The following is a 72,089-nucleotide window of genomic DNA, read 5'->3' on the forward strand; positions in this document are numbered from 1 at the left end:
TCTGTTGGCCCCATAGACACTAAATGGAGCGGCAATGCACATGAGTGACCATTCAAACTCCTCCTAACTGCAATTGTGCAGTAAGGAGGAACAAGGTGATCGGTACCCTTGTTCTAGTGATTGGTGGGGTTCCCCGCAGTGAGTCCCCAGCGATCATACATTTATCTCCTATCCTGTGGATAGGTAAAAAAAAATGTTTGTGGGATATTCCCTTCAAGGAAGCAAAGGCATGCAGGGCAACCACAGCATCAAATGCATCAGCATCTATGTACAACATGGCACATATACTACTGATACACCAGGCCCATAATTGTTATATTACAAGTTCTTGGAGGTACTCATGATAGTCTAATTCAAAATTCCTCACTTCATGTTTTGATATAGTATACAACCAGGCCATTAAGCTAAAACATATAAAGTACACCATTCCTCCAATACCTGCCCACATCGTTCTTTTTCCCACAAATCCAATCCCCTTGGGTAATCTATTCCCCAGTGATTCCCACAGAAGTTTCATATTTTGGCTCATTGTGGGTCTGGAGTAGCTTGTTCTTACTACTGGAAAATAGGCAACACCAAAAAAAGGCAAAACAAGAAACTTTATTTATTTTTATTCAAACTTGAATGCAAAACAGGTTACTCTATCAGACCAAGGAACAATTTCCTATCCCTGGAATACCCTTTAACCCTACTGCCTCATCCGTAGTATTGGGGAAACCACACTACTAGCATGATCTTTTTCTAGGTTGTCCATGAAAACCAGCAAGAATATAATTTAAAGAGAATCTATCATGTTGAACATGCTGTCTGATCTGCATTTAGCATGTTATAGAGCAGGAGGAGCTGAGCAGACGGATATATAATTTAGTGTGAAAAGACTCATTATAACACATATTTTATTTACTTAAATCCCTGCTCATTCTGGGCTGAGGAGTCCAGTGGGCGGTCCTACTGAGTCTTTTCCCACAAAGCTACATATCAATTTGCTTAGCTCCTCCTGCTCTATAAACATGCTGCCTGCAGATCGAACAGCATGTTCCCTTTAAGCTACTTCAAGTAAAAAAAAAAATAGCAAACTGATGCTGAAAGTATTGGTTGGATTACAATGAACCTAAAAGTTCCAGTTTTCATTAAAAAGTTAATAAATCCTTCGCTTCCGTTTATTACATTTGTTCTATCTTTCAGTTCAAACATTTCTTTCTTTGTTTTATTTCACATTGGATTTTTTTCCTGTAAACTTTATTTAAAGGGTAACTAAACGTTTGACAAACTTCTGACATGTCATAGTGACATGTCAGAAGTTTTGATTGGTGGGGGTCCGAGCACTGAGACCCCCACCAATCGCTCAAACGAACCAGCAGAAGCACTCCTGTGAGCGCTTAGCCGCTTCGTGTCTGTTCGGCTTTTTCCGGACATCAATGTATCGGCGTACGGGCTCAATAGAAAGTCTATGACCCGTACTCCGATATATCGGCTTTCCGGAAAAAGGCAAAAAGAAACGAAGCGGCTAAGCGCTCACACAAGATAGTTTGAGCTCTTGGTGGGGGTCTGAGTGCTCGGACCCCCACCAATGAAAACTTCTGACATGTCATGTCAGAAGTTTGTCAAACATTTAGATGCCCTTTAATATTTTTTGGGTTCCACTATGGGACTTGAACATGCAATCCTTTGATCGCTTACATAATATACTACATTATTTCTGTAGTCCAGTGTATTACGCCAGCTTGTCTGCAGGATAATCTATGGGCTAACTTACACTTTGTATTCTGACCAAGCAGTTGGAACTTGATTAAAGATATACCAACCTCAGTGATATAATAGCCAACTGGTATTAGAAGGGGTATATTAACAATAGACATATATGGCAAACACTAGAGATAAGACATAAATGTCAATGGCTTTTGTTGTGTTAAGTGTCAATTTAAAGTTTGCTGCAACTGCATTTAACACATTAAGGCCCTCTTCACACGAGTGTGAATCCCGTACGTGTGCTGTGCGTTGAAACAATGCACAGCACATAGACCCATTGATTTCAATGGGACCGTTCACACATGCATGATTTTTCACGCAGCGAGAGTCCGCTGCGTGAAAGATACTGCATGTCCTATATTGGTGCGTTATCACGCACCTACGCGCCCATTGAAGTCAATGGGTGCGTGATGTACCCATCAATTTAGTTGAAGATAATAATAAAAAAAAAAGATGTGCTTTGCGAGTGTGTGAATAACGCATGGCACTCGCAAAGCACACTGATGCATAACACCACACACACAAACCCGATTTACGCACTTTTGTCACGCGCGTGAATCGGACATGCCTGTGTGCATGAGGCCTTAGAGTCAAGTTAAACTTTGCTACATCTGTATAATCAGTTGCATGCTAAATAATTGTGTATGTCTGTCATAAAATTGATGACATGTATCTTGTCTTAAAGAGGACCTGTCATCTGCCCAAAAAACTGCAGTTGACATATCAGTTAGATTGCAGACACTTACAGATTCTGATGCTTCTTATTTTTTTCTTCTAGCCCCCACCGTTCCAGAGATATTGGTTAGTTTTGGTGTCCGATATGCAAATGAGGCCTTTGACTGTCAAGTGGGCAATTACTCCTTATCAAGTGACAGGTGGAGCCCGCCCACTTGACAGTCAAAGGCCTTATTTGCATATCGAGCACCAAAACTAACGGCACCAATATCTCAGCAATGGTGGAGGCTAGAAGAAGAAAATAAAAACTGTCGGAATATGTGAAGTGCCTGCAATCTAACTGAGATGTCAGCTGCAATTTTTTGGGCAGGTGACAGGTCCTCTTTAAAGGAAGTTCTCAATTTACCCACAGTGCTCTTCTTAAGAAATTATATTACACTTAGTAGATGGTAGCCCTATGAAAGTACAGGATATTGGAGTACAGTACAGTACAGTGTCTGCAGAACACTACGTTACTTTATAACAATACAGAGAATAGTTTGGTAGAGAACATTTTAGTTTCCATATTACAAATGCTAACCTCAGTTATAAATTGCATACAGTAATAAACACGTGGAAACATAAACCAAGAGATGAATATGTTATCTAGGAAGAAATATATTATGGCTGTCAGTGATAGACTGTAGAGTTTATGCTTCCAACTCTCCGTAACTCTTAGACAATTATATTGTGCTTAAGCAGATACAGATTCCACACTTAATTTATTTAGCTTTGGATATATAAAGCTACTGTAACTTTAACCCCTCTGGGACCCGCACCTATCTCCCGAGCAGGGGCCCCTTGACCCTGTCGCACTTGGCAAGGCTGGTCTTCGCATTCAAGCGTTGAATCAGTGGAGAGATAGTGGGGAATTATGGAAACAGCCGAGCTCGCTGTGCTCTGTTGTTTCAGGTACTCCCATAGAGGCGAATGGGAGTTAAGGAAACAGTCAAGCACAGCAAAGGGGTTAAATATTGTGCATATGTTACCCAACTTGATATTTTAGAGCCAGTTTAATGTATTTAAGGGGGTATTCCAGTTTCAGCAAATAAAGGTTATTCATTGTTTAATGAAAAGTCTTAGAGTATTTTCTAATATACTTTCTGTATCAATTCCTCACAGTTTTCAAGATCTCTGCTGGCTTTTATTCAATAGGACCTTTACTGTTTACTTCCAGTGGATAAAAATCTATCCTGGTCATGTGAGAGCTGTGTCTTCTATTATGCCGAGCACCTGTGTGTCCATCACATGACCAGGACAGAGTTGTATCCACTGGAAATAAACAATGCAGGTTCCTATTGAATGACAGCAAGCAAAAATCTTAAATAAGGAGAGGAATTAGACAGAAAGTATATGCAAAATTGGAAACTTTTCAATAAACAATGAATAACCTTTATTTTCTAAAATTGAAATACCCCTTTTGAGCATTCTGTAAATGGTCCATATTGTGATACTGGCACTATACTATAGTTTTGTGTATGCAGGTGGAATACTTGTACGTCAACAATTTGGGTATTTACTTATTAAATGTTTGCTTGAAAATCAAGATTTGAATTTTTCACTTTTTTATTTTTTTCTACTGTACTTTTCCCAAGCCATGAAAATGTGAACATTTCACTTTTATGAATTCTGGAAGGTTTATCAGGACCATAAGTTTAAGTTGCAAACCAAATCCTATTCAGGAATTCATCATTATGTATGTTTATCTATTACTCTAATAGGACAGGAGAATACAGAAGAACCTGACCTTCAGGGAGGCATAGACTTCAGCCTACATATGACATTTGTGTCATCTGAGAATTCCGGCCTCCTTTTCCTTGCGTCGGGAGAATCCCAGTATCTACTAGTAGAGCTAGTCAATGGCACGATCAGGGTGAGTATTGTGTACAGACTGCGTGTTGTCTACAGACCTGTTTAGCTTTATTCACCAATCAGGTTCCTGTTTAATTCCAAATCACTTTTAGTCTTACTTCGGTCATGTTCTGTGCTCATTTTCTATTAGTCCATATTTACATGATCACTAAAAAAGTGCAACAGGGTACAGTACAATGCAAGTGAATGGAATTTTACAAAGCTATTCACAGAAAAAAAAAACGGTGTGGTTTTGAGGGCATGCTGTAGATTTATCAAACCCACAGCATGCCCTATTTGTTGTAAATGTATTCCATATTTTAAATGTATTCCATGGATTTCACCCATTGCAATGCATAGATATGGTTTAATAGCTATGACTGCTCTCCCAACTCTCTCATTAATATGCACGATTGACTGAACGTGCATGTTAATTTTAATGAGGAGAGGGGAATAAGCTGATGCCGGACACCTCTGGCAGTGGCTTATTTTCTGTAGAAATAAAGAATTGGGCTTATTGAAATCCAACCTGGCCACTTCTTTTTTCCCTGATATCTGCCGACAGGGAGACACTCATACACATGAGATTGTCAGCCAATCCTGATTAAATAGGCATGTTTGGATCACTTTTATCTAATATGTATGGCCAGGTTAAAGGCTATAGGCACCTTTTGGGGTGTTTAAATGCATTTATTTTGTGTTAAAAATTTTTTATCTGGTACTTTTATTTTATTAATTTTTTTAAAAATGTATTATTTTACTAATGCAGCTTCTTTGTATCACATGTACATAGAAGCTGCAGAATTCGCTTCACAGCTAAATTCGTCCGTGAGCTGCTCTAATGACTCTGCAGCGGCTCCTGTGTGCTCCTGAGCAATTTCTTGAAGACCGCTCAGAAGAACACAGGGGTCGCTGTCAGCTGAGCTGTCAGTGCAGCTCACTGACGGGTTCAGCTCAGAAAGTTTATCTGTATCTTCCATGTATAGAAGCTAAATTTTAAGAAATAAAAGTAAATTACAAAAGATATTTTTAACATAAAAAAATGCATTTTATTAAATAAAGAAAATAAAAATCCTAAATATGTTTCTAGCCTTAAAAGGGGTTATTAAACCAAAACAACTTATAACTCTAAACAGGATAAGTGATAAGTGTTTAGTCCCTGGGACCCCCACAGATTCAGAGAATAGTAGTTTCGAGTCCCATTCTCTGGATGGGTGGGGTCCCAACGGTGGGAGCCTCAGCACTCAAACACATATCCCCTATCCTGTGGAAAGTGATAAGTTGTTTTGGTGGGATAAAGAAAGATTCCCCAATCTTGGTCAATTGGGAACTTTTAAGGCCCTATTACACGGGCCAATGATCGGGCATACGAGTGTTCATATGAACGCTCGTTCCCAATAATTGCCTTGTGTAATCAGGGCGACGATCAGCCGATATAAGAGCAAATGCTCGTTCATTGGCTGATCTGCTCTTTCATGCAGAATTAAACATCATTGTTGTCGACAGAACATCAGTATAATAAGGGAGATGCGCTGCCGACATGATCGAAATGTATAGGGACGAGCAATCGGAGTAACGAGGGCTCAACCGTATACATATCCAATCATTGCTCCGTGTGAAAGGAGTAAACGAGCACCAATCAACAAGCTGTCTCGTTGATCGCTGCTCATTTACACGGCCCATGTCAGCCCGTGTAATAGTACCCTTAGAATTCACATGAACTACTGAAAACAAACAAAAGCACAGAAGGTAAATGGTATCTGTAATTTGGACACACAGATGTATATGTAGCAGAGCTTAGTTTGTCATAAGATCAGTGCTAGCTATGAATTTTATATAGGACAATGGGTCATCCTACTATATTATAATACTGCAGGTACAAAGCTCTGCTGCATCTGTATATACAATCATGTAATTACTATAAACACTTAAAAAAAGAACAATCATCTCTGAAGCAACAAAAACATAGGAAAGGGAAAGCACATCAATAGAGGGAAAATCCTAACAAAAAATACTGCTTCTTATGGGAACCGTATAAGACAAATACACACATTCATAAATGTCTTAAACACTAGATTACTGCATGGACACTGAGATACACAAACACAAACTTCCGTTATGAATCAGTTTGTTCCTAGAATCTTAATTAAAACCAAATGTAGTGTTGTGGGATCCAGAAATTGTCCTCAGCTGCCCCCATCTGTCCATACACATGTGTACACACATTTCTCCTCATAGTCTCATACAACTGAAACCAAACAGTGAGTCACATACATAAAAATGCTCTCACAGCCCACAGCAACCAATCAGATTACAGCTTTCATTTTGCCAGAAAGAAATTTAAAGGGTTTTGCATTGGGATTTCTAGTATCCAGTAACCCCTTTTTGAGACCTTCAGGGAGAAAATATTGAGTAAAATACTAAAATGTTTCTGTTCTACTAGGAGGTGCTCAATGCATGTAGATTTATTGTTAAATTCAATGGAAGCTTTATACATCTTTATGCAATGAGCTCCCCCTAGTGGAGGAAGCAGCCAAACAGAATTTTATCATTTATCTGAGTTACTGCATGAAGGAAAGTAGAATAAGTGATCTCATTGGTTGCTATGGACCATTTTTCCCAACTGCTTTTCAATGTTTAATGAAGTGTTATGTGTATATTACTTTGGCATACGACAGATAGATAGATAGATAGATAGATAGATAGATAGATAGATAGATAGATAGATAGATAGATAGATAGATAGATAGATAGATAGATAGATAGATAGATAGATAGATAGATAGATGATGCTTGTTTATACTTTTACACAAAGTATGTATGTACTAAATTGCTACATGTTTTATTTTTATTTTTTTATTCGTCAGGCTCGTTTGGAGAGAGGCACAGGAGAATCCATACTGAACTTGCAAAAATTTATTATTCTCAAAAATAGTGAGATCCACAAAATAAATTTACAGGTTACAGAGTCTCAGATGATTTTAACACTGGATAACTTCACCAATATTTTAGATCTTTCTTGGCCCCCACAGAAGCCATTCAGATATCATAGTATTTTCCTTGGAGGGGCTGGTAGAAATAACTCTCCAGATCATGTACAAAATATTCCTACATTTCATGGATGTATCATGGAAGCCACATTTGATCAAATGAACCTGCTTTCTGGGTCTCATCCTGAAGTAGAGCTTCATGGACAATGGGAAGATTGTCATTCAGACTTTCAAACTAATAGTGCTGGATCCTTTGGATTTCTGGGACCACGCTCATATTTAAAGTTTCCAAGCTGGGATATGAAGCCACATGGATCCATTGAAATATTACTGGAGACCTCCAGACCAGGGCGTGCACCTCTGATTTACCAACCGGGACCCCAAAAATCATACTTATATGTGGAAATTGCTGGTGGTCACCTCCAGGGAGTGTTTGATACTGGAGTGTCAGCAGTGAAATTTCAAAACCTGGTATACATTAGTGACAGCCAGATCCATACTGTTCAAATTTCTGTGGATAGCTCCAAAATACAACTGACTGTGGATAAAACTTCCATCCAGGTCTCCCTTAATAGTGTAGGACAACAATGGGATTTCCATGGTGATCTTTATATTGGTGGTGTGGATGACATCACTTTAGTGAAGATGCGGGAGGGTCCTCTTGGTAACATTTTCATAGATGATATGGAATATAAGTCTTTTTCTGGATGCATTATGGATTTAAAGATTAATTCCAAGGGGACGAAAATACAGGATGCATTGACAAGCAAAGATGTTACTGATGGTTGTCTTGAATATGGTGACTATGCAGAATATGAAGAATATATCACTACCATCATTCCCAGCACAACTGGTCCAACAATTTTTGAGAGTCTTTTTGATATTTGCAAGCTGGAACCTAATTATGCCCAAATTACATTCCTTCTAAACCCTAAGCCTTTAACAGTAACCAGGGGGGGATTTGCAGTCCTTGAATTGAGACATGTTCATCCCACACTGAACTTGGAAAAGGCTGGTATACGTCAATCTCAGCTGGTTTTTACCGTACTCGGCAGCACTCAACATGGGCAGCTGGAGCTTGGGATACCAGGAGGTGAGACCAGAAGAAAATTTACATTGCTAGATATCAGTAATCACAGAGTGCGATATATCCACGATGGGTCAGAATCATATGAAGACCAACTAAATCTGGAGATATTAATAGCCAGTAGAATAAATATCCCTGAGTGTCTAAGAAAACCCCAGCGTTTGAATCTTACAATAAGTATATCTCCTTCTATTGCTACTCCTGTAATTCAGTTTCCTAAAGGAAATACATTTTGGATTTTACAATATGGACAGAAAGTTTTAACAAGGGATAATATCAAAATTACAGACTCAGATACACAATGCGAAACGCTGACCGTTTTTGTTAATGGAAATTCCGAACAAGGACAATTAGAAATTCAGGGCAAGCCTGGAGAAGCCATTATTGAATTCGCCTGCAAGGATTTAGAAGCAGGTCAAGTGGTATTTGTGCATAAATCTGGACAGCAGGCGCATCTCACACTACAGGCCAGTGATGGAACGACAAGAAGTTCTTCAGAGGTTGTCAATTTTTTTGCGGTAGAGCCTCAAATAAATATAACACAGAATGCAGTAGTTGTACACCAGGGAACATCTGTATTAATCACAACTTCTAACCTTCCTGTAGTCACTAATGCGGATAAAGTGGGAATGGATATTACCTATCAACTGCTTGACTACCCCAGGCTAGGAACGGTACAGACCCTAGTTCCTGGGGAAGGCTGGAAAACAACAGATACCTTTAAACAAGAGGATCTAGAAAGATCTAGTGTAAGGTACCTCAGTGCAGAATCAGAACTTCGAGGAGAAGAGTTAAGTGAAGACATGAAAATTCAACTGAAACTAGGTACACAGGTAGTGAGTAATAACACATTTCGGGTCAAAGTAAAGAGGTCAAGTGTACAGATGATGAGTATGATTCCGCTAAAGTTGGGAAAGAAGCGTGAAATAAACTTCACAGACAAACAATTGCAAGTGGACACAGCCATGAATGGTCATGAGCTAGCATCATTTATATACTTTATTGTTCAATCCCCCCGGAAGGGAAATTTGCTGTTAGACGGAAGGAGGATAATGGAAGGATCCCGTTTTACCCAGGAAGATGTGAGCGATGGGCATGTCAGCTACGCAGCTACAGTGCGAAATTCCAAGGAAATAGAGGACCAGTTTCAATTCCAAGTGTTACATAAGAGCAGGAGTTCCCCAGTCTTTACATACAAGATTTTAATTGGTGTAGATCCTGATGCCCCACAACTTACGAATGAACTATTGCATGTACTAGAAGGAGAAGCCGAAGCAATAACCCAAAATCACCTTTTCATAAAAAGCAGTAGAAGCACCAGTTTCCTTTATGAAGTCATTGATGGTCCACAACATGGGATATTAATTCGAAAGGGAAATCCTCAGTCAGATCAAGAAGAAAGAATAGCAGAGTTTACTAATGATGATATTCTTGAGGGTCTACTCTTTTACAAGCATGATGGCTCCGAAACCACTGAGGATGATATACCATTTGTAGTTTTTAGGCAGCTTGAGGGTAGTGCTTCTGATGCAAGTGGAGAGGGAGAGGATAAAGAAGAGGAGCTGGTGAGAGATGTTTTCCGTGTGTCTATTCAGCCTGTTAATGACAATGCTCCTAAGCAGATAGTACATAAAGTATTCAATGTGGTTCGTGATGGACAGAAGTTGTTGACCACCAGTGACATTGCATTTTTAGACACAGACTCAGGTACAACAGATTCACAAATAGTGCTAGTTAGGTACGGCGTGTCATTTGGAAGAATTGTTTTTGTGGATGACCCATCACTTGTAGTTATGAGATTTACACAAGATGATATCAGAAGGCAAAGAATTCTGTTTATACATAGCGGTCCTGACCAAGGTTCAATACAGTTACAAGTATCTGATGGACTACATCATCTTACCACTATTTTAGAGGTCCAGGCATCTGACCCCTTTATCCATATTGCCAACATTACTACACTTAATGTGCTTTCAGGAGGAGAAGCAACTCTGACAGCCACAAGTCTTAACATAGAGACCAACTTGGACTTGCGTACAGATGACGAAGTAAAATATTACATCAAAACTAAACCGAGGTGGGGAGAAGTTTTAAGGGGAGGAAACCTTACGGAAACATTTTCACAACAGGATTTAGCAGATGGATTAGTAGTTTATCATCACAGTGGAGAAGGAAGTGACAGGGATCATTTCAGGATTTCGGTAGAGGCCAACCAAGTAGTAGCAGTGGGTGACATCAAGGTACAAGTCAACTTTGATTCCCCATCGGTGCCTCTGAATGTGATACATAATGAGAAAGTTTATGTCTTTCAAGGTGAAGCAGCGGAGATCAAGAAGGAATATCTTTTGGTGAGTTTGTTTTATATTAATAGACATTGAGTATGGATGTTTTAACCCAACACTATGGGGAAAAGTAAACATTTTTAAAATGACATTTTGAATACATGCATAAGTGGCTGCTGCTGGCAACACAGCCATAAGATTATATGTGAATAATGAGCGTTGACAAACTAACATCTGTAGGTTTCATCACTTTTGGTGTTCGATGTCATATGTGGCTCTCTGGCCTCCTGTATATGGCTTCCCAGCTGTTGGCAGCAGCAAATATTATAGTGCACTAGTGGCACCACGTATGCCATAGTATTTATTAGTAGCAAATTTACAGAAAAAAATGCATGTAAGACAGTAATATTAATGACGCTTCGGTCCTCCCAAACCTTGATCCCACGACAATAGTCACAATAGATACTGGTAAAAGGGGGGAAAAACACATCAAATATCCCTACTATAGCTAGCAAAATTTGTTTCTCAAAGTACTTGTTGTTTTTAGTGTTATAAAATGAGAATGTTCAACTGACAGATATTACATGATACGACTGTAAGGCCTCCTGCACACGGGACGGAGATGCTGCAGAATTTCCGTCTGGAATTTCCATGTGGTAATTTTACAGCGTACTACAGTAGCAGCACAGTGGATAAGATTTGTACAAATTTCATCCACACTCTGCGAAAAAAACATGTGCGGAAATTGACCTGCGGTGCAGCTTCTCAATCTGGAGCATGTAATATTATCTTGCATAAATGGAGCAGAATTTATGCACGGAAATTCCAGACGGCAATATCGCAGCAATTCCATCCCGGCGGCCTAAATATAACACAAGTAATTCCATTATTTATACAAGCTTTGTTTTAGAGCTATTGATTTAAAGTACATTTTCCACTTCAACCCTCTCTAAAAAGAAATATAAATCTTTTCAAAAGTTACTTTAGAACTTTGGCTGGGTTCCCACAGTGCAGATTTGCTACGGATTTTTAAGCCAAAACCAGGAACGGAACCTAAATAGAAAAAATATATAAAGAAAGGCATTATAGGTCTGCTCTCCTGGATCCAATTCTGGTTTTTGCTTACAAAATGCCATTAAAATCTGCAGCAAATCTGCACTGTGTGAACTCAGTCTTAGGGTTAGACCACACGGTGCGGTCACAGTGCGTTTATGTTGCGTTTTTAAACTGCAGCAAGCCATTTTTCAATAGAAGTCAATGGTGAAATTTTGGTTATGGACAGACTGCTGCTATTATATTACAATGTGTTTTTTGTGCGGTTGACTGCATCTTCATAATGTCCGACCTCATGCAGTTAATGACCGCGCTGCCAAAGTTATTGCTGAACTGCTTTTTTGCTAACCGTTCTGTAATGCCTTGTAATGAACTATATACAGGCAGCACCTAACAAACTTCAACACGGGTGAAAACTATGTCCATCAATTATTTCCTTTAAAAACGCAACAGAACTGCAGCATTACAGAGACAAAAAACACATTCAGTTGACCGCAAGCGGTTTTCAAACGCAACAAAACCGCAACAAAACCCTGTCAACAACGCACCGTGTGGCCTTACCCTTACTGATGTTTTGCTTAACAATCAAGGGGTGACTTTGCTGTAAATTTTTTGGAGTTGCTGAGGTCCCCTAAGTAAGGATTTTCACTTGAATCCAAAAACATTTACATTTCTTTGGAAATTAGAAAATAATTGCTCAGAATCACAAAGCTTCACATTTCTGTATACTTACCAATCAGCAAAGATCACTACCTCTATTACAATTGTCATTTGTAAGCAATACAATAGTACAAACAGAATATTTGTACGTTCCGATTTTTGTTTTTCTAAGGGCTTCTACAGGGTCCTGAGGCTGAGGGGCCCAATCAGGTGCAGAAATGTTATGATGGATTTCTGCTGATCTGCTCTTCTTTGCGGGTTCTCCGGAAGAGCTGGTATATGACACAACTATCCATTTTTTGGTGGTTGCTCAAGTAAAAGTAGTTATGCTTATGTTTGCATCACTACAGTACAATTTACTGTCAAAAAGGTGGACCCAATGCCTGACTTTGCTATGGGGCCCTATGAATTCTAGTTATGCCCCTGATTTACTTATTATTATTATTGATTATTGATAATGTTATCATCAGAATCACTTACGTGGTAGAAACTACACTAATAGTGCAATGAGAGGTTATAGAAATCCAATTCACATCTGTGAGTGGAAAACAGGAATTTACAGAAGCCTGTATTCTGCCAGTGAAAAGAGCAGAGAGACTTGTGATGCCCATCAACCCTTTGCAAAAGCCATCTGTTCATTTCATTCACATAATACAGGCCTGTTTTCCTCTGATAGCACCTATAGGACAGTCATGGTGACAAGTAGAGGGAGCAATTTCAACAATATTTTTTTAATAGCTGAGAATTCGTTTTAAACACCATATAATATTACATGTATTTTATTATAATATTTTGCCAAAGGAAACCAAGTTATTTAAAGTTCACTTTACACGAACAGTCATAATTTAACAATTGATCGATTTTGTATCCACAGGTCTCTGCAGAGGGCATATTCCCACATAAAATTGCATACAGTCTTATAGGTTCTCCTTATTTTGGACACTTGGTTTCAGTTAGTGGAGAACTATCTTCTGATGGATCACCAAGTTTGGACTTTGTATATACATTTACTCAGGAAGATATTAACAAGGGGATGATCTTGTATCTGCACTCGTCCTCAGACATGCTCCCTGACCAAATGATGCTAGAAGTGTCCGCAGGTGGTACAACTCAAGAGATAGTGGTTCCTCTTGAGATATTATCTGTTTACATACCATTAGAAGCAAATGAGCTGAAGGTGGAAGAAGGTGGGACAACTGTATTATCCAACAACATTCTTCAGGTCCCTAATGACTACTACTTGGGTCTCAACTTGGACCTTATAATACTCGAAGCTCCAAAGAATGGGCGTATTATCAATGCAGAGAGAAATAATTTACGAGACTTCAATTGGAATGAGGTAAGGATTTTATTTACATGGCAAAGCAGCATGAGATGACAATACTCTCCTTATTAATATATAGGTGTCCGATGTAGGGAATCTCAGCGTTTACGTTTGTAAAAAATACATAGATCTTACAGACGTTTACTTGATCCCCTACCATATAAGAATTTAAGTGTCCCGTTATTGATCGTGTTAAAACCATAAATATGTGAATGCAAAGCATTTCTAGAATGGCTGCAGATTTTTTACATTTCAAGGTATTGAAATGGTTTATTGTAAAAAGTAGATTAGACCAAGAAGGTCTTGCAAAAAGAATCCCAACGGATTTATAGAATGAAATCTGTTTAACCACTACGAATAAATAATGAAAAGATTTTTAGCTAATCTAATCCTCCCATATATAGGATGCTACTTGTATAGGACTCAACTTTAATTCATTTATGCAACATTGCCAAAAACATAATTAAAAAATTGTATATTGTCTATACTTTTTAAAGCAAGGTTGTGAAGACTTCAAGTCAAAAAAGTGACATATAATGTTATCCCATCCATTTTATCCTATAGAATATAATTTATACTGCTAGACTAATGAAATTACGACCATTTCTCTCCAGCTGGACCAAGGGCGGATATTTTATGAACATGATGGCAGCGAGACCAGGAATGATAGCTTCACCATTATGGTCAATGCTTCAGATGTGAACCACCATAGCCAGCCAGTAACCGTCAATGTTTTTGTACAGGCTGTAAATGATGAGAAGCCACGCGTGGTCACCAACAATGGGCTTCAGGTAAGTTGAGGCAATTACAATAACTGTTCTGACCATGCGGATGTCTTGTCATTAATATTTCCCTCTTCCAGTATAACAAATAAAATATACAAGTCAACACAAGTTTCTAGTCAGTGATCTTTTTACCTATCTTAGTTCTTCAAGCTTTAGCGATTTGAAGGGCAGGCAAGCATAAACATATACTTAAAACACTAGGCCAAAATTTACTTTCTGATAAAAAAAATTCTGTATTTACATAAGGTCAGAATATGTTAATTGTAGAAATGTAAACTTTCAAGTCATATTTAAATACTTATTAACTTTTTTTTTTCTAAACACGAATACTGGCAATTGCACCGATTTTTCTAAATCTTACTGGAATACAGTAGAGATGGATTATAGGGTCAACACTGGGGAATGTGACAGAAAATAGTATTATAAGTGACAGCCAGCACGGTTTTACAAAGGACAAATGTTGTCAACCCAAACTGATATGTTTTTATGAAGATATGATAAGAAACCTGGACAGAGGGGCCGCTGTGGATATAGTAATTTTAGACTTTGGGCATTTGACACTGTCACTCATAGACTTCTTATGAGTAAATTAAGGTCTGTAGGTTTAAACAGTTTCATTTGGGATTGGATTGAGAATTGCCCCAAGGACCGTATCCAGAGGGTTGTGGTCAATGATTCCTACTCTGAATGGTCACCGGTTATAAGTGGTGTACCCCAGGGTTCAGTGCTGGGACCACTATTATTCAACTTATTTATTAATGATATAGAGGATGGGATTAATAGCACTATTTCTATTTTTGCAGATGACACCAAGCTATGTTGTAATGTTCAGTCTATGGAAGATGTTCATAAATTACAAGCTGATTTGAACACACTGAGTGTTTGGACATCAACTTGGCAAATAAAGTTTAATGTAGATAAATGTAAAGTTATGCATCTGGGTACCAACAACCTGCATGCATCATATGTCCTAGGGGAGCTACACTGGGGGAGTCACTTGTTGAGAAGGATCTGGGTGTACTTGTAAATGATAAACTAAATAACAGAATGCAATGTCAATCAGCTGCTTCTAAGGCCAGCAAGATATTGTCGTGTATTAAAAGAGGCATGAACTCACGGGACAGGGATATAATATTACCATTTTACACAGGATTAGTGAGGCGTCATCTAGAATATGCAGTCCAGTTCCTTCTCCAGTTCATAGAAAGGATGCCCTGGAGTTGGAAAAAATACAAAGAAGAGCAACGAAGCTAATAAGGTGCATGGAGAATCTAAGTTATGAGGAAAGATTAAAAGAACTAAACCTATTTAGCCTTGAAAAAAGACGACTAAGGGGGGACATGATATAATTTATATAAATATATTAATGGCACATACAAAAATTATGGTGAAATCCTGTTCCATGTAAAACCCCCTCAAAAAACAAGGGGGCACTCCCTCCGTCTGGAGAAAAAAAGGTTCAACCTGCAGAGGTGACAAGGCTTCTTTAGGCCTCATTTACACGAACGTATTATACGCGTGTGCGACGCGCGTGCTTTGCACGCATGTCGTACGCACCTATATTAGTCAATGGGGCTGTTTAGACGATGCGTGAATTGCGCTCAGCGCGTGTGCGCAGAAAAAAACTCACGACATGTTCTATAATCGTGCGTTTTTCGCGCACTCACGCACCCATTGAAGTCAATGGGTGCGTGAAAACCACGCATGCCGCACGGAAGCACTTCCGTGCGAACTGCGTGATTCGCGCAAGAGCTGTCAAACTCCTGAATGTAAACAGAAAAGCACCACGTGCTTTTCTGTTTACAAACATCCAAACGGAGTGTCAAATTCGAGATGAGCGCACCGAACTTCACCGGGTTCGGCCAAACTCGTTTTGACCGAAACCGGTAAAAAATGTTCGGGTACGCGACGTCAGGAGACAGTCACTGTCCACGGTGCTGAAAGCGTTAAACTGGTTCAGCACCATGGACAGTGACTTCCGCTCCGAAAATCCATGAACCTGTAAAAAAAAAAAGACGTTCTGACTTACCGATAACTCCGGTCCGACCTCCCGGGATGACAGTTCAGTCCAAATGACAGCTGCAGCCAATCACAGGCTGCAGCGGTCTCATGGACTGCGGCGTCATCCTGGGAGGTGGGGCCGGATGACAAGAGAGGGACGCGTCACCAAGGCAACGGCCGGGAGCCCGGACTGGGGGAAGCAGGAAGTTCTTGGTAAGTATGAAAGTCTTTTTATATTCACAGGTTGGTGTATATTGTGTTCGGCATTCACTGTCGAGGGTGCTGAAAGAGTTACTGCCGATCAGTTAGCTCTTTCAGCACCTTGGACAGTGACGGGCGTCGACTAGCCTCATCTCTATGATGGCGGCTGCGCGAAAATCACGCAGCCGCGCATCATACACGGATGACACACGGAGCTGTCAAATGCCTTTTGCGCGTTTAAAACGCAACAAGGCTGCGTATACGCAGTGCATACGCCATACAAACGTGCGCAAAACGCAGCGTTTTTTGCGCGCGCAAAACGCACACGCTCGTGTAAATGAGGCCTTACAGTGAGAACTGTGAATCTATGGAATAGTCTACCGCAGGAGCTTGTCACAGCAGGGACAGTAGATGGCTTTATAAAAGGGTTAGATAATTTCCTAGAACAAAAAAGTATTAGCTCCTATGGGTAATTTTTCCCTTCCCCTTTCCCATCCCTTGGTTGAACTTGATGGACATGTGTCTTTTTTCAGCCGTACTAACTATGTAACTATGATGTCACTCCCAATACTGTACCTGCCACCAATACTGCAGCCGAGAGAGTTTTTTGTGTGTATTCTTTTTATTTTCATTTAGAAAAAAATTGAAAACGTTATACATATACAGAGTTGGGCGACAATTATATAGTTGGTAAAATACATTACATTACTCAATGACAATCCTGTCACAGTCATCCTCACATATGTATTTTTAATCCAATATGTATTTTTAATCAAAAGCACAACTCCCACCTCTGTGGAATCAAGAAGAAAAAAAAAGGAATATTACTAGATTCATAAATATTAGGTAATAGACGTAGAACATGATGAGTACATTATTGTTGCCATATATTCGTCCCTAGGGAGCACCGATAACCAGGGTTCCTAGCAATACAAAAAACACACATTTTTTTATTTATTTTTTTGTGGAAATATACACCTTTTTTTAAAGATTATATTATTGTGCATGTTTTTCCACATGGAACAGGTTGGTAGTCTCTTTGACATCCACAATCTTATAATGACCAGTTTTGCTACAAATAGTGCCCTTATTATGGCCCGGCAGAGAGGTTCAGCAATTTTTAAACAGGATTTGTGTTCTAATAAGCATACCGAAGGAGATAGAGGATTCTGTATTTGATACGCTAAACTTAAAGGGGTTGTTCGGGCATGGGCCAGTTTTTAATACTGATGACCTTTTCACTTGAATAAGAGCAGAGCTGCAGTACTGTAACACAACTGTTATAATGTGACTGAAGCCATCTGCTTCCAGCACGGACATCCCTTGTCCGGATGCAACTAGAGCAGCTGATCTGTGCGTGGTCTGCAGTATGAAAAAACGGTCCGTGACCGGACAACCCCTTTAACTTAGAAATCACTTCCTTCTAATATAAATGAACTTGGGACATCTCCATAGGAGGTGTATTAAATCGCCAGATATGTGACCACATTTAGGCCAGTTTTCTGTTTCTCTCTTTTTAATCCTGAATAGAAATTTTGAGGTATAGTACAATCTATGAATTGTAAACCAATGTGAGATGTTCCAGCTAGCATTAACCCCTTAACGCTCGGTGACGTACTATTCCATCATGGTAACCATCCAGTTTGCGCTCCATGACGGAATAGTACGTCACAGGAGGAACGGCCATTTCGGCCATCTTCCCGACATATACAGGAGCTGTGACAGCTGCTGTCTTGTACAGCGGTTGCCGCAGCTCCCATAGCGGGGACCGATCGCTGTGTCCCCGCTGATTAACCCCTTAAAAGCCGCGTTCAATAGCGATCGCGGCTTTTTATGGGTTAAACCATGATCAACGACCGCTACATGATAGCAGGCAGCGATGGTTGGATGGCCATCGGACGCCTAACAATGGCGTCCGGCTATGCCATCTGCGGAAGCCTAGTGGATCCTGTAGTGCAGTGTATTAGAATAGCGATCAGGGCCTCCTGCCCTCAAGTCCCCTAGTGGGACAAAGTAATAAAGTAAAAACAAGTTGTGTACAAATAAGAAAATAAAAGTTTTAAAAGTAATAAAAGTTAAAATCCATCTTTTTCCCTTATCAGTCCTTTATTATTAATAAAAAGAAATAAATAAACAAATAAACTATACATAATTGGTATCGCTGCGTCCGTAACGGCCTGAGCTACAAAATTATTTTGTTATTTATGCCGCGCGGTGAACGCCATAAAAGAAAATAATAATAAACCATACCAGAATCACAATTGTTTGGTCACTTCACCTCCAAAAAAATGTAATAAAAAGAAATCAAAAAGTCAAATGTACCTAAAAATGGTACTGATGGAAACTACAGTTCATTACACAAAAAACAAGTCCTCGCACGGCTTTATTGATGGAAAAATAAAAAAGTTATGCCTCTTAGAATAAGGTAACACAAAAAGTGAATGATTTTTTACATAAAGTATTTTATTGTGCAAACGCCATAAGACATAAAAAAACTATAAACATATAGTATCGCCGTAATCGTATCGCCCCGCAGAATAAAGTGAATATGTCATTTATAGCGCACGTGAACGCTGTAAAAAATATAGAATAAAAAACAATAGTAGAATTGCTGTTTTTTAGTCACCACGCCTCTTAAAAATAGAATGAAAACTGATCAAAAAGTCACATGCACCCCATGAAAACTACAATGAATTCCTCAAGGGGTCTAGTTTCCAAAATGGGGTCACTTTTGGGGGGTTTCCACTGTTTTGGCACCACAAGACCTCTTCAAACCGGACATGGTGCCTAATAAAAAGGAGGCCTCAAAATCCACTAGGTGCTCCTTTGGCCGGGGCTTCAGTCCATTACCGCACTAGGGCCACATGTGGGATATTTCTCACAATTGCAGAATCTGGGCAATACATATTGAGTTGCGGTTCTCTAGTAAAACCTTCTGGTTTACAGAAAAAAATGGAATAAAAAGAATTTTCTGACAAAAAAAAATAATATGTAAATTTCACCTCTACTTTGCTCTAAATTCCTGTGAAACACCTAAAGGGTTCATAAACTTTCTACATGCTGTTGTGAATACTTTGAGGGGTCTAGTTTCTAAAATGGGGTGTTTGATGGGGGTTTCTAATATATAGGCCCCTCAAAGCAACTTCAGAACTGAACTGGAACCTAAAAAAAAAAAAAAATGAGACAATACTTCGCTTCTTACATTATACTGATAATGAGCAGTGCCCACCCCGAGATGACCCCAGTTTTGACCGTTTCATTGCCCGGTTTTCCAAAGCCTACACCCCCGAGAGTTGTATTTGTATTGAGGAGTCCTTGGTACATTTCAAAGGGAGGCTTCAATTCCGCCAGTACCTGCCGAGTAAGAGGGCAAGGTATGGCGTGAAGATGTATAAGCTGTGCGAGAGTGCATCAGGGTCTACTTACAAATTTATGATATATGAAGGGAAGGACACCAGTATTCAGCTTACTGGGAGTTAATGCAAAAATTGTGTGAGATTTGGTGCACCCACTGCTGGACCAGGGTTACCACCTATACCTGGATAATTTTTATACCAGCGTCTCACTCTTCAAGTGCCTCGCTTCCAGAAGTACTGCGGCATGCGGCACTGCTAGAAGAAATCTGAGAGGCCTCCCTAAGACTCTGCTTGGGCAAACACTCAGAAGGGGTGAGAGCAGGGCACATTCTAGCAGCAACATATTGTGTGTCAAGTACAAGGACAAAAGAGATGTCCTTGTATTGACAACAATACATGGCCACACCAGTACCCATGTACCTGTACGAGGTACCAGTACAGAGACCCCCAAACTAGACTGCCTCCTGGACTACAACAGGTACATGGGAGGGGTGGACTTGTCAGACCAAGTCCTGAAGCCCTACAGCGCCATGCGGTGTGGTATAAGAAGCTGGCCGTGCACATCATACAGATGGCTTTGTACAATGTGTACGTGCTACGTCGATGTGCAGGCCAGAGGGGAACTTTCCTGGAATTTCAAGAGGTGGTTATCAAGAACCTAATTTTTAGGGACCAAGAAGGGGGGGCACCCAGTACTTCTTGAAGCGAGGCCACACGCATCGTACCAGGGCAACACTTTCCAGGAAAAGTTCCCCAAACTGGCAAGAAGGGAAAAAGTCAAAAGAGGTGCAAAGTCTGCTATAAAAGGGGATAAGGAAGGACACAATATATCAATGTGACACGTGTCCCGAAAAACCAGGGCTCTGTATGAAAGAGTGTTTTAAAATTTATCATACATCCCTTGATTTTTAATTTACCCCTGTTTTACTTACCCTGATACACTCCGCACAGCTTATCCCCCTCATCTTTCCCTTCTAAGCCTTGCCGTGTGCCCAGGCAGCTCATAACAGCCACATTGAGGGTATTGCCATACCCAGGTGAACCCACATTACAGTTTATGGGATGTATGTCTCCGGTCAAAATGCTCACTATACCTCTAGATGAATGCCTTAAGGGGTGTCGTTTTTAAAACGGGGTCACTTCTTTGGGGTCTCAACTGTACTGGTACCTCAGGGGCTTCTGCATACATGACTTAGCACCAGAAAATCTCCAGTAGACCAAATGGTGGTTCTTTCCTTCTGAGCTCTCCCAAGGTCCCAAACGGCAGTTTATCACCACAAATGGGGTTTGCACTCAGGAGAAATTGGGCAACAAAATGGGGTATTTTGTTCCCTGTGAAAATAAGAAATTTTGATGAAAAATAACATTTTATTGGAAAAAATTTCATTCTTTTAATTTCACAGCCCAATTCAAATATGTGCTGTGTAAAAACTGTGGGGTCAAAATGGTAACAACAACCATAAATTAATTCTTTTGGGGATTCCCACTGTTTTGGCACCTCAACGCCTCTTCAAACCTGGCATGCTGCCTAAAATATATTCTAATAAAAAAAGAGGCCCCAAAATGCACTAGGTGCTTCTTTGCTTCTGGGGCTTGTGTTTTAGTCCACGAGCGCACTAGAAACATGTGGGACATTTCTAAAAACTGCAGAATCTGGACAATACATATTTAGTAGTGTTTCTCTGGTAAAACCTTCTGTGTTACAGAAAAAAATTGAATAAAATTGAAATTCAGCAAGAAAAATGAAATTTAAAAATTTCACCTCCACTTTGCTTTAATTCCTGTGAAATGCCTAAAGGGTTAAAAAAAACTTTCTAAATGCTGTTTTGATTACTTTGAGGGGTCTAGTTTTTAAAATGGGGTGTTTTATGGGGGTTTCTAATACATGGGCCCCTCAAAGCCACTTCAGAACTGAACAGTTACCTTAAAAAAAAGGCTTGTGAAATTTTCTTAAAAATAATAGAAATTGCTGTTCATGTTCTAAGCCTTGTAACGTCCAAGAAAAATAAATAAAAGAATGACGATGCCAATCTAAAGTAGACATATGGGAAATGTGAACTAGTAACTATTTTGGGTGGTATAACCGTCTGTTTTACAAGCAGATGCATTTAAATTCAGAAAAAATGCTATTTTTTCTAAATTTTCTCCAAATTTTGCAATTTTTCGCAAATAAACACTGAATATATGGACCAAAGTTTACCACTAACATAAAGCCCAATGACTCACGAGAAAAAAATCTCAGAATCGCTTGGCTAGGTTTAACCCGTTAGTGACCGGCCCATCGTGTTTTTACATCGGTCACTAACGGGCCTTATTCCGATGCCATAGACTTTTTACGTTGCGGCATCGGAATAAGTAAACAGAGCAGGGAGCTGTCAAATCTCCCTGCTCTCAGCTGCCAGAGGCAGCTGAGGTCTGGGAGCGTCCCTGCTCTGCCGGGTGAGATCGATATTAGTATCGATCTCACCCGTTTAACCCCTCAGATGTGGTGCTCAATAGCAAGCACCGCATCTGAGTGGTTTTGCAGAGAGGGAGGGAGCTCCCTCTCTCTCCCACCGACACCCGGCGATACGATCGCCGAGTGTCTGTGTCTCCCATGGTAGCCGGGGGCCTAATAAAGGCCCCCAGGTCTGCATGTAATGAATACCTGCTAGGCTATGCCGGAGGCATGACCTAGCAGATGCCTGTCCGTTTTAAACGGACAGGCACAATACACTGCAATACAGAAGTATTGCAGTGTATTATAATAGCGATCGCAGAATCGCATATTAAAGTCCCCTAATGGGACTAGTAAAAAAGTTTAAAAAAAAGTTTAATAAAGTTAATTTAAAAAAATGTGAAAAAAAAATGAAAAACCCACTTTTTCCCCTTACAAACTGCTTTAATATTAAAAAACCAAAATAAAATAAAAAAGTTACACATATTTGGTATCACCGCGTCCGTAACGACCCCGACTATAAAGCTATTACATTAGTTAACCCGCACGGTGAACGCCGTAAAAAATGTAATAAAAAACGACAGAAAATTTGCTGTTTTCTGTGAATCCTGACTTTAAAAAAATGTGATTAAAAAGTGATCAAAAAGTCGCATCTACTCCAAAATGGTACCAATAAAAACTACAAGTCGTCCCGCAAAAAAAAAGCCCTCATACAACTGCATCGGTGAAAAAATAAAAACGTTACGGCTCTTCAAATATGGAGACACAAAAACAAATAATTTTGAAAAAAAAGCGTTTTTACTGTGTAAAAGTAGTAAAACATACAAAAACTATACAAATTTGGTATCGTTGCAATCGTAACAACCCGCTGAATAAAGTTATTGTGTTATTTATACCACATGGTAAACGGTAGATTTAGGATGCAAAAAAGAGTGGCGAAATGTCAGATTTTTTTCTATTCCCCCCCCCCAAAAAAAGTTAATAAAAGTTAATCAATAAACAATATGTACCTCAAAATGGTGCTATTAAAAAATACAACTTGTCCCGCAAAAAACAAGACCTTATACAGCTATGTCGACGCAAAAATAAAAGAGTTATAGCTCTTGGAATGCGACGATTGAAAAACGTAAAAAATAGCCTGGTCATTAAGGTCTAGAATAGGCTGGTCATTAAGGGGTTAAGCATTCCGCCGTTATTACCACATAAAGTAAAATATGCCAGATTGGAAAAATGGGCTCTGAGCCTTAAGGCCCAAACTAGGCTGCGTCCTTAAGGGGTTAAAAGCGATATTAGTGATATTGGAAAACATTCTTTCCCAGCTTGATGGTGAAATTTCCCCTGTGTCCCTGTGCCACTTTTTACAGCATTTAATTTCATTAGCCTTGGCTAGGTTTTGTATTATAACTAAGGTTTTGTAACTAAGCGGCTCAGCGCTCACCCGAGCTTCGTTTTAGCGATCCGTGGGGGTCTCAATGCTCGGATCCCCACAGATCAAAACTTCTGACATGTCAATATGATATATCAGAAGTTTTCTGAAAGATTAGTTACCCTTTAATTCAGACCCCAGACTAAACCTCTAAGTTCACACTGAGTATTTTGGGGGAGGAATATCTGCCTCAAAGCTCCAAACGGAATTTTGAGGCAGATATTCCTCCCCCAAAATACTCCGTGTGAATAGCAATTATCGCGCCGTTTTTCGCCCGCGGCCATTGAGCGCCGCGGGCATAAAACACGCTTTCTCTTGCCTCCCATTGAAGTCAATGGGAGGTCGGACGCGGAAGCGCCCGAAGATAGGGCATGTCGCTTCTTTTTCCCGCGAGGCAGTTTTACTGCTCGCGGGAAAAAGACGCCGACGCCTCCCATTGAAATCAATGGGAGGCGTTCTCGGGCCGTTTCTGCCGAGTTTTGCGACGCGGTTTCCGCGTCAAAAAACTCGGCAAAAGACCCCGTGTGAACATTAATAAATTCAATTCCTGAACAGGCTGCTACTGAAATTCAGATCCCAGACCGGACCCCAAAAATAAATCAGACCCCTAAATAAATTCAGAAACCAGACCATTGCATTTACTTAGTGCTGCTCTCTGAATTCCTCTTCATTCCCAGTCGTCACTGCACACAGCAACGTGACCCCAGTAAGCATCAGGACGACGTGTGCTGGAAGTGAAGAGGACCGGTGAGTAAAAATGAGGAGCGGTGCGTAAAAACCCTCTCCCCAAAGGCTGAATAGTGGGTCAAGGCACCGCGTTTAATCAGACAATTTGGACTGCCCACAGAAACGGTACACTAAACCAGACCGGCTCATCAGCTGACATAAGGAATAAGCTTGTAGTACATGCACTTATCCACTGGATGTCCTCATTGCTCCTCATTAGAGACTCTTCTAATGTTTGTGTCTAGTCTCATCAGTCACAAATAATATCCTGTTTGCTCATAGCAACAATACCACCTGACAGTACGCAGCACACCTATTGGTGGATGGCTTGTATCATTGAAAATGTATGTTATCAGGTACCATATACATCTTATGGATGTTGTTTACAAGTTTTATAATTATGGCAGGGTGAAAGCAAGTTTGGTGGGGGTCCCCTCCCCAGACATAAACATTAGATAAATATTGGAAGGTCCCTTCAATGTTTACAAGATCCAACAACAATCTAATGTGTATGGGGGCAGCCCTACTGTCCCCCAAAGTCTGCTGTGGAGGAAAACAAGGTTGGGCATGATCGATTTTTACATGCAGTCATTAGTTGGAATTAACTCCTTCCCGACTGTCTTTTGACGGCGGGCGGTGGGTTTCCCAAGTCTACAAAGACGTCTTTTGGCGTCACTATAGAAAAGGCTTATTAGTGCACCAGTGAGCGCTCATTCTCTTAGCAGGAGCCGTTACTAACAGCTCTTCTTCTCAGAGAAGCCTGCTGAATACAGCCGGGATCAGAGGAAACTCCGATCCTGGCCTTTTAACCCTTTGATCACCGCAGAACGTCATCAAAGGGGACTCTCTTTTTCTATCATCACTCAATCTGAGACTGGGAAGCCCTCTGCAGCCAGCCCTGGGGACCTAGAATGACCCCAGGACTGTCTGTACTGTAAGACGGCTGCTAGGGCACACTATTTGTTGCGCTAACAGCAGCCTGTGTAACAGTGACACATTATAATGTATTAAGATGCAGCAGTATGCTAATACATTGTAAGTATCAAATAAAGTTAAAAAGTTATCTCTTCGTGAGATAAAAAAAATTATAAAACAACGAAAGATCAACAAAAAAAGTCATCATTTAGTATAAAATATATTTTATTGCCCATATATTACATAGAAACAAAAACCTACACATATTAGTTATCTACACAACTGTAATAACTAATGAACAGGTTATTTATTGTGAAACGTGAACGGGATAAAAAATAAACAGAAAAATAAACAATGACGAAAAACCTCATAAATGAAAAAGTTATTTATTTTTACCCTCAAATTGCGCAGGAAAAAATATATAAATTCTCCCGCATAAAACAAGGCCCCATACAGACACATCAATGAATACTATAAAAAAAACGTACAAATGCTGAAATGTAGTAGGGCAAGAATTAAAAAATGTAGCTGGTAAGGGGTTAAGCAGTGTCAGAGGTGTCCGGCAGCTGCTTATCCCTATAATATGGGTAGCGGCACACACTGCATAAACACTGCAGATTGTCATCGTGGAAAAGTGTAATACAATAGCAGCAGAGTGGGTGAGATTTGAACAAATCTCATCCACACACAGCAGAAAAAAATCCGCCAAGAATATGTTCATGAATTGACCTGCAGTGTTTTTTTAATCCGCAGCATGTCAATTTATGCTGGGGTATCGCTCATTGAATTCAAAGGGGAGATAAGACCCGCAACACATAGGCAAATGTTGCGATTTTTCCGGCAGAAAAGCTGTGATTCCATGCAAAAATCGCAAATAATAAAAAGGTTGACACTTACCCCCGGGCATTGTCATAGTGACGTGATCCTCTGTTCTGAGTGCAGCCCAGCATAATTGAATTACATCTCATCCCATGTGACTGCTGCAAAAGTCACATGGACTACTGGGCTGCACTCAGAACAGAGGGACACATCGCTATGACAACGCCCGGGGTAAGTATTAACTTTTTTTTTTTCAGCTCTGTTTCCGCAGCTGAGATTGCACCCGAAAATTGAGACCACAATTTGGTATGCGTATATGCCCTCTGTGCACTTACTTTACTTGAATTGAAGTGGCACTTGAAATCTTTTTAGCTTAGGCCTCATGCACACGACCGTAGCCATGTGCACGGCCGTGATTTTCGGGTCGGCCGGCTGCGGACTGTAAGCCGCGAGCCGCTCGCAAATCACGGGACAGGCACATGGCCGCGGCCATTATTTTCAATGAGCCCGGACCGCAGAAGACGGCCGTAATAAGGCATGTCCGTTCTTTCTGCGGTGCGGGCTCCCGGGCAATGCATGGACCGTAAAAACTACGGTCGTGTGCATGGCCCCATAGAAATGAATGAGGCCGCAATTCTCCCGTGGATTTTCGCAGGAATTGCGGCCGCAAAAGCACGTTCGTGTTCATGGGGCCTTACACATTTTGCAGCTGGGAGTGTCTGAGAAGGGATGAGGGCACCTGGACAATTGCCCCTTTTGTCCCCATAATCTGGCCCTGATCTAAAGTAATAACCAGATCAAGAAATCTAATGACATATTATAGACATGATTAAAGAGAGGAATTGTACTACTATTCAGGTATTGGTATGAAAGACAAAGTAGATGGATAAACGTCATAAACTATTTATGAGTTTAGCAAAATATTTCAAACAATGGGAATTAATGTTCTAAAAAAAAAATCATGTCTACAAAAGGACTTTAAATATTGAACATAGGAACTCTGTAAGCCGCAACAATATATTAAAGGGAAATCCAGCCATAATGATCTTCTGATTTTTCATATATATATATATATATATATATATATATATATATATATATATATATATATATATATATATGTAGGATGCTGCACTTCCCTATTCAGTATGGCACAATAAAAAAACATAAACTTCATTGTATACGTCTTTTGATTTTCTACAAAGGTGGCCCATGGGCATCGTATGCAGCCATATGGCATACAGTTTCATACATCAGAGAAATCCATCAGAGCTATACGTCAGGAGTATTTCTCAGCATATATGAAAAATAGATGCCTGAAGTGCAATGTGAATAGAGCCTAAGGCCCCATGCACACGACCGTAAAAAATCTCCATAATTGCGGACCAAAATACGCACCCGTTCAGTTCTATTGACCGCGGACACCTTTCCGTATCGCTACGGAAGGGTGTCTGTGTCGTAGAACTGTGCCGTGAAATATGGAGCATGTCCTACGTTACGTATTTTATGGACTGTGCTCCCATAATTGTGGGCCGTGATTACGGGCCCGGCCGTGTGCATGAGGCCTTAGGTAGACTATTTTGGCTACACTAAATCTAATGCACATCTACAGATGCCTATGGTGGGATTTGGCTCTGTCCTAACTGACATCATGCAGAAAAATAAGAGATGGTGATTTTTTTTTTGCCCAATTTTAAATGCTAAGCACAACCAAGGTATCCCATTTTGTGGGCCAGTCCAACTGTAAACACAAGTTTGTGAGTCCTACTATAATTCTGCCTTATATAGAGTTTAAAAAATATATATATATATATATATAGGATGCCCTCATAAAAGTAGAACACCTTAGAGAGAATCGCATTCTAGTAAGCCACACTGCTTTGTGTCAAAAAAACTGTGATCTCGCAGTATTCCAAATTGCTTGAATAAAAGCGTGTTTGATTCCTTTGGCCTTTCCCAAACTACACAGGTTACATCATTGGGAGACATAAATCTCAAATGTTACAATGCAGCCAGGCTCAGGCCCAGTAAGGTGAGATCTGAATTCCTACTATTCGGTTGTATTTACATTGTGGGGGTTTTCCCAATGCGATGTTTAAAATCGTGGTAAAAAACGCATTCGTTTTCTCAGGACAGTTTTTGGCCGCACAGCAAAAAACACGGCAAAACTGCACTGTGTGAATACACCATTAATCCTCAAAACTTGAATGTTATTACTTTTTTTTTTTCTCTTAAAATAACACTAACTACAAAAAGAAAAAATATAGCCCGTTTGCTCACAGGTTTGAACGGTACACCTGCTTCCCCTTCTGTGCACTCAGGTAGCTGCCATAAAGCGTAGTCTTATAACAAGAAACATGTTATTTCATACCCTTTAATCTTACCAGCTGCCTAAATCCAGAATTGCATCATGTTCCTTGTGAAACCTATTGAATTATAAGCCAAACCATCATATGATAGGCCACATTGTCACACACAAATAAGGTCCTGCCTAGTTCACCACTGTGTGAAATATAATCTATCCACAATCCCGACCCTTACAACGGAAACACCTGTTGGAATATATCAGCGGGTTAGTGAACGTTTGGTAGACCTGGCATTGTTCACTGCCACTGTCCTGAACTTTAATGTTGGAAAAATGTAGGGAAAACAGGTGGTATGAATATGGTGCTCGTAACAAAAAGGCATGTTTTTTGACACAATTAAAAACCATAAATCCGGGTCTAAATCACCACCCATATCAATATCCACACGTATACAAACATAACTGCCACTATGCAAGCCACTTAGGATGTGGATATCGATGTGGGTTGTGATTTGGAGGTTCTCAATGCCCCTATAACAAAGCAGAACACAACAAAAACTTTATTAGGAAAGATGTATTTGTTTTGTGGCAGCATATCACATGGGTAATGAATCTACATGCCTGTGTGTGTATATATATATATATATATATATATATATACACATATATATTTACATCACCGACTCTCATGACTCATTGCTCCTGTAATATGAGCCGTGTTGTTAAAAATCTTATTGCAATAATCATCATAAGAATTCTTATAAAGTGCTACAAGTTGACTGAAAGTTACACTTTACAGTTCACATGCGGCAGATTTAAAGTTTTGCAACTGTCCCTTTTCTCGGATTGGGCCTTGCAGAAATCTGTGCACATGCTGCAGACAAAATCCCACTCTGATTCATGGAAATTTCTGTGACGAATCTGCCACATGTGAATATACCCTTAGTCTGCTTCATGACAAGTGCAGGCATTCTTCTCCACTAGAGGTCGCTCTGATTTCTTTAGCTGTCCATTTCTACATGTAATTCTTCTTGCTGCAGTCCCCGCTCCCACTGACATTTTAACATCAGTATGAGGGTTGGGTCACCAGCAATAAACAAACTTGGCCTCGCTGTATCGAACAGAGAGGTCATGCTAGTAAAAAGTTCTTAAAAAGCAGCCACAATGGTTATTACTGAAGGCATGTACTGTGAATGGCTGTCCCGCCATCTCCGCACTGTCATTGGCATAAGAATTATTACTACTGCAAACACCTTAGGCTGACAAGCGAATACATGCATTGAAGCTGCAGAAGATTTTTATAACCTGTATGTTAACCCCTTAATCACCAGGTACTTTAGGTCTTAATGATCAGACACAGTTTGGTAATTTTTGGAACAACAAACAAAGAAATTATGGTACGGCGGCGATTCACTTGACAATGTGAGGATTTTATTGAAAAGGCTTTTTAAAATCCACCCAGCATAGTGAAATAACAATACCAGATCGCTTAGGGGTTTCGAACGCCAACAGGTTTCTTAGTTATAGCTTAAGGCTTAAGGCTATGACTAAGAACCCAGTTGGCGTTTGAAATGTGTAACCAGTAAGTGGTCAATTAGTGGAAATGAAGCATTGTACAGTGCCCATTCAAACCAATGGGTTGTCTTTGCAATGCAGGACAGGTCTTTCGAAGTGAGACACTCTATGTAACTGCTATCCTCTCTGGCATTGAGATAAGGATCCTGAACAGGGGACACCTCTCTATTAACTCCGAATTCCCTAAGAGGGTATATGAAAATAGACTTTCTAAACTGGACAACCCCTTTAAGTTACAAGGATGGCTCTAGGTTGATGTTATAGTGGTTTCCTTGTCTTCTCCGCCTTCCAACACTGTACTATATCACATGGACATCTTTGTTGGTCACAGGGTCACATAATTCCTAGATAAATAGCAATATACAGTGCCCAGAAAAATAGTACATATAAAACATAGATAATGCCACATAATGCTCATATGAATAGTGTTAAACAGTACCCTATATTGCCGTTTTCCTATGATAACAGCTGACCATTCAGGGGACCAATAAAAAACGAAGAAACATTAAAAATCTTTGTTTGCAAACATATATTACTTGCATCTCTGTCCTGTTTTTATTATAATATACAAGTGGCACTGACACCACAGCATGGATCCAATGCCTTCCTTTTCTCTAAGAAAAATAAACTGTTCCAAAATGATGTTGAAAAATCTCCTTCTGCAATATCAAATCACTGAATAGCTTCCCAAACATGGCTTGATTCTTAGCATTCTTCATTTTCATCTGATACAGCGCCATATGGAGTCATAGGGCAGTACACAGAGTGTCTACCGATCCATACTACAGAGTCCACAGGAGTCCTTACAGTCTTGTACAGTGCCACCATAAGGCATAGCTCTGCATGAGGCCTAAGATGTAGGGGGTCAATCAAAAATGTACTAGAATATTCTCTATGGCTTCTGTTTTAAAAGCATCCTTGATGTATATGACAGATCCATTTTGTAACAGATTCTAATGGATCACTTTCCCTTATGGTTGGTCCGTCCGGAGGCGTAACTGAAAACTCCTGGGCCCTACTGCAAAATTTGCACCAGGTTCCCTTAAATAGTGTGTGTACTTTATAGTACTGGTCTCCTCCTATAAGAAAGAGAGATCTTTTGGGCCCCTTCAGGCCCAAGTGCCTAGGTGTGACTGAAACTTCTGCAGCCATCAGGTTTCCCCTTTTTTTAAAGGCTAGACTATTGCAGCAGACTATGCTATTCTCTGGGTACTAAGAAACCTGTGGAACAGAACCATGACGCCAGTGTAAACACAGCCCAAAAAGAGATATCAGAAACCTCTGTCTATATACTCTATAACATTTTTTCTCCATTTTATGTTTTTTTCCATTTTTTTCTAGTTTAATAAGTTTATTCTTTTTTTCCTTTACAATCTTAGCCATTAATAATAACCAATGAGCAATACATTCTTTGTTCCGGTTAGGCATATGTACCTCATTCCGGGGATAATTTGCAGTGATGATGCATCTACAATGTCCCCTTAGTGCAATTTGAGCTAAATCCTCACCCTCCTAGCCCTTAATATTCCATGTTTTACTTAAGGCATTTAAAGTAAATTTCCTATGAATCTAAAATAATGTCTTTATTTGACTTCTCCTCTTCTGTTACTTTTTTAATCCACAGTTTAGTACAATGTATTTTTTTCTGAATTCTCTTTGTTGGAATAAATCCCTTCACGAGACAAAGATTCAGAAAAAAACACTCCTAATTTTTTCAAAACAAATTAAAAGAGCAGATTTTTCAGTTTTTTTTTTACCAAGAAGCATTTCATTAGCTTATGAGGCTTGTTAAGAAAATGTTGATAAGGCCTAAAGCAGATAAGTCGACATTGACTTCGGAAGCTTTGTTTTCCTGTTCTCAGAGGCTCTTTGAGGGACGCTGACAACAAGATTCTGCATATCTTTACACATACTTAAAATAGCCAAATGATTTATAGCTGCTGTCTATATGTGAAGATAACAACTTGTATAAGGATTTTGTATTTTTACATATAACATATATATTATTAATTAGAATATCATCACAAAGTTAGTTTATTTCAGTAATTCAATTCAAAAAGTGGTTTCCATCGGGTGAACCGCTCAACGGAAAGCCAAACTGAAACCTTAGCTTCCGTTTGCATCACAATTGATATCAATGATGACGGAAACATTGCTAATGGTTTCCGTTTGTCATCATTCCGGCAGGATTCAGTTTTTTCGACAGAATCAATAGCGCAGTCGGCTGCGCTGTTGATTCCATCAAAGAAACAGAAACCTGCCGGAATGATGACAAACGGAAACCATTAGCAATGTTTCCGTCATCATTGATATCAATTGTGATGCAAATGGAAGCTAAGGTATCCATTTGGTTTTCCGTTGAGGGGTTAACCCGACGGAAACCTCAGACGGAACCCCTGAACGGAAAGCCAACGCTGATGTGAACCGGCCCTAATATAGATTTATTATACACAGGGTGATCTATTTCCAGCATTTTTTTCTTTTAATGTTGAGGATTATGGTAACAGTTAATGAAAGCCAAAAATTTTGTATCTCACAAAATCAGAATATTATATAAGCTGAATTTCAAAAATGATTTCTAAAACCAAAATGTTGGCCTACTGAAAAGTATGTACAGTGTATGCCCTCAATACTTGGTCGGGGCTCCTTTTCCATGAATTACTGCATCAATGTGGCGTGGCATGGAGGCGATCAGCCTGTGGCACTGCTGAGGTGTTACGGAAGCCCAGGTTGCTTTGATCCGGTTTGATGGTAAATGGGAAGGGGGCAGAGGAAGACAGGTGCCAGTTCCCGAAGAACATAGCTTCTAACTTCCTGCAGTTGACCTTTGCCCCCTGAAGCCTGTCCGAACTCCTCGCGGGTCTGGACGAGTGCAGTCACTGAATGCTGGTCAGCGCAGAAGACGTTTTGTTTATATGCTGCAAGTCTTGTATGTTGGATAACCACTTTTTTAATTTTTGGACTGCAGTAAAGCCAAGCATGGACTTGAAACTTGAACTCTCTTTACATTTTTACTTACAACCGCAACCCCCCATACACACAGATCCTGACAATATATATATATATATATATATATATATATATATATATATATATATATATATAATGTTTGGTTTTTTAACTTTCTGTGAATTATAAGAAGCTTTATCCACACTATGTATACAATCCATTCAGAAACAGAAAACAATGGTAGAGATGGGGGAGTGATATAAAACAGTATAAAGAATAACTTAAAAGAACCTTAAGTACACTTATAACCTTAAGTACGTCCATACTCATCAAAGACATAAAAGGGCGAGTTGAATAGCTGTTTCTTTCATAAGGAGTGAAGATAAAAAGGTGTCTTTCTCAAGGCTTAGAGGATTCTGTATATAAAAGTGGCTTTACAAACAGCAGTGTTTCCTACAATACAACAGATGATGGTTGTAGAGAAAATTCCTGGGTGATAATACAATATTTTCAGCTAGATGATAACGGATTGCATGTGTCAGAAATCTAACCTAAAAAAAAAGTCTTATCTGATAATCATCTCTAAATCTTGCCATACACAGTAGATAGCTGTTGGCCAAACAAGATGCCACGACACAGGGATTTAAAGAGCACCAAATACAGAATAACATTTATAGTGGGCACTAGACATAACACAGTGACAGTTTTGCCTAAATTGCTCCTTTACGTTGCTTAAATCATACCGCCCCACTGTTTACCCCATTACAGTGCCAACCGCACAGTACCCCATGACACATGAACGAACTGCTGTCTAGTGATGGCACTCTGTTCTCTACATTAGAAGGATACGGCCGTCAGAACTTTCTGAACCATCAGGATGCAGACAAGTATTTCTGTGTCCTGATGGTTGGGGTCGTACAGAACGTCATCGCGGGCCACAAATCGGTTTGTTGAACTTAAATGTGTATGGCCCAACCTGGGCTTGTTCTGTGTAAATCTTGACAGCACAGAGGACTCCATTATGGAGAATAGCATTTTATTTGACTACATTTAGAGCAATTTGTTTCTGCAAATAAATTGGTCAATGTCTGTAAAGACAAATGCTATTGCTGTCTGAACACAACCTTTGGAATATATATATGTATATATATATATATATATATATATATACACACACTCAAAGGCAGTTTCCAGTGGTCTCTCCCAGTAGGGTCATTTTCCAGTACAGGAAAAAGATCATTAGTAAATACTTATGCCAGACGCAAATTCTTTGTCTGCATATATGAGAGGAAATCAGCCATTTTATTTCTTCTCGTTAACAAAAAACAAAAAATTTATTTTATATTTTGCCCAGATAGGTGGATCACACAATTCTTGATAAGTGATAAAATGATCACTACATGTAACTAACTAGAATGCTTCATAAAAAATTTAATTGGAAAACTCACAAATGCCTTGTTCACACAGTTATTTGGCTCTGATTTTGATGTGGAAACTACGTCAGAATCAGCGCCAAAAAACTGCCAATATCCCACCCCATTATTGATTTCAGTGGGAGGTAGAAACGTTTATCATCTTGGGCGGCTTTTAACCGCTTGCGGGGGAAAAAAAAAGCATGTTCTTTCTTGCCGCGGTTCAGTCTCTGATCTCCCATTGAAATCAATGAGAGGGAGAAAAAACCTGTGGCGCTCGTTTCCTAGTGTTTTTTGCTGCGTTTTTTTGACTGAGGTCCTTGCATTAGCTTCCATGGCCGCGGGTGAAAAACGGCACGAAAACTGCGGCAAAAAAGCACAGGCAGATAAGCACAAAATGCTGTACATTTACATGACTTATTCTACCCTTACATCACTGTAAATATATCAGGGGATATACTATATGGCCAAAAATGTGGACATGGGTCCTAATTATTGGGGTCAAATGTTTCAGCTACATATATTGCAAACATGTACATAAAATTCAAGCACCCAGCCATGCAAACCCCATAGACAAACATTGGTAGTAGTAGCGAACGATACAGCTGCTCTGTATACAGTATACAAAGCAGCTGTATCTCAAAAAGTAAAAAATATTTTTAATAAAAACAAATTATAAAGTTGAACAAAACACACTGATTGACCTTAATATATGTATATATATATATATATATATATATATATATATATATATAAATGTGCTTTCAAAGGTTTATATAGCCTTTAACCCCTTCCCGCCCAATCACGTACAGTTGCGTGGTGGGCGCTAATGTGTTAGCGCCTTCTCACGTAACTGTACGTGATGGTGATGGAGCCGGTCTTGGAGGATAAGCCAGCGCCATCACCAGCGGGTGTCAGCTGTATATTACAGCTGACATCCTGCTATAACGGGCAGGACCGGAGCTAGGCTCCGATCCTGCCGATTAACCCCTTAGATGCAGAAATCAAGCGATGACTGCATCTAGGTGGTTTCTAGCCTGTCGGCATCCCTGCTTCGTGGTTGCCGAGGTAACAGTGGTTGCTATGGCAACCGGAGGCCCAACAATGGCCTCCTGGTCTGCCAAGCACGGAAACCTTTTAGGCCCCGCCCGGAGGCAGGGCCTAAGAGGCTTACTATCAGGGCCAAGAAGATGGCGCAGGCTCAGAAGCTGAGCCTGCGCTATCCACCGAGGCTGTCAACTGTATATTATAGCTGACATCATGCAGTAACGGCCAGGACTGGAGCTAGCCTCCGATCCAGCTGATTAACCCCTTACATGCAGCGATCAAAATAGATCGCTGCATCTAGGTGGTTAGATCGCACCCAATGGTTGCTATGGCAACGATCAGCACCCACGGAGTTGCCGATGGTTGCTATAGCAACCGGAGACCTAACAATAGCCTCCTTGTCTGCCTAGTACGAAAGCCTATTAGGCCCTGCCCTCAGGCGAAGCCTAATAGGCTTGCTGTCATTGAATAACTGACAGCTCTAATACACTGCACTATGTAGGTATAGCGATCAGGGCTTTATGCCTTCAAGTCCCCTAGTGGGACAAAAAAAAAAAGTTAGAAGAAAGTTAATAAAAATGTAAAAAAGTAAACAAATTTCAAGTTGAAAAATCAATAATCGCCCTTTTTCCCATAATAAGTATTTTATTATAGGAAAAACCTGAAAACATTTAAAAAAAGTGCACATATTTTGTATCGCCGCATCCATAATGACCCAAACTATAAAGATATCATGGTATTTCCACACACAGTGAAAACTGTAGAAAAAAAAAAAAGTTATCAAAATGTTGCATGGTCCCAAAGTTGTACCAATAAAAACTACAGCCCGTCCCGCAAAAAACAGGCCCTCCCACAGCTTTTTTGGCAAAAAAATAAAAAACATATGGCTCTGAGAATATGGCGATACAAAAAATAAATAATTAAAAAAGAAAAAGTGATTTTATTGTGCAAAAGCTGTAAAATATAAAAAAAACTATATGCATATGGTTTCGCCGAAATCGTATCAACCCGCACAATAAAGTAAATATGTCATTTATAGCGCACGGTGAACACCGTTAAAAAAAAAAAGATTAAAAAACATTGTCAGGATTGCTTGTTTTTGGTCACCATGCTTGCCAAAAAATAGAATAAAAAGTGATAAAAAAAATCGCATGTACCCCAAAATGGTACCAATCAAAAGTACAGATTGTCCCTCAACAAATAAGCCCTCACACAGCTCCGGTGGAGAAAAAAATAAAAAAGTTCTGGCTCTCAGAATATGGCGACACAAAATGTGCAGAGCGTTCCAAAAGCGGATAAAATTGGGCACCATTTATCAGTGCGACACTGGCCACACATCTGCGGATAATTATTTATTTACACCATTATTATACCCTCTTATTAAACCCTGATGTACTCCACACAGATTATATACGCCCCCACATTATAAACTAAAATACCAACAATACCCCAAACAGAACAACTACCAAGGTAAATCAGCCCTCCCTTCTGAACCCTACAGCATGCCCAAACAGCAGTTTACGTCCATATATATGGCATCGCCATACCCGGGGGAACCAGCTTAACAATTTATGAGATATTTGTCTGCAGTGGCACAAACTGAGCACATATTGGGCACTAAAATGGCATATCCGTGGAATATTGAAATTTTCACTTTGCACCATCCACTGAGCGTTCATTTCTAATAAATAAAAATCCTGTGGGGTCAAAATGCTCACTACACCCCTTAAAAATTCCTTGAGGGGGCAGTTTCCAAAATAGGGGTCACTACTTGGGGGTTTGTTTTACTATTTGATATCAGCGCGCTGCAATTGTGGGTCAATGCCACTTTTCAGAGGTTTCCACTATTCTCTGGTACCTGAGTTGCTCTGCAAACGCAACAAGACGCCCCTACACCAAGCCAGCAAAATCTGCGCTCTTAAAGCCAAATTGCCCTCCTTCCATTTTGAGCTCTGCCATGTCCACACACAGCAGTTTAGCGCCACACATGGGGTATTGCCATACTCGGGAGAAATTGAGTAACAAATGGTGTGTTTTTTCTCCTATTACCCCTCTTGAAAATAAAAAATTGGGAGCTAAATCTACATATTTTTGGAAAAAAAATAATTTTAATTTTCACTGCCTAATTCTAATAAAATTTATGAAACTCCTGTGGGGTCAAATTCTCACTACACCCATAGATGAATGCGCTGAGGGGTATAGTTTCCAAAATGGAGTCACTTCTCTGGGTTTTCTACAGTACTGGTACCTCAGGGGCTCTGCAAATGCGACATGGCGCCTAAAAACCAATCAAGCAAAGTCTGCATGCCAAGAAGCGCTCCTGCCATTCTGAGCCCTTCCGTGTATCCAAACAAAAGTTTATGACCACATATGGTGTATTTATGATGGGGCCAAATTGTCTGAAAATGAGTGCTTATACAAGAAGTCCATAGGTAATGTACATTGATAGTATCACTCATAGAATAAGAATTGCAGAAGTCAAATGAAGCTACAGTACTATACAAGCGCGGTCTGTAGATGCAGTATGCTTAATTTTGTGCCCAAAAAGTAGCGGATTTTTCCTGAGGTAATACTGCAGTATATGATAACATATTGTAGGTTACAGATCAGGTTTCAGATGTGTGTCATTACATTCCTTTCATGAAATAAATGCTGTCTATTCAGTGGCGGATTAAGTGGACCATAGGCCCTGGGATGTTCCATAAAATTTGGCCCACCCTTCCCCACCTCTGTGCCGTGTCTATAGTGAACACCACCTTTCTGTGAGAGCATTGACAAATGGGTGTTACGATTCCTCTTGTCAAAGGGCTGTGTCCCTACGTCTCCAACCATCCCTGACTATATCACACTGTGTAGGGACACATCCTCTTGACAATGGGAATGGTAACACGCATTTGTCTATTAGTCCTGGGTACGCAAAGACTTTATGTAAAAACCAGTGACTCAGAAGTGATGTCTTCTCTGAGTCTTTCTCTTTTTTCTCCATCTGACGCAGACCGTTATGGCGACTTCTCCTGATGAGACATCTTTGCTCCGCGCTTCTGCAGCCATTTCCAGCCTCTATAGAAACACAAAAATTCAGACACCAAGGCACAGGCCCATACATTAAAGGGGTTATAGTAGAACCTATCCATAGGGTATGTACATACATCATTTAGACATAATCATTTTCCCCACGTAACACGACTGTACTCCTTATAAATATTGTACCAAAAAAGAAGAATGTATGGAGTCTTTAAGTCAAAATATAAAACATGTACTTTATTTTGACAAAGTCTAAAAAGTTATTATCACATAAACTATTTTAAAAATGAAACACCACAGATGACAGACAAAAAGATCGCCAATACATGAGACAATTACTCATAAGAATTCACATAACCATTATGTATCAACATATTCATTGGTGTGCAGTATCATAAAGAAAGTGCATAGTGCAACATAGTTACTTGAACCATGGATGTGTCTGTTTCTAAAGGTATGAGAAATGTTCTATTATCAGCCTCAGTCTAAGGGCAAGTAGAGACCCCCTACCACTATTCCATTTTTTGTAAAGTGCAAAGTGCAAACAATGAACAACCTGAACAGAGGTGGACTCTGGTACAACATTAAAGGGGTTGTTCGGGCACGGAACGGTTTTTCATACTGATGTCCTATCGATGTGTCCGGACAACACCTTTTACTCAGACTAATAAATTAAGACCCCAGACCAGATCCTAAAATACATACAAACCCCAGACCTCCTAAAATATTGCAGTCCCCAGAGCAGACTACCCTAAACAAATACAGACCCCAGAACAAGCACCCTAAATAAATACAGACCCCAGACTTGACCCCCTAAACGAATGATGACCCCAGACCTGACTCCATAAACTAATACAGACCCCCTAAATAAAGAACCCTAAATAAAGACTCCTAAACTAATACAGACCCCAGACCAGGCCCCCTAAATACAGACCCCAGACCCCTTGAACTAATACAGACCCCAGACCAGACCTCCTAAATATACGGACCCCAGACCCAGTAAATATTCAGACACCAGACCCCCTAAATACAGACCCCTTAAACTAATACAGACCCCAGACCTCCTAAATACAGACCCCTTAAACTAATACAGACTCTAGAACCCTAAATACAGTCCCCAGACTAGACCCCCTAAATAGAGACGCAGACCAGACCCCCTAAAAACAGACCCCCTCAAACTAATACTGACACCAGACCCCCTAAATACAGACCCCTAAACTAATACAGACCTCAGACCAGACCCCCTGAATACAGACCCCTTAAACTAATACAGACACCCTAAATACAGAGCCCTTAAACTAATACAGACCCCAGACCAGACCCCCTAAATACAGACCCCTTAAACAAATCCATCCCCTTATACTTACCTAGCAGCTTACCCCACAGTCTTCTCTATGGAGCTGCTGTTCTAAGACCTCATGTGACCTTCAGGTCTCTAAACAGTAACATGAACTGCAGACATAAGGTCATGTGACCTTATGTCTGTAGGTCCTTTTGCAGGACATACACAATGCAGTTTTGTCGTGTTTTTTGCCACGATTCGCGGCAAAAACGTCACAAAACTTCATTGTACTTTGGACGGCCATGGCCCTCCGGGAGCCTCGGGCCCCCAGGCAGCTGCTGAAAACGCCCTAATGATGATCCGCCATTGTATCTATTCAATTACCATTCAAGTTGTAATGACTTCAGTTTTAGGTAAACATAGAACATCTGCTAAACAACCACTTTATAGCAACACATGGGCTATGATGTCCGGTTCAATATCACATGCATCCAGATGTATTCAGATATTACACCGGGTTCACATTAGTTCTCTCAGAGCAGATCAGAAAATGGCATTTTTTTATCAGATGTTTAAAATGTTGTCCATTGACATTGGTATGGATGTCTAATAGATTAGACCAGGGGTCAGGAACCTTTTTGGCTAAGAGAGCCGTAAACGCCACATATTTTGAAATATAATTCCGCGAGAGCCGTACAATATGTTTAAAGGGCCATTGACAGATCAATCGCTCCAATGTTCACTTAGTACAGCAAGGAATGCTCCTCCCTGCTGTATAAAGCCACAACTGGACTGAAACAATGGTAATTAGCAGTAAAAAAATTAAATAAATAACTTACATTGTGAGCTTGCGATGCATGACATCAGTCCAGCAGTCTGGCTTCTTCTTTTTCCTGCGCATGACTGGAAGCTGGCATTCTTCCCACCTGATGTTGAGAGAATGCCAGCTTTGAGGCATTCGCAGAAGAAAGAATGCCGCTTCACTAGGGGACGCAGGTGCGTGCTTGCAGACGGCGCGGCTATGCAGGGAGTTATGGGAAATGTAGTCCATGCTCCCTGCCGCTCACCACTGCCGCCAATGCTTATCAGGCCATCAAAGAACTACCAATATCAGCGTGCACCGCGGCCTGATGGAGCGCGGTTCACGGGCTGATGGAGCGCGGTGCATGCATCCTTCCCATAGACAGGTAGGAGCAGTGGCGGATTAAGTAGACCATGGGCCCTGGGCTGTTACCCAAACTTGGGCCCCCCTTCCTCACCGTAACTATTTTTAACACTACCTTTTTGGGCAAGCATTAACAGTGTTACGATTCCCCTTGTCACAGCGCGGTGTCCCTACATACTGACAGGATCACACTGTGCAGGGACACAACCTCCTGACAAGGGGAATTGTCTATCAGTCCTGGACCGCAGAAAGACTTTTTGTGAAATACAAGGATTTCCTATAATAAACATGTCAGGAGAGGTGACAGATTCTCTATAAATCTAGTGACTCACAGGTGACGACGTCTCAGATTCTAGTAGTTTTTTTCCTCTTTTCTTCTCCATCCGGTCCAGCGCTCATGACGACTTCTCCCGGCCATGACTCATTTCTGCAGAATTTGCCACTTAGACGTCTCCTCACTTTTCCAACATTTCCACACCTATAAACGAAAATAAAGTTATCATGGTGCCACATAGTGTACCCCTAAATATAATAGCACCAAACACTGCGCGCCTGAATATAATACCACACACTGTAAAACACCATACACACAGCCCCCTGTACATAGTGCCACACACAGCCCCTGTAGATATTACACACCCCCATAGATATCGCCATACACAGCCCCCTCTATATATCACACATCCCCCTCGTAGAGAGCGTTACACACAGCCCCCTATAGATAGTGCCATACAGCCCCCCTGTAGAGAGCGCCACACAGCCCTCCCCCTCTTGTAAATAGCACCAAAAAGCCCCCCCTATAAAGAGCGCCACACACATACCACGGTGGATAGCACTACACAGCCCCCCCTTGCCTCACAGCGCTCCCCCTTGTATATAGTGCCTCACAGCGCTCCCCCTTGTATATAGTGTCACACAGCGCTCCCCCTTGTATATAGTGCCACACAGAGCTCCCCCTTGTATATAGTGCCACACAGAGCTCCCCCTTGTATATAGTGCCACACAGCGCTCCCCCTTGTATATAGTGCCACAAGGTTATGTACACATTTAAAAACTTTATATTATAATTATATATATATATATATAGTATGTCTGTGTATCAGTGTGATTGATTGATTTTATTAAAAAATATTTTTACTTTTTGAGATACGGCTGCTTTGTATCCTGTATCCGTCAGGTCAGCAGGACTGACGGGATCAGTGACACGCAGGATCCACCTCAAATCTATCACATCTAAGATTATAATTTAGCGCAGGGCCCGTTTCACTGATCCCGTCAGTCCTGCTGACCTGACGGATACAAGATACAAAGCAGCTGTATCTCAAAAAGTGAAAATATTTTTTAATAAAACGTAATTACAAAGTTGCACCAAACACACATTTTTATAAAAAAAAAATAAAACCGACGTTATTTTTGCGACGTTTTTTCCGTAGACAATGCAGGTTTCGTTTTTTATCGTTTTTATGCACACATTTTTTGCCATTTTAGAATTTTTATTCATAAAGTTTGAAAATAATAGTAAAAAAATAAGCTTTTTTACGTTTCAGCTATTTTTTTTTGGTAATAACATTGTTTTACCCTAAAATAGACCTTTTATTTGTGATCGTCATTGTCTACCGTAAATTTTAATATATTACATGTCTATATTAGGGTAATTGGGTCAGCGCTAGCGTTACAACAATGATTGGCGGGGGGAACGTTTTTTTTGGGGTGGGTATTTTATGTGTATTTATTATTATATTTTTTTTTTGCACTTTACTATTTTTTATTACTATGTTCTGATCCTCAAAGGTCAAAAAAGACCTTTGGGGAACTTTATATCTACTTTCTCTTTGTTTTACACCATGTTTTTCCACTGTAACTGGAGCTGCACAGCAGCCCCAGTTACAGGGGAAATCAGCCCTCTCACAGTGACGATTGTCACTAATAGGGCTGTGCTGGGTCTAAGACCCAGCAACAGTCTGCCACTAACGGCACCCGGCGATCATGTGACCTGTCACATGATCACCGGGAGGAATAGAGACAGCGCCGCTGCTGCTGTCTCTATTCCTGTACACAGCGTTCATTGAACGCTGTGTAAGAAGACATCGGAGAAGAAAGAAGCAGCGAAAGCTGCTTCTGTCTTCTCCTCAGGGTCCCCGGCAGTCACTGACAGCCGGAGACCCGACATTCAGCTGCCCGATCGCGCGGGCAGCAAGTTAAAACCCGAGCCGTAGAAAGTCTATGGCTCGGGTTTTAAGCACCCGTCCCTGACCGCTGGCCGTAAAAATACAGCCAGCGGTCGGGAACCAGTTGGGCAGGAGGATAATCCTGTACTGACCTCAGCGCCGGTGACCGCCCGCCGGCTCTTCTCTTGCTGCTTTGGAGTAACAGAACAGCCGTCCGTCGCTGTTCTGTTACTCAATGGCGGCGGCCCGCACTGTCAGGGAGGCGTGTCCTACCCTTGGATACCGGCGAATTCCCTGCTCCTCCCCATCTTCGGCCGTTAGCAGCGCTAGCGGGCTGAATAGATTTAGGAGATAATGTGCGTTTCGGGCTGCCATGGGCCCCCTGGGAGCCTCGGGCGGCCGCCCGAAACGCCCATATGATAATCCGCCACTGGGTAGGAGCCCTGTCTGCGAGCCAGATACGGCCATCAAAAGAGCCATATCTGGCTCGCGAGCCATAGGTTCCCGACCCCTGGATTAGACGAATACAGTCCTCTCTGCTGGGAAAAACGTCTGTTAAAACCAGCACATATGAGAACCCAGCCTAAGGATACATTCACACGCTCTATGAGGATGTGGAACTAATTTACTGCAGTGACCCAATGTTATATTAAAAAAATTCCCTATTCGCACAATGCGTAGAATACTTCACAGCATGCCCCACCCGTCGGAGATATGACATATTTTTTGTCCATGACTTCAATAATGAAAACTGCAGTAATGAAAACCTTGTGTAAAAAAAGCACAGTTTTCCATAGAACCAGTTTTAGGAACATTTTATAGAACTGCTTCTTCAAAGGGAATGTGTCATCAGAAAATTACCTATTGTTTAAATTGAGTTTTTATGTTAAACATAGTTTTTAAGCATTTGTGGTGATTTTTTTTGGGGAGTTTTCATGTCATTGTCTATATTTTTTTATTTATTTTTTTAAAAATCCTAAAATCTTGCAGCTTCACAATGGCCAATGAGCTTCATAATATGCTGACCCTTCCTGTTCTGTAGAGATCACTTCTCAGCAGTTGAAAGGTAGGATTAGAATGAAAGCTAACTCCTCTAATATAAAACTTGGGGTGGATAACTAAGGATCCACTATTGACAATAGGTGATGGACACAGCTCCCCTTCTCCCCCTTCCTGCACATTGACCTTTGCATGGGTTAGGGTATGTTCACACGAGGGCGTCCGTAACGGCTGAAATTACGGGGATGTTTCAGCCTGAAAACATCCCCGTAATTTCAGCCGTAACGGCATGTGCAGGCGCTAGAACGCCATGTCAATTACGGACGTAATTGGCGCTGCTATTCATTGGAGTCAATGAATAACGGCTCCAATTACGGCCAAAGAAGTGACAGGTCACTTCTTTGACGCGGGCGTCTATTTACGCGCCGTCATTTGACAGCGGCGCGTAAATTACGCCTCGTGTGAACAGACAAACGTCTGCCCATTGCTTTCAATGGGCAGATGTTTGTCAGCGCTATTGAGGCGCTATTTTTGGACGTAATTTTCGCCCGAATTATGTCCGTAAATAGGCCGTGTGAAGATACCCTTAGAGAGCAGGCCACTCTCATAGAAGTCAATAGGTCATCTCTGGACTATTGTTTCCTATGGTCTATATGGCTGCTGTAAAGCATATGTCTAAATGTTGTTAACATAGCAGAGCAGCAGCTCAGGCAAGATGGCCGCCCAATAATCACATACAGAATTTATTTTTTTTTTTAAATCTACAATCAGAAAATAAAATAAGATTAGAAAAAAGAACATGTTTCACAATCTGGTTTTAACTATAGGTGATGCATTCCCATTATGTAAATGACAGCCACCAATAATGGTAAAAAACTGCATGCATTTCTGTGCACTTTCTTCCTTGGTTTTTGTGTTGTGGAAGTGGTGTGGCAGCCAGAATGTCATATGATATTTTACCATCATGTCCTAATACTCATATTACTCATATTCAAGCAGTACTATGACGGTCTCACAATCTGTTTTTCACTGTCCTTTTGCTTTGTTTATGCTTTTATGTTGCATTTAAATACACTAGAAGCTTATGTGTTCATCTCTATTCTGGTAGACATGTGTATACAGCTCTCTGTGCGTATACAGTGCTTATTACTTTGTTTACCGCTTCAGTAGAAGACTCTTGTCTCTCCTCCTATCTTACCATCAATTATGCACCTGCTACAAGTCATATGAGCCCTCGCCGAAAACTGAGCTGGGAATCTGAGACCAGGGAGAATAAGGTGAATTGATACAGGTGTAGGGAAGGGCAGAAATATACTAGCGTAGTATAGAAGATCAGTACAGTACTAGGAAACAACCGATATTATGAATTAGATCTATTGATGCAAAGAAATTAAACTTTTGTTTAGTTGAATCATATATTACTGTGTGGCATTTACTGTATATATTTAAATAACCTTTTAAACAGAAGACATACATCTCAAATGATAAAACTGGGTGCAATATTTCATGGTTATTCTTCTGTACTGCACATATTATAACATTTCTATGTTTGACTCTAGATACTGGAAGGTGACACTGCCATTATTACCACTGAAGCCCTGCGTACTGTTGATGACGACTCTGCACCCGAAGACATTGTTTATTCTTTCATCGCACCATCCAATGGAGATGTGATTGTGAGAGGCTTCCCTGGTAGAGTTTTAAGCTTTTCACAAAGAGATTTGGAACTGGGAATGGTGCAGTTCGTGCACAGAGGTAAGATACCTCAGCTATCCGAGTATATAGATATATTCAATGGAATTTTTTTTCCACAATCAAAAAAATTGCCTCTGAGCAGATGAGATAGAGGAAGTCAATGGTATTGGGTGCTAGCGGATAAAAAAAACAGAAAAACCGAAAGGATGATTGGTGCCAGCTGAAAAGATGGCAGTGGGAGGTGGTCGGTAAGCAAAGTAATATAATGAGAAGCAGGCCAGTGTAGGGAGCATGTAGTTGAGTAAAAGGAAATTCAAAGGATAGGTATTCGGATGACACTGAACACGGGAGAGTAGTACGCCTGTAAATATTAGTGGATGAATGTATGAAACCAATGGTTGTGCTAATACAAAAATGGGGTAACTGGGCATGCCATTGTTGTATAAAGTAGTAGTAAAGATAGTACTACTGGCATATTGCAATAAAGATTTCCAGGTCTTACCCAATCAAATGAGATGGTAAAATTCTGGGTAAATTGGTAATGTAGGGGTTATGCTATTGAAAATAACGGGAAGATATGTGACTGCACTATAAAAAATAGTTCTTAAGTTGTCACCAGTCAAATTCAGTGGTAATATTCTGGCAGCATATAACCTCTGGATAATGTTTTAAATATTCTAAAAAAGACAAAAGTATTGTTTTGTTACTTTATTGTAATTACTTGGTGCATTGCTTGTTCTATTAATACCAATAACTGGATATAAAAAAGAAAATATTTGGGGGTAACATTTAGGCAAAGCTTTTTCTATGGGATAATGCCGATGTGAAACAACTGACAGATAATTGGATAAAAGCCTATTATTTTTCTTCCATTCAGGAGAGTTGGATGGTGGATTCTTCTTCAAAGTTTCTGATGGAGAAAATGAATCAGAACAATTATTTTTCCATATCCAAGCAACACCAATCACGATCACCATGGAATTACTACACAACCTCATAGTGTGTCCACGTAAGCGACTAACAACTTCACATTTAACAACAAAAGAACCTTTAGGCTAAATGCACATGTTGCATCAAAACTGCAGATAAAGCAGGCAAATCCGCAGGAAAAATCTGCACTAAATAGTGTGTTTTTTATGCTTTTTCAGGTGAGATTTCTACATTTTGATGCGGAAATAGCTGTGGTTTTTATGCTGTTGATTTTGGTTCGTTTTTTTTATAAAATTGTCAGATACAATTCTGAGACGGAAACGCAAGATAAAATGACATGCTGCATTTTAAATAGGTCAATTTACGCGCAGAAAAATTCTGCAACGTGTAGATGAGATTACTTGGAATCTCATTTACTCTGCTGGTACTGTATTACGCTGCGGATTTGCCGCAGAAAAATCCGCCCGGCCAATCCGTCCGTAATACGCATTGTGTGCATTTGGCCTTAGGGTGGATTCACAGAGCAGATTTTGTTGCAGAAATTTCTGCGACTGAAAATTAGTTCCATTCATTTCAATAGAACTTGCAGAAATACATGTGCAGAAACAACGCCATTGAGATGAATGGAACCGAGTTTCAGTCGCAGAAATTTCTGCAAGAAAATCTGCCGCATGTGATTCCACCCTTATTTCTACATCTAGAATATTTCTCTCTTCTTTTTTTTCATGCTAGGTTCCCTTCAACAAATCACCAAGCAACATCTGAGTGCAGTGAGCAATGAGCAAAAGGGCACTCAGCCTGTACTAGTGTATCACATAGAAAATCCGCCACAGATTGGTAAAATTGTACATGGAGGGAACAAGGAGGGGATGGCGCTGGCCAACTTTACCCAAGAAGAGGTTAGTAGTATATTCTTCTGTACCCATTTGCACATTTCCTACCATTTCAGAGTCCTGAAACGCAACTTATTTGTATTGCAGGTAAATGCAGGCTTAGTGTTTTATCAACATGTTGAATCACCTACGCCATTTTGGAGTGCTCAAGATTTCTTTTCATTCCATATCCAATCTCCACATGCAAATTCCCAGCAATATGTATTAAATGTGACAGTGACATTCCAGAGTTCATGTCCACAGCTGCATACAAAGCTCTGGAAGAACACAGGTAAGACCCATTTAAAGTAATTTTATATGCATCATTTGCCTTAGATACTTACACATAGTGTTCATGTTTTGAAAGAATGATAGAATTTCATGGGCACAAACCCTAATGCAAAATGCTTTGTATGCTTGATTTAGCAGAGAAAAATATCCCACAACCACTGCCAACTCAGGTTGAAGCATGGCATTTTCAATAGTTCCTATCAGTTCATTGACCAAAATGGTTCTCTGTCTTTACACTGGAAAATTGCTATTACATCTAGGTTGCAATGATCAATGTTGTCCTGGTCAGACTAGTTACTGTATGCATGAGAATTTCTTAAAATTCAACTATACTTTGGCATGTCAAAAGGTCAGCTCTTGCTAAGGGTGTAGTTTATGAAGTATGCATGCCATGCTCTAAATAGAACAGGTACTGACGCACCTGCTTTACAAACTATTTTCAAGTCTAGAAAGTTCTACTTCTGAATCCTCCACTGTTTCATATATGCAAATAGAAAACCTGGAATACTACTGAAACAAATATGTTTAGTATATGACAAGGGCTGACGACAAACTACAATCTCAAAGTAGACAATGTAATTTTATTATAATACTGAACAATTTAGTCACCAAAACAACATCTTCTGGTATGTAGAATTATGTTTCTGACATATATTCTTTTATGCATGAAAACTGTTCTAAGGAAGAGTTAATGTTGCCCATATCCATTAATCAGATTCCAGTTTCCATTAAATAAAAGCAGTGATCTGATTGGTTGCTACATACAACACTGACGCGTTTTCAGAGCAGCTTATATCCATGATACCTGTGTTTACCGAGTAATGGACGATAAATAATTCAATGTTAACTTGCTGTTTTTATTGTTACTTTTTATATTTACACAGGTCTCAATATTCGACATGGTGGTTCTTCACAGATAACGCTAAACTCCCTTGATGGTTCCAACCTTCTGGCAAACTCAAGCTTCTCAAAACTCACTCATGATGTTGTTTTCTTAATTATCAGTTTTCCTTCATATGGTAACCTCTCAATTGATGATGTCACTCTTGACCCACAAAATCCATATTTCTTACAGTCTCACCTAGAAAATGGAAGTCTGTTCTATACCAATATCAAGTCTGAGAGCCCTGTAGATAGTTTTCAGTTCATGGCCCAATTAGGGAAAAAATCCAAGTCTTTCCATGAAACCAATGATGTCTTAGCCATAAGAGAATTTTTTTATATAACCTTTACCAGTGTACCCATGATACCTTCTATTATATCTTCACCAAAGTCAAAATTACACCTAGCGGTGGCTTCATACATCTCACTTACTGAAGATCACTTATCTTTAGATCACTCCCTTGCCTCTCCAGATAATATACTTTACACAATATTGGAGTTACCACTAGGTGTATCAGTGGAAACACGTGGAAATCAATCTACTCAAGTCTTGAAGTTCACACAAGAAGATCTTGCGAAGTCTAACCTCATCCTCTTGGCTAACCAAACTGCGGTTTCAGGTGAGATCAGATTTAATATAACAGATGGACTGCAAACTCCTTTTCTAGGAAATCTGCCAGTAAAGATTCTCCCAACCCATCAGGCTACTCTGGAAGTCAAACAGGTATCTGGAAGGTCTAACATTACAATAGGACATATCTCACCAACACTTGGTGGAATGGCAAATACATATGTGTATAAAATAACAAGAAAGCCAAATTATGGCCAGGTTGTTGTTGCCCAGGTACCAGTGTCAGAATTTCAATGGGAACAAGTAAACAACAATGAGGTATCCTATGAATTCACCAATTTCCTATCCACCCAAGATGAATTTGAATTTGTTGCCATCTCCCACATGGATGAGGAATATTTTGGAAAAGTGACAGTACAAGTATCTGCAATGGTGAAGATAGGAGATAGACAAAAGTGGCCAAGAGGATGTACAGTTAAACTAGGGACTGAAGTTATCGATGCAAGTGAACTTGGTACATATACTAAGAGCGTTCCACAGTTCATAGTACTTCGTCATCCAAGAAAAGGAAGGTTGGTGAGATTTCTTTATGAGGGTGGCAGAGGGGACAGGACAAGCACTAATGTCTTCACACAAGAGGAGCTAGAAAGTGGACTTATTGGTGTGGAGTTATGGGAAGATGACCAGAGTGGACCAGGCATACAAAGTGACCGGCTTAGTCTATTGGTCAGTGCCAGACATGTGCCACCAGCCAATATTACTGTAAAATTCAACACTGTACCATACAATTCTTCTAATGCTTACAATACTGTTCTGCTTAGTGCTCCTGAGACCTTGTCAACCACCACAAATGCACAAATATCCAGGACTGTGGAAGCCACACATGGGATGTTTGTCACTCACATACAAACTTCAAGTTCTGAACAAACTACTCTTTTAGAAATAATGAGCAATGAGCCAACCAAAAAATTAGAAACCACCACAGACTTACTTTCTAGTGCTCCCGATTTAGTTACCACAATAAACATGGTCCCAGCTACAAATACAACACAGACATTTGTGGTACCTACAAGAAGTCCTCAGATTGTAACTAATTCTACAGATTCTAACACTTTGACGCCAGACCATTGGATGTCATCAGAATACCTAACTAAAAGCACTACTCAGGATTTTGTCTTAAACAGTTCATTGAGTATAAATGCATCAAGTTCATCTAGCCCAGCAGTGGAGGGTACAGTTCTTGGTTTCATGAGCTCACACATGTATAGCATTGTGCTTCCTGTCTGTCTTATATTGCTTTTAATTTTACTTGGACTTCTACTGTTGGCTTACTTCGTACGCAAGAAAAAGATGGGCAAACATTATGTCCAGAAAGCAGCAACGTCAGCAGCAAAGACTGAGAATGGGGCCTCAGATAGGCAAACATTTCGTCCAACTGAGCCCGATACGGGTTTCCCTCTTTGTGATGTTGGAGATCATAGAAGCAATGGTGCTACTGGACAACCTGGCAGTCAGTACTGGGTATGAACATGGAAAGAAAACTTCCCTGGGTTGGCACTAAACGCGGGATATTTCCTCCCAACAACACTCAGGATGAAGAGTGTGATTACAAACTTAAGTACTCAGCACTTTTCTTACAAAAGCAGTGCAGTGAAAATCTGCTCTATTAGGCACGTAAGATGTTTAGATATTTGTCTTATAGCTGAGACACATTCTACTGGACTCAACAATTTCTAGTCTACCTTAAAAATGTAATTAGTTTGCCTATGGTCAGCTTCCTGGCATCTATTCAATTAAAAATGTGCGGTGTATTTTCCAGCAGGTACGTGTAATATATGCTGGAGAAACATTAGATAACAAACATTTCGTAGAGCAGCAATAACCGATCCATCTGTGCAATATTGAGGCCTCCATACGATTTATTGCAGAGGTCAAATCTGACTAAAATCTATGCATATTTATTATACTTTCTATTAAGTTGCTGTTGTGGAAGAAACCTTTCGGTAGGTAGCAATGGTATTCTTTACTTGTTCTTCTAATTTTCTACTTCTTTGTATGTGTTTCTGCTAAACCCACTCCATCGCTTCCTTTTTATTTTTATAGCAATGTTCAGGGTTTTTTCTCTGTTCCAACCGTGGGACGTACAGTTTTGCAAGAGTCTATTGTTTCAGGAGAGGCAGGACAGCCTGCCATTGTTTCAGATTGTGCCGGACACAATTGTCTTTTAAACGCTTCAAGTGCATCCTCTTCTTTCTGTCAGTGTCACTTTGTGTTAAGGTGTCAACGCTGTGTGGTCTGACTGGATAAAATGACAGACAGCTGTAGGTTCAGCAGTGCCTGATCAGTGCCAAATCAGGCTATGTTCACATCACGTTTTTTGTCTCTGCTTAATGTATGCACCGGAAAAAGCTCCCAACGTATACTTTAAACGGAGGCTGTGACGGATTCCTATTATGGCATCCAATTAACAGATACGTCAGGAGCTTTTGATTTTTCATGCCATTATAGGCTATGGGTAACACATGCCACTGTTAGGCTGGGTTCACACAACCATGTTACGTCCGTAATGGACGGAACGTATTTCGGCCGGAAGTCCGGACCGAACACACTGCAGGGAGCCGGGCTCCTATCATCATAGTTATGTACGATGCTAGGAGGCCCTGCCTCGCTGCAGGACAACCGTCCCGTACTGTAATCATGTTTTCAGTACGGGACAGTAGTTCCACGGAGAGGCAGGGACTCCTAGCGTCGTACATAAGTATGATGCTAGGAGCCCGGCTCCCTGCACTGTGTTCGGTCCAGGACTACGTAAATACGAAATACGTTCCGTCCATTACGGACGTAACATGGTTGTGTGAACCCAGCCTTAGGCCTCTGTTTAACGAATACTTCATGAAAAGCTATTGAAAAACTCAGGATGTTCACGTTAAACAGATGACTGTAAAGGATGCCACACAGGGGCATCCATCACCCATAGGCTACCATTTAAAAAGTATATGTTTAACGCGGGATGGAATAGCAGGGTCTACTACTCTATTCCATACAAATTTTTTGCTTTATACTGACGTATACCGGCAAGATGGAGGCCAAATGGAGACTCTTGTTGGAGCTCTATGGACACAATTATCCCTTCTCGACGGTCACATGTGATATGAACAGCGACTTACATCTAGCCCTAAAGCTTAGGCATTTAACAGGATAATGTGTAAACTTTAAGCTGTATAATATTCCTTTCAACATGTGCATTTGAAATGTATACGTTTGATCAACGATGTGACTGAAATTGGCTGCTCATAAATTCCCCCTCCCCCCATACCTTCTTAGCAATGTAATGTGAGGAATTTAAGTAGGTAAAAAGGGAATGGTCAAGGGAAAACAGGTCCAGTACATGAGAGAAATAGATTAGGATCATAATATTTCTAAATCTGCTTAATAGGATTGTGCGCTTTCCACAAGCTCTTCCAATACTTCTTCTATTGTGTTCCCCACACCAGAACTTGTCTCGTGCAGCCCTTTTATCACTAAGTTATGTTACGTACACATTTCTCCTTTTGGGACGTTGCTTTTGTGCAGTCTAATTATTAAGATCCAAGTGAACAGCATCCAAGAAAAAAGGAAGTGCATTTGCCAGGCGTTACAGTAATCCAGACATATCTTACATTATTATGATGCATTAAAAAGTATTATGATGCATATAGTGCACAGGTTACAAATGTTAGAAATTCAACATACTACGACCACATTTTCCGCATTCTACTATCCTTATTTAGATTCTCTGATTAGTGACTGAATATTCTGTTTCCACCCAAAGTATGGTAAACATAAGAAAGCTGATATGACTGATAACAAAAAGGTGATCAGACGCTAGTGAGTGAGATTACAGACCACACGTCAAAACGCTCCCATACTCCACCCCATCATGTTTGGATTTAGTTAACGTTTAATTTTAGTGATAAGTCATGTTAGGGCTGTATTAGTGTTTGTATACATCCCTCAAACAGCTTTTCTGTTGTCCCCTGCATGTTACAGGAGGCGGACATGGCTGCCGAGCAAGCATGTGTTTTCAATAGGGGGAAGGAAGAAAGCCACTGCAAGACTCATCTAGCAGCGGCTTATCTCCTCACGAACAAGAGGATTGGGCATGTTGAAATTCAACAGCCTGACCCTTCTCTCCCCCGACATCTAGCATCGGGGTAGAGTCGGGACACCGCCATACACATTAGATGGTCGGCTGGTTCTGCCGAAATCATACAGCTGTGCTCAGCATGTCCTCCTGCATTCCAGTCATGGATATTCTATAAAGCAAAATGATCTCCTAAGACAGTATAAATTGAATAGTGACTAACTACCTCAATATATGAATTACTAAAAAAGCTTGATGAAGGAAAAAAAAAGTTTATAGCTTGGAAAACAAAAGTTAAATGTTACAGATTCTACAGTTATTTTTACACAACACAGCTATACATGTAAGCTTTTTACCATATCTAAGTATGAGGAGACACTGTATTCATCAGATGTGACTATATGATATATACGTCTGTCTAGTAGGTAATGACATAATGTGGGAATAACTAGGTTGTCTTTCCAAACTCCCGGCCTTTCCTCATAACAGACTTAAAAACGATTTGTCACTAGTTTAGTAATGCCCAATCTCCTGGCTAATCTAATAGGCGCAGTCACACTGATAATGCTAGTGAAAATTGTGTCCCAAAAAATTTATTATTTTAAAAGTTATAAGCTTATTTCTAGATATGTAAATGAGCCTATACTAGACAAGTGGGTGTCAACACCAGTGACTCTCCTGAGGTGGAGCTACCTCATGGCCTCTGACGCCGTCCTATCAGCATGAAGCTGCTTCACACAGTGTGAGAGACTGAGGCTGGAAAAGGGGATCACTTCAGATAGCCATGTCTGTGGACAGTCGTTCTGGTGGCATATGAAAGATGAGATTCTAATCTTTCATATGGCACCAGGATCGCAGTTCTAGCTGTGAAACCACTGGAGATATCACCAGTTGAAAACACAGTCGTGAATGGAAGCTGTATACTATATGATCACATTGTGTTGCTCGGCTGGGAAGAGGTGAACTGTATGATGCTGATTGGACAGCGTCATGCAGAAAACATTACACCGCCCGGAGAGAAAAGAAAGAGTCACCTCCCATTTGGCAAGTATAACCAAATTAGCATATTTAAAAAAATGCTCATAACTTTGCAAATAATAAACATTTTTGAAAAAAAATTACACTGTAGTTATCAGCATCATATCGCCTATTACATTAGTTAGGGGATAGGGAATTAATAAACTGGTGACAGATCCTCTTTAATGGCTATGTAAACCTTTGCACACTTTTTTTAAAAATAAAACAACGTATTATGATATTTTAAACTTTAAAGAGGCTCTGTCACCAGATTCTGAAATCCCGATCTCCTATTGCATGTGATCGGCGCTGCAATGTAGATAACAGTAACGTTTGTTTTTTTTTTAAAACTTTCATTTTTGGCCAAGTTATGAGCTATTTTATATATATGCAAATGAGGTTTGAAATGGACAACTGGGCGTTTTTTTTTCGTTATGTCCAACTGGGCGTGTATTGTGTTTTTAACTGGGCGTGTTTATGTGTATGACGCTGACCAATCAGTGACCAGTCAGCATCATACACTCATCTCCATTGATTTACACAGCAGCGATGTGCAGCCGCATAAACAGAGATTAATGTTACTGCAGTGTCCTGATAATGAATACACATGATCATCCAGCCTTGACGTCATGTGTATTCAGAATCCTGACACTTCTGAATCTTTTCTTTGAGATTTCTAGCACGGGAAACGAAATCTCGCGAGATTTCGGAGGTAAACGAGATTTTGTTTCCCTTGCTGCAAATCTCACAGAAAAGATTCAGAAGTGTCAGGATTCTGAATACACATGACGTCCAGGCTGGAGGTCATGTGTATTCATTATCAGGACACTTGATTAACGTTAATGTCTGTGTATGTGGCTGCACATCGCTGCTGTGTAAATGAATGGAGATGAGGGTATGATGCTGACTGGTCACTGATTGGTCAGCGTCATACACGTAAACACGCCCAGTTAAAAACACAATACACGCCCAGTTGGACATAACGAAAAAAAAAACGCCCAGTTGTCCATTTCAAACCTCATTTGCATATATATTAAATAACTCATAACTTGGCCAAAAATGAAAAAAAAAAAACGTTACTGTTATCTACATCGCAGCGCCGATCACATGCAATAGGAGATAGGGATTTCAGAATCTGGTGACAGAGCCTCTTTAAACAACTTTTCATTGTTTTTTATTAACATTTTTTTTTTTTTACTTTTCTAAATACATCTCCTATGTGTCCTGGATACATAAAAGCTGTATCTTGCTCAGAGCCAAATCCATCTGGTCAGCGAGACTGACGGCTTAGGTGAGTGCTGGTCCTGCGTGAATCTGAAACGCAGGATCGAGGTATTATCGATCACATCTAAGTTCATAAACTTAGATGTGATCGATAATAGCTGGATACTGCTCGTCAGAGACACGCAGGACCCGCTGTCACTAAAGCCGTCAGTCCTTATGACCTGACAGATTCGGCTCTGAGCGCAAGATACATCTTCTATTTATCCAGGGTACATATAAGTTGGATCACATTTTTTTTTAATAAAGACCAATTAAAAAGTTGTTTAAAATATCATTATACATTGTTTTATTTTAAAAAAATGTGCAAAGGTTTACATAGCCTTTAAACATCAAGATAAGTATAAATTATAGCAAGTTTGATATCTAATCAAAGCGACCTCATATACTGTACCAAGACTGACAGCGCTGATAAAGGACGCTCAATTATATAGAACCTTACTCATAAAAACTAGTGCAGACAAAAAGCGTCAATACTCCATATCGAGATTGCACATTTCATTTTTCCATTGCAGGCTAGAAAAAAAAGAACCGATTGGCCACTATGATGGATACTGACACTGTTGTCTGCACAAGCATTTATACATGAGCCAATAAATATGTCTAGCTGCTCTATTGCGTTCACCCCATCATGCTAATTTATTTCCCTTTAGCAGAGCGCATTTTATACATAGGCTGACAGTACTTCAAGACAATCATGTTTCTCATCTCATATTCTGTATATCTGCTATTTGTATGTATTGTAAACACATATGACAATACTGTTTCATCATCAGCTTACCCCATTTCATTAAAAAATCAAAAAAGATTAAAAAAAATCTGTGAAGTCATAAACATGCGGTTTGTCAAAGGTACAGATATACAATGTACACATAAAATATGCTTTACAATTACAGGTCACTGATCCATGCCTGCTGTGTGTATGGACCCTGTAAGGTGGCACATGGTGTCCCTACAGGTCCATATAATAGACTTAGGCACTCTGTCTGCATCTCACAGAGGTTTGGGCGCATACGGAAGTACGGTATGACCCCTATTATTTTATGCGCTCTGTATTACAGCTCTACAATATGGCTGCAGGCATGACTCCTAATTCTATACTTTAACCTGTGGAAACTACCTACTTTAGAAGAATTACATTGTCCAGCATGAATTATTTACAACAGAAAATCATTTAATATGCAGTATTTTCTACAACGTAGCTGTTGTTAAAGGGGTTTTCAGCAAATAAGGGTTATTCATTGTGATGAAAATTTCCCAGCTTTCTAATAAAATTCAATTCCTTAGGCTTTTTAAGATCTTGGCTTGCAGGCATTGAACGGGAAAGAACCATTATTGCTTACATCCTTATATTTCTGCATATAAACTCCTTATTGTCAATTTATTCTTTTTACTGTGACGTTAGTGCTTCTTCAATAATCAATTTCTCACCATGGTAATTTCCAGAAAGTCCATTGGAAAACTGCACGACAATATAAAAGTAGGAACTTGATGTCATACGCCATTGTAGTGTTTTTCTAAATAGAATTGTCAACTAATAGTAAAAAAAAAAAAATATTACAAAAAACGCATAAGGAGAAGCTTCCAAATTGATCAGAGATACATTTTCAAGGGTAAGAAGACTGAATGTAACTGTATGTTGGCATCTACTTCACCATGGGGTATGTACACACTACAATTGCTTTAGAGTCAAAATATGAACATTACACACATTAATATCTATCCGTCTGTATACAGCTCACATGAGCTCCTTACTCCCAAGGCCATCTCAGCTAGTGAAATGTAAGAAGATTGTTTAAAGAGCAATACATGAGCAAGGCATCTTCTTTTGTTCATGAATTTTTAAAGATCTTAGAACTGGTGATGCATTTAGGACGATGAGAGTGCATACCTGCGCAGAAGGCACTCTAATGATACACCAAGATTAAAGACAGGCTCCATCTTATGGGCCATCAGGCAGAGATATAAAAAAAACCCTCAGCCCGTCACAACCTTCAAAAGAAAAATATAAGATTTACCATGAAATCCACGCTCCTGCAACGGGGAGCAGCAACCATCTCGCTCTTTGAGTTGCTGGAATCAATACGTACCACCAGCCCTGAATAGTGAATGACACAGCTCGACTCCATTATAAAGAGTCACTCACAGGCTGCTGGATCTGCTGCTAAGCAAATGACTCGAAACATACTTGGGCTGCTACTTAGCATATATGCAAACAAAACTTCATTCGTGTGTCTAAAGGATACAGTAGTGAATTCTTAGGCTACATTCACACGAGCGTGGGCAACCTCGGACGTGAAAAACTAGTTTTTCACGTCTGGGGAGGACCCGTGCGGGACGCGTTATCACGGATCCCCCATAGACTAGACGCAGGAAAATAGGACGTCCTATTTTTCCACGGACCCTTCGCATGTTCTGTTGAAACAACGGTCATGTGTACGGCCCCATTGAAATACACGTGTGCGTCTGACGGCTGTTGTTTTAACGGCCGTCACATGGATGAGTTACACGCTCGTCTGAATGAGCTCTTAACGTGTGACTATTTATCTCTTTATTGATTACATTAGAGAATTGTATAACTAATAATTCCCCATGTGCAGTTAACATTGGGACCTTTCACAGCCCCTGCTGTTGCTCTGTAAGTACCATCAATGCAAACCTGATGCAGATTGTATTCTGCTGACAGCACATTCAGGGCAATGGTGGATGGTGTGAAATACCCTCACAGCTCTACAGGGTGGTTATTGGATTGCTACAAACGGGAAAGTAAGCCAATTTACTGATAACAATATGCTTGGGTATTGCTAGTTTTACCAGATACACTAAAGTTTAAAATGCTCTGGCCACATTCACTCTTGTGTTATTTATTTTCTGTAAAGTTTCTGTTGCTCTTTTAAGTCCAGAATAGGTTAGGATTCTACACTTTTCTATCCAATTAAAGGTAAAAAATAAACGAGATGCACGCATTATAACGGGGATCTGTTGCAAACAGGATTCATCCAGTAAAATTCTCCTAAAAATGCCCGTGTAAACAGAGCCTTATGCGGCTCTAAATACAATCTACAATTATAAATACAATCAACAACTGTCACACTCATGTATTTTTATGTCTATGCGGGTCCAGAGGTGTAATTTGAAGACCCAATGCAAGATCTGTAACAGGGCCCCCACCTACCATGTGCCATTTATAATACTAGTGTATTCTTATGTAGCATAAGAGCCTTTGGGCCCTCTCAGGGACTAGGGCTCAAGTACAACTGCTACCTCTGTAACACTAAGGGTATGTTCACACGGCAGCCTCCGTTACGGCTCAAATTACAGAGCTGTTTTCAGGAGAAAACAGCACCGTAATTTCAGACGTAATGGCAAGCACAGGCGCTTTTCGCTGCGTCCATTACAGACGTAATTGGAGCTGTTTTTCTATGGAGTCAATGGAAAACGGCTCCAATTACGTATCAAGAAGTGACAGAAACTTCTTTGACGCGGGCGTCTTTTTTTTGCTAAGGGCACAGGACTACTTCACCGCATCAATGGGAGAATGGATGGAGCCATGTACCGTCAAATCCGGAGTGACAACCTCCTTCCCTCCACCAGGACATTAAAAATGGCTCGTGGCTGGGTCTTCCAGCATGACAATGACCCGAAACATACAGCCAAGGCAACAAAGGAGTGGCTCAAAAAGAAGCACATTAAGGTCATGGAGTGGCCTAGCCAGTCTCCAGACCTTAATCCCATCGAAAACTTATGGAGGGAGCTGAAGATCCGAGTTGCCAAGCGACAGCCTCGAAATCTTAATGATTTACAGATGATCTGCAAAGAGGAGTGGGCCAAAATTCCATCTAACATGTGTGCAAACCTCATCATCAACTACAAAAAACGTCTGACTGCTGTGCTTGCCAACAAGGGTTTTGCCACCAAGTATTAAGTCTTGTTTGCCAAAGGGATCAAATACTTATTTCTCTGTGCACAATGCAAATAAATATATATAATTTTGACAATGTGATTTTCTGTTTTTTTTAAAATATAATCTATCTCTCACTGGTAAAATTAACCTAGCGTAAAAATTCTAGACTGTTCATGTCTTTGACAGTGGGCAAACTTACAAAATCAGCAAGGGATCAAATACTTATTTCCTTCACTGTATATGTTTAAAGGGTAACTAAACGTTCAACAAACTTCTAACATGTCATAGTGACATGTCAGAAGTTTTGATCGGTGGGGGTCTGAGCACTGACACTCCCACTAATCGCTAAAACAAAGTGGCAGAAGCGCCCGTGTGACCGCTGAGCCTCTTGCTTTCTGTTCGGCTTTTCTCTGAAAGCCGAGCAGTTGGTGTACGGACTCAATAGAAAGTGTATGGGCCTGTACACCGCTACATCGGCTTTCTGAAAAAAGCCGAACAAAAACGAAGCGCTCACATTAGCGTTCTGTCGCTTTGTTTTAGTGATCGGTGGGGGTCTCAGTGCTCAGACCCCCATCGATCAAAACTTCTGACATGTCACTATGGCATGTCAGAAATTTGTTGAACGTTTAGATACCCTTTAATAAAGGTATGTTTAAATTCACTTAGGGGTAGTTCACACAGCGTTTTTTTCCGCTGATTTTGACACAGAAACCACACTGGTTTTCGATGGGAGGCAGAGGCGTCTCTTTTCCTGAGTGGCTTTTGGCCGCTGGAGGAAAAAAAAAAGCTGCATGCTCTTTGAGCGGTTTCGGCCTCTGACTTTCCATTGAAAGGTTTTTTATTCGATTTATACGGCTAAAAAAAACTGCAACAAAACTCACTGCAGAAAAAAACTTGGAAAAAAAAAAACTTTCAAAAAATACTGCCATTTCAAAATCGGTCTCAAAATTCCTGAAGAAATTTTTAGGCAGATTTTTCTGCCAGACCAAAAACACTGTGTGAACTACCCCCAAGGGTATGTGCACACGTAGTGTTTTCAGGCGTATTTCGGGGTGTTTAAGCCCCGAAAAACACCTGAAAAAACGGAAGCAGAACGCCTACAAACATCTACCCATTGATTTCAATGGGAAATACAGCGTTCTGTTCCGACGGGGCGTTTTTTTATGCCTCGTTTTCCAAAAACGGCAGGTAAAAAGACACCCGCGAAAAAGAAGTGCATGTTACGTCTTGGGCCGTTTTTGGAGCCATTTTTCATTGACTCTATAGAAAAACATATCCAAAAACGGCCGTAAAATACGCAGCGACAATCGAGAGTGGCTTAAAAAACATCTGAAAATCAGGAGCTGTTTTCCCTTGAAAACAGCTCCGTATTTTCAGACGTTTTTGATTTTGTGTGTGCACATACCCTTACTGTCGATTTTCCAACCACATCTGCTGGAAGTTAGTTCCAAGCATCTTATTTTCAGCATATTACATCTGTAAACTGTGAACTTTAGGACAGGCTGCATCAACAAAAAATAGTTCCTCTGCTAAGTGTCTTTTTATTAAAAAAAAATAAAAAATTATCTTAGGACTAAATACATGTACTTTTACAAAATGCAACCATATATGTCCTTTTTGATGGAGGAGATTACTATGGGACAACAGACAGAGGCTCTATATCAATTCTTAGAAATCAAATCTATTCCTCCTCCAGCAGACTGGCAATGACCCATCTAGACAGAAGTCCTATGTGTCCCGATTATTCTGTATGGGGCTGGTCAGACAAAAGAAACACAGAACACTTCCAGATGTTGTAGCGTGTGTTGCAATAGGGAGGGGGTGGTGACATTCCACAGATACCAACATTTACAGCACACTTTGCTGTTATAAAGCACACCTCTATACTATGTACATATCAATGCACACACTGTGCTCATGTCAAGTAGCTGCAGAACAGCAGGAAATGGAAGAAAAAATGTATGAAACATTATTGACGAAAATTGTGGCGGTGGATGCCGCAGAGAAAATACAATATTTGTATAATGTCTCACAGCATCTTCCTTTTTGTTGTAGGCCTCTATGAAATATCAAAGAAAAAGCTATGGGTCAATACTGATTTTAGGTAGAAATTACACAGCCAAGTCCCATGCGAAGCACTATGGAATTGTGCATCAACTAGGCCTTCTAAACAAAGATATTTGCATTAATAGAAGTATGAAATTGGTCAGAATATCATTAAAGGGGTTATCGTATGAAAGAAACCACTCCTCGAAGGGTTTATTTACATGGTGCATGATGGTGTTTTACTACCATTTTGCGAAAATAGCAGCAAAAACCAAGCGTGAACACAACCTAAATACAGGTACCCAGTCTCCTCGAAGCCCTGGCAATAAGCGGTTATCACGGGAGGAATCTTCAGCTGGCAATAAACTTCCCCTGAAATGTAGTACAGAGGCGGACATACCATTGGTGCAACCTGCGTAGCGGCACAGTGGCCCAGTAGGTAATAGGGACCCACTGTCATGTAAATCCCTGAGATGATGAACTTTATGAACAATTAGAGAGACATAGTCATGCATTGTTATTGAAACATAAAGGGTGGTTCATGATGAGATATTAACCCCTTCCCGCCGCAGCCCTTTTTCAGATTTTCATTTTCTTTTTTGTGCTCACCACCTTTCAAAAGCCAGAACGTCTTTATTTTCCGGCGATATAGTACTATGAGGGCTTGATTTTTGCGGGACGAGTTGTCGTTTTTCGTAGCACCATTTATTTTGCCATATAATGTACTAGGAAACGGGGAAAAAATTATTTGTGGGGTAGAAAATAAGCAAAACAGCGATTCCTCCATGGTTTTTTGCGCGCCGTTTTTACTGAATTCACTGCGCAATTAAAACAACATAACTTTATTCTGCGGGTCAATACGATTACAGCGATACCAAATATATATATCGTTTTTTCTATATTCGCCAAATTCAGAGCCACAACTTTTTTATTTTTCCATCGATTAAGTGGTCTGAGGGCTTATTTTTTGCGGGATAAGCTCGTTTTTAATAATACCATTTTGGGGTACATGCAACATTTAATAACTTTTTATTTCATTTTTTGTTGGAGATTAGTCGACGAAAAAATAGAGATTCTGGCGTACAATTTTTTTTTTTTACGGTGCTCACCGTGCGGGTTAAATAATGATATATTGTAATAGTTCAGACTTTTACGGACGCGGCAATACCAATTATGTTTATTATTTTAATTTTTTACTATGCTCTAGGGGGAAAATGGGTGTTTTTTGAACTTTTAATATTTATTTTTTTTACATAAAAAAAACAACTTTCATTTTTACTCTTTTTATTACTTCCCCTAGGGGACTTCAACCAGCGATTGTTAGATCGCTTGCACGATTTACTGCAATATTAATGTATTGCAGTATATCGTGATTCTGACAGGCAACTATTAAGCCCTGCCGGAGGCAGGGCTTAATAGGTGTACAAAGATAGCGGACCCGGGTGCTTTCATTAGTCCCCAAGGCAGCCGTAGCAACCATTGCCCACCCCCGCAATTGCGTTGCGAGTGGCGCGATGAGCTGTTAGAGGGGGCCGCCCCCCTCTTTCTAACTATTTAAATGCTGCAGTCGCTATTGACCGCAGCATTTAATGAGTTAAACGAGCGGGATCGCGCTGCCGCTCGTTACTCTGAAGTGTCGGCTGTAACAGCCGACACCCGCATCATACTCCATGAACCCGCTCCATACTTTCCCTACCCGACTTTGGCGTATGGATACGTCAAATGTCGGGAAGGGGTTAAAGATCAAGGGGCCCATACACCGTTCTTTCACAGGGGCCCTCAGCTGTCTGTGTCCTCCAGAGCAACTCCCTGCTTTGGTGCATATAGGGGGGACACCATTCTAAAATGTCCATGAGACCTTTTTAACAATATCATGTACGATTTATACAACCTTATTCAACATGAGGCACATGAAATAGTGTTTCTTGTGAACTATATGGCCAATAGTATTAAGACACCGATTTTCTTATTCATTGGATGCAGGCTTCCTTCAGTTCCATTGCCACAGGTGTATAAAATCCAGCACCTAGCCCTGCAGTCTATGTTTACAAACATTTGTGAAATAATGGGTCGTCCTAAAGAGCTTACAGAATTCCAGCGTGGTACTGTAAAAGGATGTCACCGATGTAACAAGTCAGTTCCTGAATTTTCTTCCCTCCTAGAAATTCCACTATTAACTGTAAATGGTATTATTGCAATGTGGAAGCATTTAGGTACCACAGCAACGAAGTGGTAGACCACGTAAAGCGTCAGAGCGGGTCAACTAGTGCTGAGGCGCAAAGTGCATAAAAGTCACCAATACTCTGCTGACTCAATAACTGAAGAGTTCTAAACCTCCTCTGGCATTAACATCCACACAAAAATGGTGCGCCGGGAACTTCAGGGCATGGATTTCTATGGCCAAGCAGCTGCATGCAAACCTCACATCACCAAGCACAATGCCAAGTGTCAGGTGGAGTGGCGTAAAGCCACTGGACCCTGGAGCAGTGGAAACATGTTCTGTGGAGTGTGTGTGGAAGAAATTGACTGGCCCACACAGAGCCCTGATCTCAGCCCCATCAAACACCTTTAGGATGAACTAGAACGGAGATTGTGAGCCAGACCCTCTTCTCAAACATCATTGTCTGGCCTCACAAATGCTCTTCTGGATGATTGGGCAAAAATTCCAACAGACACACTCCAAAATCTTGTAAGAAGCTTTCCTAGAAGAGTGGGAGCTGTTTTAGCTGTAAAGGGGGCAGCAGCTCCTTATTAATTCCTATGGATTTAGAATGAGAGGTCATAAAAGCTGCTGTAGATGCACCGATACCTTTGTCCATATAGTATATCCATTATCAGAGCCATGAAATTTATGGTTCCAATTTGACATCTATGGCCTAATCCTCTTTTACTTGACATCTATAACTTATCTACGCATTTTGAACAGTGAATAGCAGCTAGTTTACAAGAGAAGTGATGTACACAATCTACAGTATGCATATTATTTGCATACAATGCTTTGTTTTAACAACGGACAGGTTCATTTCCCAATACGGTGTTGTAAGGTACTTTTACACCGGCCCATTCTGGCCGGTGCAACGAGGGTCGATCAATGCTATTTTGCTATTTTCACAAGGAACTAGTACAGTGACGAGCGGTCGTTACTCTGATCGCTCGTCCCCATGCATTATCATCATGTCAGCAGCGCGTCTTCATGCTTACACAGGGAGATGTGCTGCCGACAACGATAATATTTTTCACATTTAAAACGATACAATCAGCAGATGAACGAGCGTTTTCTTATTCATCTGCTGATCACTGCCCTGTTTACACAGGGCAAGTATCGGGAACGAGCGTTTTTTTTTTTTTTTTTAATTAATCTTTATTAACAGTTTTGCAAAAATAAGACAAAGTACATAATTTACCCCTACCCAACTCCCTGGCTCCTTAAACCCCAACATTCTCTCAAATATCCTAAATACAAAATCCATCAAAGTTTTACAAAAGTCATTGCACAATCCATATCTAGATTACACATAACCAGTAATCTACAACCTTTTCATCCTAAACATAAAATCAATAGAGAAAGCCTCTGGCTAATCCTTCTAATTCTTTGAATGCTCGTTTGCCCAATAACTGGCCAATTTAAAAGGGCCTTTAGAGTTTGTGTCTGAAATCTTTCACATCTCCATTCTACCACGACTATCACGGTCTGGGTTAAGATTAAATAGAAAAAAAATTACTTTTCAAGCCGCATTTACACACGACTATTGATCAGTAACACCGGCCATGCACATAAGATAGCTGTTGGGCATACATTCGTTCAGTTGACAGTAATCTCTCCAGAACCTCCACATAAAACATCCAGTTTACCATAAGGCCATGTTTATACGCTCATGATCCTGGCAGGATTTAGGCGCAGATTCTGCATCTAAATCCTGATAGAATCTGCTAACATCCGCCGGCAATGCATGTGAAGGGGGTATTTTATACCCCATACACACACACACCGGAAAATATTTGTGCAAAATAATAAAACACGCTGCAGCTTTTAAAATCCACAGCGCGTTTATTTTGGCTGCAGATTCTGCACAGAAAAGTTGTGGAGTAGCTCCATTGAATTGCAATGGGGCTGACCCACGTGTGGATTTGTGGCCTATGGCAAATCCGTGCCATGGTCTAAACATATTCACTTGGCTTTCAATGGGGGGAGAGAGCAAGAAGCCACTGCAATAACACTTCTGGCAGCATCTTATCTTCTGCCACAATAAAGGGTATAACTTATTGATATCCAACACGCCTGATCCTCGAACATCTCACGATCAGTGGACAGTCAGGTGGCCCCAATACACAGATTATCAGCGGGATTGTCAGACTTTAACCCCTTTGCGACTGTGCATTGACAGCGGGTGTTGCAGGTCCCGGGCCTACAGCAACCTCTTTTTGCGTCGCTGTAGAAGAGGATTAGGAGTGCTTCAATAATTGCTAATACTCTAAGAGCTGTTACTTACACCTCCTGTACTTAGACATGCCTCCCGAATAAGTCCAGGATCAGAGGAACTGTTTAACCCTTTGATCTCGGCATGATCAAAGAACTTCCTCTTCGATCGCATCACCGGGTTTCCCGATGACCCGATTGGAGACTGGGGAACACTCTGCAGTCAGCCCTGGGGACCTACAAAGGACCTGACGGCTGTCTGTTCTGTAAGCCTGCTTTTAGGATATAGCATGTGTTGCCCTAACAGCAGCCTGTGCCATAGTGACACAGTATAATGTATTAGCATACAGGAGTATGCTAATACACAAGTAAAAAATAGTTGTTCAAGTTATCCCTTCATGGGATTTTAAAAACAAAAATGTAACAAAAAATAAAATATAGAAAATAATAATAATAATAATAATAATAATAATAATAATAATAATACTGGAACCATAAAAATAAAAAAAGTCATTATTTAGTATAAAATATATTTTATTTTCCATACACTACACAAAAACCCTACACATTATTAGGTATCGACACGGCTGTAATAACCTGAGGAATTAATTGAACAGGTTGTTTATCGTGAAACGTGAACGGTAAAAAAAAAAAAACAAGAAGCACACAACACACCATAGCGGAAATTTTTTTTTTTTATATATATTTACGCCGCAAAAATAAAAGGACATAAATTACAGATTTATTTGTATCCCCAAACTGTGCAGGAAAAAGATAAAAAATTTCTTACAAAGAGAAAAGTCTCATACAGTCAGGTCAATGGAAAAAAATAAGTTATGGCTGCTGAAATGCAGAGGCAAAAATGAAAAAATTCTTAGCTGGTCCGTAACTCCTTTTCAGGCTTAATCATGAAGGGGCTAATGTATATAGAAAGTTTCAATGAGTAAACGATCCGATAAAACGGTCACATGTGGATTGTTAAGGAGGCCATTAATTAATGATCATACGAGGGCATGTGAATGAGGTGCATGTGCGGTGAAACTTTGTATACTGCCAAGTCATGTTGAGAAATCATTAGACAACACAATGACGAGTCCCGACAGTAACAAATCTTCGAGAAGGAATGATACTATCAATCCCCACTCAACCATGCCATCAATTTATAAGGCAAGATTATGTGAATATTTACTGATAAATCGCCCTGTCTACACGCAGCTTTATCTAGAAGGGTATAAATACAGTACAGGGAACAGGGGAACCCAGTAGATCTGAAGGAGCCACTTGAATGGAACAGCTTCAAAAGTTCTGAAGTATCAGGGTATGTTCACGCTTAAAAAAAAAAAAGTCTGTAAATAAGTTTTCAAAGGAAAACAGCTCCTGATTTTCAGCCGTTAAGCAACGTACGTTTTTTTACGGCTGTTTTAGGAACGGTTTTTCTATTGAGAATGAAAAACTTTCACAAATGGCTCAAGAAGTGACAAGCACATCTTTTTATGAGGCGCTCTTTTACGCGGCCGTTTCTAAAAATGACTGCGTAAAAAACGGACGAAAATAGGCCGTGTGAACGTGCCCTCAGAGTTTAGGATTTCAATTATTCATTAGGCATCCCGTTATCTAATGATGAAAAAGGTCTATAGTCACTCCGTTTTCTCAGTAAGCACTCTAAAATGTTTAGATTGCGGTCACAATGAGAAGAATTAGATGCAGATATTCATACTAGCCTGGAAGATGGTAGCAGGACACAAATAATATAGGGGGGCAAGGGAATGATAAGCAGAGGACTTTCTATTAACGAAAAGAATCATTACTTCAGAGACACACTGCGATAGTAGTCCCAAATGCTGCTTACCTTAATAGGGCGAGCTAATTATATGCTTACCTTTAAGTACTATCTTACAGTTTACATACCAAATCTACATAAAAACAGTTATGCTTTGCAAATACATTGCTTTATTGATCTTGAATTACAGCGTGTGTTATAGCTCAGAGATGCATTCACAATTCTGCGGGTTTCAGATCTGAAATCTTCCAGTAGAGGAACTTGGTTTGGTTATTAGGGGCGTGTCTGTCAACAAGTTTGTCGAATTTCTAACAACAACTAGCAGAAATAAGAATGCAGCCCTGGACTCAAACACAGGCTATAACACAGGATCAATAGTAGAGAAGGAATATTCTTTATTAATAAAAAAAGTTATTGAACTTTTTATGTCGATTATACGGTCTCATAAACTGTAAAATTATGTTCAATTGGAGGTTCTCTTTAAGTTTAGATACAAAGCTATTGAAGCATATTGATAAAGAATATTGTGAGCAAGAGATCAGTCCAGTCTTGTAGCATATAGCACTTTCAATAAAAATTTACAAGTAGAATCAACAAGCATCTTGGGTACCTCTATCCTCCAACAACCTATATTGTGGACAGCTAGTGCCCAATGGACTCACTGCAATATTTAGGCATTTCAGCAGACTTGACAAGATCCTGGACTACGCACATTAGAAAGTCACTTGTATAAATACCATACGTAAACGCTAGCACTTTGCTCACTTATTTATTTAGCATTCAAACAAGTAACAGCTTACGCACGCACGCTAGTCACATACCACAAGGAGCAAACAGGCACGTAGAAGCTCAAACACCATGACAAAGAACATCAGAAGTGTCCATGCATGTGCATTCCTATCTTGTGAAAGTTAATAACCAGCTTTCTCACACTTGCAGCAGACTAGAGAGACTCATGGTTGTAATAGAATAGAATATGGCTTGTGAGTCTATGACAACAATCATGTATTTAGGAGCTGGTCCTATATTTAGGGCAGGTATAAAGTCTAAAATAAAGACAACCTCAAGAGGCAAAATGTGAAATAGAAAAAAAAGTTGTGGATGTAAATTGAGATCTCCAAGATATATACTACATGCACTCTACTAACCGATCAGATGTCGCCGTGGAATAAGAGATGGTCAATATAAATTAAATACAGTTACGTATCGATTTGCACAGTGAAACTACTAACATAGGAAAATATATGTGCGCATAGGCAAAAGAGTCAAGAGGCATTTAAAACACAATGCACATCTTTAGGCAGCAGACTGTATACTAACCTAGCAGCTTGCACTCAGGTTACAGACCGCAGCTTCCTGGTGTGTGACAACGGACTGTACTGAATTCTGGTGGTGTATAATGTTGTATGGACGACTTGCCACTGCCTTGCTCTGAATGGATTACATTCCTATCGGGTGACATCACTCCCTCTAGGGCACATACGGAGTGCGTGTATGCAAGCAGATCTATACAAACATTGAATCAATCTCCACCCTGCTCATGACATACACAGACGCACCCTTCACTTCTGGGCCGATTTCTTGCCAGACACTGCAAATCTGAGCAATGAGATTAGTTATAAGAATGCGAGAAAGGGAGAGACTCGAATTCGGTCATCGGTCATTTAAGGAGGAAGAAATTTGCGGACAATGTTGAGATATACAACGTGATGGGTGATCTGTAGAGATGCCATATAATCGTCACTCAATGAAAGTTATATCTGAATGTAACAATGTATAGAAAAGTCAACTAAAAGACTTATGAAAAAGTGGACAGCGCTATTATAGGGGTCATCACATTTACAGCGGAGTTCTGTTTCTAATGGTATTTACAGTGCACCCGCTTTATAAGGTAGGCAGCCATTTTCCAATATGTATAAGACAGCAGCGTATTCATTCACTGGAAACCAGAGAAACTAATGGACTGCTTTGAAGTTACATCACTTGACTTCAGTGAATTGGAAGGCTACAGTCATGATTATTGGTCTTATTGCAGAATGGCTGCGTTCACCGTGTGCATATGACTGGCGCATTTACTATTATTATCATCACTCAATTCTTAGGCTCCCCAGCAAATATCCACCCGCTAGAAACATACGATAAAGCTCTGATTTATTTTTGCTCTCATAGTACAGCAGCATATTTACCAGTATAAACACCCATGTTTTTAAAAAAAAAACTGTTTCTCTATAACCAAATTTCAGTCTTTAAACAAAAGAGAACTCATATTTTTCATCTTTCTCTTCTGCCCATTCCATTTTAAGCGTCCTGGGAGTGCACATGGAAGGGATGGAAGAGATGGTCTCGGTTATCAAAAAAAGAGGGTCATCAGGCAACGCAAACTAAGTCCAAGTCACAAGTCATCATACATCTTTAGCGTTTTCTCCAGCTCCTGGCTCACCCTCCTATAAAACAGAATCTGTTCCTTTAAATAATGCTGGATCGTCATTTTAAAGTCTTGCAGTCTCCTCTGATGGAAATGGTTAATCTCCGCTTGTAAAGCAAAGCCTACAACGCGACACCTTTTTCGGATTCCATCTGCTTCCTCTTGCTCCATCTTCCCTTCGTCGCTCATGCGCTGGCTGTCCTTTACCTTTGCAAATGCTCCTGAAGGACAATTAAATAAAGACAAAAAGTTAGACAAGGGCTAAGTGCCACAGCCCTAAAATCTAGCCTCTAGCCCCTTTTTTCTGAAAAAAATGTAAATGAAAAAAAATTTGATATATTATAAAAATCCTGCTCAGTGTCATGTCTGAGACATGCTGGATCGGTGGTAAGAACGGCTGTCTGGAAACCCTGGGGACGTGGGACGATTCTAACCAAGCCAACATCTGTATTAAGTTTAAAACTTCTCACCAAGTATTTATAGTTTTGCTAGGTGCTCATGTTTCCCCCCACACTAATCACATGCGTACAATATGCACAGTATACAGTCACTATTTATGTGATCGGAGAATTCCAATAAATTAAAAAGGTGTATAACAGTTTCAGCAAATAATTGTTATTTTTTTGTATAATGACTAGTTATACAATTTTCCAATATACTTTCTGTATCAATTTCTCATCGTTTTCAAGATCTCTGCTTGCCACCATTCAATAGGAACACACACACAAATATTTTTTTTCCCGAGTATCAAAAGCCTGGCTCTGCAGGGTTAAAGGTTTTCTTTTTTTCCCACAGACACAAGAGAGATAACTTGGCTGTTTAGATGTCCTGCACCATTGTATGTAGCGCCAGCCACCATGCTCAACATACAACTCCTCCTCACCAAAAACATGCTGGGGAGGACGAGGGAGGACACAGATCCCCCACTCTAGTGATCAGTGAGGTGCTCAATGATTCAATTAACACAGGATAAAACAACGTTACACTCCATCATATCGATGCTGGACCTCTGGTATATAGTATCGGTTCCTGGTGGGGAATGGCATGAGATACCTGACTGAAGCTTACATATAGTATTGAAATGCAACTGCACGGATTCAAAATACAGAATGTCACAGCAGCTATATATATATATATATATATATATATATATATATATATTACATTGAATGTAAAATGTATGTATTCTGCGATACATGTATATATCTTAATATGGTTATTGTCGGAGCATTTCTTAGATTAGACCTAGCACAGAGGAATGTATTGCCTAGATATTGATGTCCTTTGTGCATGCTATGACAATCTGAGGTGCCTGTGACTGCTACCTCTTACTATTTATCATAGCTTCATATCTTCTAGACATGGCCTTTCGGACTACACTCTTTAATTAGGTCATACCTCACCCCAATGGTTTCACCCATTGTCCTTTCTAGAGGGCCATACCATAGCTATCACACCTCAAGAATGACAGCACAGCTGAAAAGAGAGACAGACCGATAGTTGAAAGGAGAAATGACCCATGCCTAAATAATAGGTTATGCAAGTAGAGTAGC

At 40.2% G+C, this 72,089-nt stretch overlaps 2 protein-coding genes across 2 annotated transcripts in view; one reads left to right on the forward strand and one right to left on the reverse strand.

The window, feature by feature from the left end:
* The first annotated feature begins 4,225 nt into the window (after positions 1-4,225).
* CSPG4 (chondroitin sulfate proteoglycan 4) lies at positions 4,226-51,355 on the forward strand. Its single transcript, XM_075855155.1, has 9 exons — positions 4,226-4,336; positions 7,182-10,739; positions 13,261-13,725; positions 14,325-14,501; positions 45,862-46,057; positions 46,875-47,006; positions 47,660-47,826; positions 47,908-48,091; positions 48,975-51,355. Exons 1-9 carry the CDS (start codon positions 4,241-4,243, stop codon positions 51,068-51,070), a joined length of 7,071 nt encoding a protein of 2,356 aa, XP_075711270.1. The 5' UTR covers positions 4,226-4,240; the 3' UTR covers positions 51,071-51,355.
* Positions 51,356-69,232: 17,877 nt separating this feature from the next.
* The window catches only part of SNX33 (sorting nexin 33), a 15,593-nt gene continuing 12,736 nt past the window's right edge, over positions 69,233-72,089 (reverse strand). Inside the window, exon 4 of the mRNA XM_075857776.1 lies at positions 69,233-70,757. Within this exon, the coding sequence (XP_075713891.1) occupies positions 70,504-70,757 (254 nt within the window). The 3' untranslated portion in view covers positions 69,233-70,503. The remainder of the gene's footprint in view (positions 70,758-72,089) is intronic.

Source organism: Rhinoderma darwinii, chromosome 3, assembly GCF_050947455.1.
Source record: "Rhinoderma darwinii isolate aRhiDar2 chromosome 3, aRhiDar2.hap1, whole genome shotgun sequence".
Classification (NCBI taxonomy): Eukaryota; Metazoa; Chordata; class Amphibia; order Anura; family Rhinodermatidae; genus Rhinoderma; species Rhinoderma darwinii.

What these genes read in the sequence shown, in the direction of transcription:
- CSPG4 (XM_075855155.1), top strand. Translation starts at nt 4,241, where the DNA reads ATGACATTTGTGTCATCTGAGAATTCCGGCCTCCTTTTCCTTGCGTCG. An exon ending in TCACCAACAATGGGCTTCAG is followed by an intron (nt 14,502 to 45,861) that starts GTAAGTTGAGGC and finishes GTTTGACTCTAG; the next exon opens with ATACTGGAAGGTGACACTGC. An exon ending in GGTGCAGTTCGTGCACAGAG is followed by an intron (nt 46,058 to 46,874) that starts GTAAGATACCTC and finishes TCTTCCATTCAG; the next exon opens with GAGAGTTGGATGGTGGATTC.